At 47.1% G+C, this 56,743-nt stretch overlaps 3 protein-coding genes across 5 annotated transcripts in view; 1 reads left to right on the top strand and 2 right to left on the bottom strand.

The window, feature by feature from the left end:
* Nucleotides 1-10,826, bottom strand: part of Vwce (von Willebrand factor C and EGF domains) — a 35,257-nt gene extending 24,431 nt beyond the window's left edge. Inside the window, exons 1-7 of the mRNA XM_005063836.4 lie at nucleotides 10,499-10,826; nucleotides 8,479-8,573; nucleotides 8,298-8,387; nucleotides 7,502-7,630; nucleotides 4,733-4,849; nucleotides 2,227-2,343; nucleotides 1,526-1,654 (exon numbers count right to left, since the gene is read on the bottom strand). Coding sequence (XP_005063893.1) covers nucleotides 1,526-1,654; nucleotides 2,227-2,343; nucleotides 4,733-4,849; nucleotides 7,502-7,630; nucleotides 8,298-8,387; nucleotides 8,479-8,573; nucleotides 10,499-10,608 — 787 coding nt within the window. The 5' untranslated portion in view covers nucleotides 10,609-10,826. The remainder of the gene's footprint in view (nucleotides 1-1,525; nucleotides 1,655-2,226; nucleotides 2,344-4,732; nucleotides 4,850-7,501; nucleotides 7,631-8,297; nucleotides 8,388-8,478; nucleotides 8,574-10,498) is intronic.
* Nucleotides 10,827-15,541: 4,715 nt separating this feature from the next.
* Nucleotides 15,542-42,672, bottom strand: Ddb1 (damage specific DNA binding protein 1). Its single transcript, XM_005063837.4, has 27 exons — nucleotides 42,466-42,672; nucleotides 41,227-41,375; nucleotides 40,351-40,467; nucleotides 39,810-40,031; nucleotides 37,469-37,583; nucleotides 35,926-36,023; nucleotides 34,550-34,708; nucleotides 32,330-32,413; nucleotides 31,377-31,493; nucleotides 30,705-30,807; nucleotides 28,286-28,361; nucleotides 28,087-28,195; nucleotides 25,457-25,635; nucleotides 25,193-25,356; nucleotides 25,008-25,115; nucleotides 24,647-24,854; nucleotides 23,791-23,886; nucleotides 23,587-23,698; nucleotides 22,140-22,263; nucleotides 21,626-21,790; nucleotides 21,231-21,325; nucleotides 19,516-19,686; nucleotides 18,991-19,100; nucleotides 18,385-18,554; nucleotides 18,182-18,284; nucleotides 16,770-16,893; nucleotides 15,542-16,287 (listed from the first exon to the last, which is right to left on the bottom strand). The coding sequence occupies exons 1-27, from the start codon at nucleotides 42,524-42,526 to the stop codon at nucleotides 16,204-16,206; spliced, it is 3,423 nt and encodes a 1,140-aa protein (XP_005063894.1). The 5' UTR covers nucleotides 42,527-42,672; the 3' UTR covers nucleotides 15,542-16,203.
* Nucleotides 42,673-42,728: 56 nt separating this feature from the next.
* On the top strand, nucleotides 42,729-55,285 carry Tkfc (triokinase and FMN cyclase). Of its 3 annotated transcripts, none has more exons than XM_013113185.3 (18): nucleotides 42,729-42,822; nucleotides 44,078-44,186; nucleotides 47,680-47,869; nucleotides 49,151-49,261; nucleotides 49,354-49,535; nucleotides 49,989-50,067; nucleotides 50,361-50,450; nucleotides 50,997-51,031; nucleotides 51,108-51,192; nucleotides 51,287-51,376; nucleotides 51,986-52,102; nucleotides 52,462-52,581; nucleotides 52,721-52,858; nucleotides 53,764-53,870; nucleotides 53,973-54,076; nucleotides 54,187-54,220; nucleotides 54,330-54,419; nucleotides 54,763-55,285. In XM_013113185.3, exons 2-18 carry the CDS (start codon nucleotides 44,184-44,186, stop codon nucleotides 54,922-54,924), a joined length of 1,737 nt encoding a protein of 578 aa, XP_012968639.1. In that variant the 5' UTR covers nucleotides 42,729-42,822; nucleotides 44,078-44,183; the 3' UTR covers nucleotides 54,925-55,285. The 3 variants fall into 3 exon arrangements, with proteins under 3 accessions (XP_012968639.1, XP_040603598.1, XP_040603587.1); XM_040747664.1 differs by lacking the exon at nucleotides 42,729-42,822 and adding an exon at nucleotides 42,838-42,997; XM_040747653.1 differs by lacking the exon at nucleotides 42,729-42,822 and adding an exon at nucleotides 43,020-43,170.
* Nucleotides 55,286-56,743: the final 1,458 nt, after the last annotated feature.

Raw genomic sequence — 56,743 nt, forward strand, 5'->3', positions numbered from 1 at the left:
GCAAAGGCTCTAGAAAAGAGCCCAAGCCAGTAACAAGGAGGTCCAACAGCGAGCGCCAAGATTCACCTGCCCTCCCTTTCTTTTTTTTTTTTTAAAGATTTATTTATTATGTATACAGTGTTCTGTCTGCATGTACCCCTGCAGGTCAGAAGCAGGCGCCAGATCTCATTACAGATGGTTGTGCGTCACAATGTGGTTGCTGGGAATTGAACTCAGGACCTCTGGGAGAGCAGTCAGTGCTCTTAACCTCTGAGTCATCTCTCCAGCCCCCTGCTCTCCCTTTCTTAACAGCAGCAAAGGGACACAGGTTTTCCTGAGACTGGGAGACCTCCAGGGTACATCCTAGGACCGACTCCCCCAGCTGCTATGGGCTGGGGTCTGGGTGGCTTCCCTGCAAGGGAGCCAGGGCTCAGGATGAGGGGTTCTCTCCAGCCTCATAGCAGACTGGTCCCCCATGGGAGGAGGCTCCTGCCCCGACATATGTACTCAGAAACTGAGCGAGCATTGTCCCTACAGATGAGCATGCCCTTGTGGGGGGGGGGGGGCGGGGAACGAAGGATCCCCGAGAGTCTGTGTCACACCTTCCTTCACCGTTATGGTTGTTTTGGTTCTGGTTTGTTTTTCCTTTTTTCCATTTGTGTGCAGTAGCTGGGAACAGGGAAAAGGGGAACGGGCTGGATAAAGAAGTTTGGGATGCAGAGACTTCTCAGGGGTTAAGAGCACTGCCTTCTCTTGCAGAGGACCAGGTTCAGTTCCTGGTAGCCACATGGTGGCTCACAACCATTCCTAACCCTGTCCCAGGAGACTAGACAGCCTCCTCTGGCCCTTGTGAAGCACATGGTACACATACATATGGGCAGGCAGGACACTCATAATACACACAAAATAACCTCTCTGTTAAAAAAACAAAACAGGACAGAGAGATGGCTCACTGGCTAAGGGCACTAGGTGCTTTTCAAAGGACCCAATTTCAGTTCCCAGCACCCACATGAAGCTAACTCCAGTTCTCGGGGATCTGACACCCTCTTCTGACCTCCACAGGAGCCAGGCACACACATATAAGCAGGAAAAATATTCATATGCATAAAAAGTTTTAGTAAATATTTTTTTTAAATGTAGAGTGGAAAGAGAGAGTAAAAAAGAATGTGGGGGCCGGGCGTTGATGGTACACGCCTTTAATCCCAGCACTTGGGAGGCAGAGGCAGGCGGATTTCTGTGAGTTCGAGGCCAGCCTGGTCTACAAGAGCTAGTTCCAGGACAGCCTCCAAAGCCACAGAGAAACCCTGTCTCGAAAAACCAAAAAAAAAAAAAAAAAAAAAAAAAAAAAAGAATGTGGGGATATTGGAAGTGACAAACAGAAAAAGAACTTAAGGAAGGGGTCTGGCACAGCCTGTGGTTAGGGGTGAGGCCTGGGCAGAACCAAGATCTATAGTGTTGCCTGGAGCCAGGAGAACAGGAACACAGGGTCTTGTGCTGAGAAGGCAGGACTACAGCCCAGAGGGCAGGGTAGGGGCCTGGTCCTCACCTTCACAGGACACACGGTCAGCTCGAAGCCTGAAGCCAGGTCTGCAGGTGCACAGGAAGCTGCCCACGGTGTTATGGCAGGAGTGGTGACAGACTCGCCTCTCCTGCGGCCGCCGACACTCGTTTACATCTGCGGAAGAGCCTCACTGCCTTACATTGCCCGGGCAGCCCTTTCTCCTCCTCCCACCCCTGAACCCCAAAGACTCAGAGTTCACCTCCAGTTCTCATTTCCAAACTGTCTTAAAACTCACTGCCCTGCTCAAAGCAGGCTCAAGACAAATATGTAACCCTCTACGCAGTAAAAGGTCTTTTTCAAACGCATGGGCCCATAAACTAAATATAGTAATCCCTTTCTGGAAATCTCTAAGGGCTAAGAAAACAGGAGTTTCCTTCTAAACCAAAGGAATCAAAACATATAGTAGTTTGTTTACTCCAGGGAGCAAAGGCAGCCAAGAAAACGGGTGAGCAGAGAGGAGTCCTTGATGTGTATCTGGTAGAGTAGCGAAGAGAATGTAGCCATGGCCAGGGAAGCCCAGCTTGGGATCTTCACGCAGAGCGATACCAAGCATGGGATGGAAGTACTCTAAGCAGAAGTTCCACAGGACCGGAAGGTCCAAGTGTTGGTCTTCCCAGGTTCCAGACTGACCTGTCATCTTCCTGATTGGCAGTCTAAGCGTACCACACACAGGCCGCAGATCTCACCTATACAGGAGTGCCGGTTGCCGTGGAGGTGGAAGCCAGTGCGGCAGGAGCACTTATAGCTGCCAATGCTGTTCTTACATCTCTGCTGGCAGGGCCTTCCCAGGCACTCATCAGTGTCTGTGAGGGGAGATAACAAAGCTGGCCCCCATTTCTCCACAGGACTTAGACTCTTCCCCACACACACATCCCACTCAGGGCCATGGGGTCATCTTTCCCAACTTCTAGACTCCCCTACCAGCTGACTGTCTCCACGCTCACCATGTCACCCCAGCCCAAGCCACCTTGCCTCTAGAACAGACACGGCCTTCTTGAGCCCTCTGCCTGTGTTCCCACCAAACCATGAGCCGTCTTCCTATAACAGTCCCCAGGAGGTCCTCACCCAAGGCCATCTGCAACGGGCCACTCTGCTGCAAACCTCAGGCTTCCCACCCACAATAAGCAGCACTCATGAGACCATTACACATCGCTATGGGGGCCAGTGGAATGGCTCAGCAGACAAAGGTGCCTCCCTCCAAGCCTGATGCGTTAGATCCCTGGGATCCACATGATAAAGGAACTCCCTAAAGGTCTCTGACCTCCACACGCACACTTAAATGTAAGAAAAATCAATCAATTAATTAATTAAACAGAGCTATGGGTGGACATTCCCAGGCCTCACCCTCACTCTTACTCATTTCCCCACATCTCCTAAATATGTCTCATTCCTTCCCCTTGGACTCATATTCTTTCTACCCCCAAATGTCTTTCCCTCTTGTCTGCACAGAAGATAAGTCTTCAGTAGGCTTTAAAACCTTCCTCCACAGAGCCTCCCACATAAAAACTCTCCCAGACTGTTGTTTGAAGCTGGGAAAACAAACAAACAAACAAAACCTAGAAATAACCTCCCTGTTTGTCAGCAGAACCCATAAGCTATGGGACACCTGTACCACAGAGAACCAAACAGTTAAAAACAGCAACAACAGATCCGTTTGGTCTGTTTCCCTGATGTGGGAAGAGCTTTAAGAGCAACCAACTGCTTAGGGAAAAGAAAATGGAGAAGCAACTGTGATCAGGCCCTAGCTCCAATGTGATTGTGGGTAAATTATTTGTGTTAAGCCTCAGTGTTCTTATCAGTAAAATGGGGATAAACAGTATCAACTTCATAATTGTGAGGATGGAATGAGAACACACATGGAAAGTGCTTAGCCTGGTTCCCAGCATGTGAGAGTTTGGCCATCAATAAGCCCGTATGTAAGAACATGTGACTAAGAGGCAGGTAGGCAGGGCATCTAGACTGAAAAAATCTCATTGAAAGCTAACTTTCCATGGTACAAGTGCTTTGGAGGTAGGGCTTTGGGAGATAATTAGGGTAGAAGAGTGACCAGAGCACCCCATGTCCCTCCCTCTCGTCATCTTGTGAGGACACAGCAAGAAGAGCATCTTCTTCAAGCCAGATACTAGCCAGACTATGGCTCTCCAAGGACTGAGAACAAATTCTTGTGGTGTAAGCAGCACCGTATTAGGGCAACTCAAGCAGACCAGGAAAACAGGATTCTCTAGAGTAGGCAGCGGAGGGTGATGGGAGAGAGGATGTGAGGCTCGCACCACAGTGCTCAAGATTCTTGGGTTTGATGAAATTTCACATGCAGAGAAAACAGTAGCTCAGAATCGAGGGGCTTATTTTGTCTCCTTTGCCTTGTTGTGTGAGACTGGGATGAGAATCATCTTCACATATTCGTGCAAACCAAAGTCTCTTGGAAAAGATGAGTGCTGCAAAGATCTCACCCTGCCAGGTGTGGTGGAGTATGCCTATAATCCCAGACGAGGAGGGGAAGGCAGGAAAGTGGCAAGCTGGGCTGTTCAATAACACCTGTCTACAGAAAACAAGAGGAAGACATCTTCTCGCTGGGCCTCCACAGTCCTAGTACCTTGACCCAATCTTTTTCTTTTCCAAACCACCAGACTGGAGGGTGTGTGGGTCCTACAACACAGATACCCCCAGAACCTGACCCAGCACCAAGGCTGGAGGAAGCTACAAAGACACTAAGTGACAGATCATCACAGGCCCCTCCCACTCACAGCCTGCATCCCTCCCATCTCCATCTTGGTACCTCCTGCCTTAGGTGTATCTGCCCCTTGTCCTCCTGAGATGGTTCCTTCATCCCCACCCTTCCCTATGACAGAAGCAGAAAATTTTAAAATGACTTGCTTCACAGCAAGTCCACCACGAACTGGGCATGAGCATGGTAGAACACGCCTATAGTCCCAGCACTTGGCAGATCTCAGTTGAAGGCCAGTCTGGCCTACAAAGTGAGTTCCAGGACAGCCAGGGATATGTAGGAAGATTCTATCTCAAAGAAACAAAACAAAAGAATTCACCATGCTGGACTCAAACCCTAACTCCATCTCTTACAAACAGAAGGCAGAAATGACACAGCATCCTTCTCAGAGGACTATGGCATGGAGAACATATCTCACAGGACCTGGCAGCACCTAGAAACCACTCCCGACACCTCTGCCCACTTACCTTGACAGCTATGACGATCAGCAGACAACTGCATGCCTGGCCCACACTCGCACACGAAGCCACCTTCTGTGTTCACACAGTGGCCCTCACAAGATGAGCTTAAACACTCGTCAATATCTGAGGAAAGAAAGTCCCTGACACAGCCCATTCTAACTGTGACTGTGATTCAAGGGACAGTGACCCCACTCCTGACACAGCCCATTCTAACTGTGACTGTGATTCCAGGGACAGTGACCCCACCCCTGAGGGATCGTGTGTGCAAGACGGAACCTCAATCAAGAAAGTGCCAAGGCCATGAGGGGAGCCCCAGAGAGAGGAGACAAAGGAGAGGGACTGGGCCCTGCTCTTAACCTGTGCAGGCAGGATAAATGGTGGGGAAGCATACCAAAGGCAGAGACATTTTGATAGTCCATATATGACAACCTTCAGGTCTCCAAAATGGCGGGGCCCAGTGAACACTGTCGTTACACTAGATGTCACTGAGCACCAGGTGTGAGCAGGGACTCAGAGAGGGGCTACTGACGGCCTCACACATCATGGGGATGCTCCAAGACCCAGAGGGGTGACATATGCCCCGCCCAGGAATAGCCTGCTACAGCGGGGTGTCCTGGGAGAGTGTGGGGACAGGAGAGTCAGGGGCAGCCAGGCCTGCCTAGGGGCAGAAGGGTTTGGGGGATACCCGCTGGGCTCTCTGGAACTGCGCTAACCTCCTCCTTCACCCTCCCCCCCATGCACATCATGACACACATATATAAATAAGCAGGGGAGGGGAGAAAATGCCACAATGAAACCTGGTCCTGTAAAAGAATGCTTTTGTTTTTGTTTGTTTTGAATTTTTTTTTTTGGTTTTTTTTTTTTTTGAGACAGGGTTTCTCTGTGGCTTTGGAGGCTGTCCTGGAACTCACTTTGTAGACCAGGCTGGCCTAGAAATCGTTTGTTTTGAATTTTTGAGTGAAGTAGATTTTTTATTTTTAAATTTAAATTAGAAACAAGGTTACTTCACATGTCAATCCCAGCTCCCTCTCCCTCTCCGTCTCCCTCTCCCTCCCTTCCTTTCATGCCCTACCACCAACCCTCCCTCCCCCCTCTCCCAATTCCCACTCCTTTCCCCAGGGAGGGTGAGACCCTCCATGGTGGATCTCCAGAGTCTGTCATTTCATCCAGGGCAGGGCCTAGGCCTCCCACAAGAGTTCAGGCTGAGAGAGCATCTCTCATTGTGAGATGGGCACCTGAAGTCCATTTGTATGCAAGGGATAAATACTGATCTACTACCCAAGGCCCCATGCAAAAGAATTCTTAATTGGTCTAGATAATAAAATCCCAAAGTCAGATATAGAGGAAAATGCTGATTCTCTGACCTTGTACAAGTAAGATATCACCACATGGGACTTTGAATACTAAGCTAAAATTCAGTAAAAAAAAAAAAACCCTCTGGAACTATAACCCCAATTTTATGAAGTGTACACATAAACCTTATACACACGTGTACACATAAGAGCATGTACACGCCCAGATAAAGGAACAGAGAAAACACTTCATTTTGGTAGGAACTCTCTGAGTGAGACTCGAGGAAATATGCACTTTGAACTTTCTACTTACTTTGATATGCTTCCAAGTGAGTTCTCAATTTCTTTACTATTCAGTGGGAGAGAGTAAAGTCTACTGTTAAAACTCCAAAACACAGCTGGACAGTGGTGGTGCACACCTTTAGTCTCAGCACTTGGGAGGCAGAGACAAGTGGATCTCTGTGAGTTTGAGGCCAGCCTGGTCTACAGAGTTTGAGCTCTCTCAAGATAAACAAACAAAAACACTTCAAAAAGGGACAAGGGAGACAGCTCAGTCGGTAACGGTCTGAGCTCAGGTTCTCCAGAATCCATATCCACCAGCTTTGGGGGATGCAGAGCATGGAGACAGGAAAATCCCTGGAACTCTTTGGCCAACCCAGCCAAATCAATGAGCTCTAGGTTTAGTGAGAGACCCTGACTCAAAAAATAAAGTAGAGGGCAATAGAGGAGACACCTATGTATATGCACCACATACAAAAACAAAAAATCAACACCTCCAACCAGGCTTTTGCCTCTGAAGAGATGGACAAGAAACTGGTCATGGTAACCATATCTGGTAAAGGTCACACACTCTGCCTACAGTGATTTAAAATCAAGAAAACAAATAGGAGTTGGAAAGATGCCTGCTTCAGCTCTTGAGAGCACTTATTCTTGCAGAGGACACAGACTTAGTTCCAGCACCCACATGGGAACTGGCAGTTCCGAGGGATCTGATGCCCCCTTCTGTCCTCTCTAGGCACTGCACACACATGGTATATAGTCATGCAGGCAAAACACCCATGCATATAAAATTAAAAAAAAATTAAACCATGCCCAAATTTAAAGAAAACAAATAATACTTAGGCAAAATAATTACTGAGTCTTAGTTCCCTCAATTTCCAATGTCAGCTGACTCCAATCCTGGCTCCATGTTCTTCTGTGATCCCAGTACCCTGGACTTTCTTAGTTACTGCCCCTATCACATTGGAGCTGTCCTTATCCTTATTCTCCTGCCCCATATTTGGAAGCTCCCTGGTAGCAGTCACTATTTGGTCACCTGTAACCTCAATCCCAACTCTGCTCCTGCCCATAAGTACATGTGAAATAACAGGAGGGCAGTACCCTTGGGTGCACAGTTTCTGGCTCCTCTCTTCCAGGTGCTGGACACTGGCTGGCTCCGGGAGGAGACACCATTCCATCCTCTCCTCCATCCCAGGCCTCTTACCTGCACACCTGATACCAACAGCTGTCTCAGTCATCAAGAAACCCACAGGGCATACTCGGGCTACCTCCTGACAGCCACCATGGTTACAGGTGAGATCACACCCATACTCCCCGCAGGAGCCTGGGACGTCTAAAACAAACAGCACAGAAGTAAGCACGTGTCAACAAGCAGCAGAGCAGGTGGCAGTCTGGCCTCTCAGACGTCCTAGGGCTCCTCCTGAATTCTGCTGCAGGGGGGGTGGTCTGGAGGCAAACAGATTTCCAGTCCACATCTGCCACTTACTGTTAATGGTTAACTTCCTAGGATCTTGAGTCAAACAGGAGGAAACCTCTGGGTATGTCTCTGAAGAATTCTAGATTGGGTTGAGGTGGAGAGGCCCACTCTAACTGTGGAAGGCATCAACCCATAACTCTATGGAGCCCAACTGAACACAAATGAGGGACTGAGCCGAGCAACAGCCTTCAACTCTCTGAGTCCTGACTGTGAACGCTGCCTCGCTCTTCTCCACCCTGACAGACTGGACCCCTGAGCTGTGAGCCCAAATTAACTTTTCCTCCTTTAAGTTGCTTTTGTCGGCTCTTTGTCACACCTGCAGCAAATGCAGCTAATACATCATGCAACCCAGGAGAAGCCAAAATTTCCTTGTCCCAGCCTTGTCAGTCAGAGACGTATGAAAAAGCCTACCCAACACGGTGTCTTGAAGATGCCAAGCTAGAACCTATCTCAAGTACCTGATGTCAGGCACGTAATCTTCATGTTACTTTGGTGGTCCCCCATCAGTCATTGTCCCTGTTACCTGGGCAAGTGGCCCCTTGCTCTCCATCCTGGCAGGAACAGACATTGGGGGCGATGCAGATGCCACTCCCACAGCCAAAGGAGCAGAGGGCTGAGAGGAAAAATGCAGGTGAGGGACTGGGCACTGTCAATGCACCCCTGGGGGTGCTGAGAAGGCTTGGGTCACAGGGATGGGTACTTACGCAGGGTACAATGCCCACTGCCCATGGAAGGGGCCCAGCCAGGGCAGCAACCACTCCCGAAGCCCGAGAGGCAGACGTGGGGGCCCAGACGACGTCTGCAAGAAAAAAGCACTCTCCACAATCTGTATGAAGAGATGGCAGAAGCTCCCAGATCATCCACTGGTCTGTAAGTTAGTTAATAGGGTTCTCCAGAACCCCCAGGGAAAAGCAGTGAGAGACTTCTAAATGACCCACAATCCCTCCTGGGGGCAGGACCAGACAAAAGTGTAAGAGAACAGATAAAAGCTTCAGTGTCTATACCCTCTTTACTCACCAAGGACAAGGGTGTCTTGTCTGTTCACGTCAACATCTAAAATACCTAATAACTGCTCCATAAATGGGAGGCCAGAAAAGGAAGAAAGCAGAGCGTCTGGGTGGCATCCCCTAGGGTGCCAACAAGGTACCCAAGGCTGAGCCCAGAAGGGTCTGTCCAAGCAAGATTACCCTTTGGAGCTTCAGGAGATCTGAAGTCAGTGTCCAAACCTGGCAGGCAGTAAAGCTGTGACTATGCTACTGTCCTCACTTCCAAAGGACAGACAGGATCCAGGTGATGGGAACTGAGCATAACAGTGACCCTAAGAGGAGCTTTGAAGAGGGCCAGGAGAGGGTCCCTGGGATGACAGCTTCCCTGCTGCAAGCAAAAGAAGACCAGGAAAGAGGTATGAAAAGGAGGAAGGGGGGCATTCCAGGCAGAGGGGACACTGGCAGGGACTAGACGCCTTAAGTCATGGGCTGGAGCAAGGATCACGAATCCAATCATAGTCAGAGCTGATGGGGATTCGATCCCACCAGCCAGAGCACCCTGTCTATGCCTGTCCCTGTATCAGACACAGGATATAGGACAAGACAGGTTTTCCTGGTTCTTAGGATTAACAATCTGTATCAAATGTGGAAACCTCAGGGGACCATTACAGTAAAGTTTGCTGGGGACTGTCCCTGGGCCCAAGTCCTTTTCCTCTCAGAAGTCAAAACCAGAGAAGACAAACCAGGGGCTGACAATGACATCATACACATAGGAGTGATGATAGCAGCAGCCAAAGAGTGACCCGCAGCTGGGATCCTCAAAAGAGCCAAACAGCTAAGCCAAAGGGAGCTCAGAAAGAGACATGAGGTGCCGTCAAAATGGTAAATGGTAGGGTGGGCACCTGGGGAAGCTGGTGGAGTTCCACCCTCAGGTAGGCAGGGGCAGAGCGCCACAAGAAGCCCCAAGGAGCTTTTCACATGTGGCGGTGCCGGGGAGGCGGGGTGACGGTAGACTGAGCCTGCTCTGGGCTGATTCAGTATTCAGAAACTAGCAGGGGTCTGCGGAACCCACCCACGTGCTGAACCATAAACCCTTCCTTTAGGGCTGCCCCTGCTGTGCATCCCTGAGAAGATATGGCAGCGGGCCAGGCTACCCCCTGACGCCGTGTTCCCTTGCTATGAGCATCACGTACACATGATCGCCACTCCCTCACCAGCCCACTGTGGAGGACTGGAACACACTTAGGGAGGACCGCAGGGTTCAGGAAGACACGCCTCCCGCCTCCTCGGCCTTTGCACACATGCGCAGAAACCAAAGCATAACCCTGAGCCACCGGTGGCTCCAAGGTCCATGGAGTGCAAGGGCAAGGGACACTGAGAAAATCTCCAACCCCAAGGCAACGGGTGCAGAAGTGGAGGAGGCCCCGCACTGCCAAGGAAAAAAGCCAGGCAGTGGAAATCAGATGGCACGTGCTGGGGTCCCCTAGCCACTGCGTCAGCGTCCTCACTTAGTACTCCGACTCACCCTCACCCAGAGCCGGGATCCTATCTTCCTTATGCCCTAGCCAGAGCAGCCCCCAGTCAGGGCCACCCAACTGGCACAAACTGTTCTTTGTCCAGACCCCCTGGTACGTCCACACCAGAGGATACCGGTCCCGCGGCTGCCCTCTGCCAGTGCCTCCCAGCTCCACGCTGTGGCGCTCGGTGGCTGGGCCGCTGAGGGGCGCCGGGCTCTTACCTCTCGGCCGAGTAGTGCCCGGGTGCCTTCCTCCCGGTGTAGCCTCGGGCGGAAGACCCCAGCAACAGGATCACGATGCAGGCAACACGGAGTAACAGTCCAGCCCACATGACTGGCAGCAGCAGTCCTGGACTCCAGTGGGCTCAGGCCCCCGCACCGAGGAAAGGGCTGCCGACCTTGTCTCTCCTCCTAGGAGCGATCCAATCCCCCCAGCTGGCAGGAGAATGAGGACGCCAAGAAGAGGGCTTGGATTTAAGGGAGGACTGCCTGGGCAGGCAAGGGGTGGGGGGCCCTTACACCTTGGAAAGAAACACACAAAAGAGCGGCGCCCGCCGGTGCCTCTCTAGGAGGCGTGGAGCCTGGGGCGGGAGCAAAGATCAGGGACCCCGAGGGCGGGGTTTCACCCTCGGCCCACACCCCCAGCCTGGTTTTGGGAGTCGCCTTCCACAGAATGATTGAGGGCTTCAGAAACAAGGTTTTTGGGTTTCCGTGGAACCCAATACATTTGTATTCTCAGAAGGTGAGACTCGTGGACACTCAAACCCAAGACACTAGGTCTGAGGCTAGGCAGTCCAGCTCTCCCCAAGCCGACCAGGTCTGGATGCATGTGTTGGTGGGTTAGTGAGCTCCCCATCCAAAGGTCATTAACCTGCTTTGAAACCACAGGCTACCTATGGTAGGCAAGGGGTTGGATGGACAGCTTCCTGGCTCATCTGGAAAGTAAGCAGTGGGCAGTAGAGTAGAGCCAGGGACACAGAACTAGAAGTCTCCATTTTCACCTCCTTTGCAGCTGGCCCAGGCTAGAATGATGGACAGGGCTGAGGACTGAGAGGAAGCTGAAAGGAGGTCCACATTTTTACCTTGTTCTGGGCACAAGGACATGCCTAAACTCACCCAGAACGTAAGTCACGCTTTTGTGTAAAGACTCCCAGGAATAGGAAACTCACTGCCATTAAAAATCAGCTAGTTTTTAAAAATAACTACATTTGTCTGAAAACGTGCTTCCCAGACAAGCCCAAATCCTTTGATTCTGCCTCAAGCTGATCCCAAGATCCTTGGCATTGGTGACCACAGATGAACACTGTGACCTGCCTTCCCACAGTTTACTTTTAGTTGATGGGCCAAAAGAAAAAAGAAAAACAAAAAGTTAACTCGGGTGCTTGATACTTGTTGGTTCCATTAATTTGCAATAGGAGGAAAACCTCCAGGGCTTTTGGTTGTTGGTTTTATGGCTAATCGTTATTTTCAATTTGACTGGATTTAGCAGCACCTAGGAAATAAACCTTTTATTAGTGTCAGAACTATTTCCAGAATGACTTAATTGAGTTGTGAAGACCCACCCTGAATGTGACTCATCACTCATCCAATACACGGGCTGAAACCCTGGACTGAAGTAAGACCGTAAGCTGAACACCAGCAGGAATAGGGTGGCCAGCAAGCCCCAGCTCCTGGTTCTCTGCTTTCCTCACCACCTTCAAACTGAGCAAAATAAAACCTTCCTTGCTTGCTTTTGCGGTGGTATTCTGGCATAACAAGAAAAGTAACTAATACAAGTTCTGTGACGATGGTATGAAAACAAGTCGTCAGTCACCCCTCAGCCTGAACCTGAACCTCAGCTTGTTTTCCGATGTTCACAGTTGGGCCGGCCTGTATATCATCTTACTTGGGTCCATCCTATAAGGTAGTCAAGTTCCCAAAGATGTAACCTCTGTGCATGTGCACATTCAGAGACTCCTCAGGGAGTATGCAGAGGCTACAGTTGCCATTGTCACTACAGGAGCACTCAATGGCCACCAGGTGCTTCCTTCCCATCCCTGGGAAGTTACCTCTAAATCTACTCACTACACATAGGGTAAATTCCCTTAATACAGCCCTCATGGTTCACGCCAGCTGTCCCTCACCGTCCAGCATACTCTGCCACTGCTATTCCTTGCTGTACTTTAAGTAGCCCCAACCCTCCTATTGAAGAACTCATTCCCTGGTAGGGTTTGCTCCACACCCCTTGACGGCAGGTGGAACAGCAAAATCCTAAATCCCTGGTACAGAATTCTGGATACAGTAATGTAGGAAACTCCAACTGGAGAGCCCCAAGAACTTCTGAACTTGCCCGGCAGTTGCCTAGTGTCTAAAGTCTTCTGGCATCCACCGTGCCACTCACACCAACGGCTGACTCCTTCAGTTTCATTCGTTCTTCCTTGCCTGCTTGGTCATGGAGTTTAGTCTTCACATATCTGCTCATCTTCAAGGACTAGTTTTCTCAGATGTTTGTTCACTCAGGGCTTCCTCTCCATTTCTGTGGCTTGTGGCTTAACAAAGAGACCCTTCACTGAGTGGCAGATCCAAGATGTTAGCTGCAGAATGCTGGCCTCTGGTTTGACACCCTCCAAATGGCCATATGATGTGAATCAGTGTTTCTAGTACTCTCCCCAAAGACCACTCCTTTGGAGGCTTGAAGTAAGGATAGCTCATCAGTGCCTGCATGGAAGGGCCTGTCCAATAGGCTGAACAAGAGTTCTGAAGATGGCCTTTTACCCTGACAAGTGATTAATGGTGTTTAAGAGGGGATTTGGGAGTGTGCAGGCAGAATGTCAGCATCCAAAGGTTTCTGGAACTCAATCTCCAGTGAATAATACAATAAATGTAATAAATGAGACAGACTCAATGGTCAAGCTCTGGTGTATCCTGTTCCAGTCATGTTCAACCCCAGTTCTCATCTCCAAATAAAACATCTTTACCACCTCCTCTCCTGTCTCTGTAAGGGACAGAAGTGTCCTCAAATGAGACAGCACCACTTTACTCAGAACTGCACGTAGAACCTTGGTGGAATGAGTTTGGCTCTGCATGATGATGAAGTAATAACAATCCAGACTAAGGACCCAGAATCTACACAGAATAACTGTAGGAAACAAAAAAACAAAACACTGAAAGGACCCTAAGATTCCATTTTCAAGACAGACCACTGACGGTAATCAGGGCAGTTTGTCTGGGTGGTAGGTCAATCCACTAAAGAGCCCTGATAGCCAGGGATTGTGCTTGCCTAGGATTCTAACACTCTAAGCACTAAGCACTTAGGAGGCAGAGGCAGGACAATCAACACCAGCCTAGGCTACAAAGACACAGACACACACACACAGATACAGACACACACACACACACCACCAGAGGTGAGTATGGTGCCCCGGGCCTGTATCCCAGCACTTGGGAGATCTGAAGCCAACCTGAGCTATGATGAGACTATCTCAATCCACCCTTTGAAAATAAACCTGCCAAGTTAAGCACAGTGGTGCAACCTTTAATCCTAGTACTCAGGAGGCAGAGATAGGTAGATCTCTGTTGAGTTCCAGTCAAGCCAGGGCTACAAAGTAAGAAAGACCCTGTCTAAATACCAAAAAACAAATCTGCTAAAACAACTGTCACGTAGCAGAGTCAACCGGTCATTGCAGAATTCAATTTTAATTATTACAATCTGGGGTTTATTGCTTGCTTGACTCATCAAAATGATTTCTAGTAATGGGGATGGGCCCTTTTCACATTTAAACTTTGATTTTTAAGAATTTGAATGTTTCAAATTCAAACTGCAACTTTTGACATGTTTATTATTCTTTTTCTAAAGACCCCTATTCCCTGAGGTTTGGGGGAGGAAAGAGGAACTGGGATTGCTATGTAAAGTTAAGACTGCTTAGAAAAAAAAAAATCAGCCCTATCTCCCTGCAAATGGCAGAGTAAGGAGAAAAGGATGAAGTAATATCTCTAGAGACAGACTTGCCAAAGGCCCCAATGCTGGGATGCTTTCTTGTCCTTTTGTTTCCAAGCTAGAAATCTCTCTAAACCATACTTAACTTGCTTGAAACCCCAATTCACCTGATACTTCATCAAAGATTGGTCTTTTGTTTTTGTTTTTTTTTCAAGGCAGGGTCTCTCTGTGTAGACCAGGCTGGCCTTGAACTAAAAGTTGCCTGCCTCTGCTCAGATTAAAGGTGTGTGCCACCACTGCCAGGCTGGTCTTAAAGGAACCAGCAAGTATGCTCAGGACCAAGCTTACCACTGGGACAGAGCAACCCTTATTCCCAAAGGCAGAATATAGGTTTGATCCATGCAGAACCGAAGGCTGACTTTCAAATATGTCCTACTCTTTTGTTGTTGTTGTTCTGGTTTTTCAAGACAGGGTTTCTCTGTATGGTTTTGGAGGCTGTCCTGGAACTTGCTCTGTAGACCAGGCTGGCCTCAAACTCACAGAGATCTGCCTCTGCCTCCAGAGTGCTGGGATTAAAGGTGTGTGCCACCAACACCCCGCTTATGTCCTACTCAAAGACATGGACAGCTATGTTGGGCCAATCAGAGGAATAAAATAAGATGCAACAGGAGGAGCTGGAGAGATGGCTCAGCTAAGAGCATACACTATTCCTGCAGAGGACCAGTTTGGTTCTTAGCAACTACAGCAGGCAGCTCACAACTACCTGTAACTCCAGCTCCCGAAGATCTACAGTCCTCTCCTGGCCTCCACAGGTACCTGCACTAACATGTACAAATCCACATATTGACAGACACATATACACACATACACACAATTTAAAATAAAATCTTAGCTGGATGTGGTATAGCATGACTTTATACCAGCACTTGGGAGGCAGGAGCAGGAGGATCTCTGAGTTCAAGGTCAGTCAGAGCTACACAGTGACACCTTGTCTCAAAATATAAAAATCTTAAAAAAAAAAAAGCAACAGAAAGCAGGTTAGTACTGGGTAGGAAAAGAATAGCACCAGGGGCTGGTTGTGCATTATACAAACAGGAAAGGCAGCCCAAGTGGCCTCAAGCCTGCCTCACTGCTATCAGAAACAACCAAAATAACTGCTGTGCTTCTAGAACTTCTGTCTCTTCCTTGGACTCCTACTCAAAGAACAAAAGGAGGGTACAGACATCTACTATCCGAGAAGCATGATCTGTGACTGTAGCTGCCATACAGAAGATGCCAGCCACTTCTGCAGTCAATACAGAGTATACCTGGGATGCTGGACAGCTGGGCAGAGAGAGGCAGAAACACAGTTTTCTTCTTAGATTCTACTTTATTTGGTAAAATTCAGAAACTAACAAGCAATTCACAGCCCCCTACCTCCTTCTCTGTGAAGAAGGGAGTTCCCCGAGACAAAAGGGCTGTGGCTTGGGAATTATCCACCATCCCAGGTTTCCACTCAGGCAGCCCATGGCCTGATATGCCTTCAGGTTGATGCTCTCAGAGGCAAGAGAAGAAAGCAAACGGAAGCTCTCACTTCAAGACAATGAAACCCTCTCGACCCTCTTCCCCCTACCTCAACCTCCCCACACCCACAACCTACGTAAGACAGCAGAGGACAAAGCATGAGTGTGGGTATCACACACATACGTGCAGAGCTGCTTCTTGGTCAAAGAGCAGCAAAAGTCCTCCCCCAGAAGGAGCCAACTGGCAACACCATTCAAGGCTTGGTGGTCCAAGGTGATGGCTGGTAAAAATCCAGGGAGAAAATATTCCACTTTCAGCCCATTCCTAGTTCTCTAGTGAACTGGTTTTAGTTATAAAAAGCCCTGTTTCCACACAGGTCAGCTGTGGCTCTAGGGGTAGGCGCTTAGAGAAAAGCCTCCCATGCCAAGAACACAAGGATGGGAAAGGGAGGGGAGGACAGGAGGGCAGTGCCTTTAGGACGGGTCAGGAAAAGAGCCCCTGTCCTTGGCTAATGGATCCGGGTTAGCTCTTCCACGACTTTGATGAGGTCATCTGCAGTCGCCTCCCGCTTCATACCACTGCCATCATCATACTGAAACAAGACAGGGAGAAGGGCCATGTCGATAAGAAGGTACTCTCATCTCAGCAGGCTAGGAGATACCTACTTGCCACCACTGTTGCAGCAAGGAAAAAGGTTTCACCAAAAAGCTAGCTCTAGTCCCTAGGGATCTGGTCAGTTAAGCTGGCTCTGAGTCCTCCACTACTGAATATTCCCTCCCAAAAGCACCCTCCCTGGTGAGAGCCCTCTTGAACTCCAGAATTGGTAAAGCTTACTTCCTATAGAAACTTAACTCCACCTTCTATTTTCTGGTCTTGCCACAGAGCCCAAGCCTTTGGCTAAAGTGGAGGGGCTAACTCAGGAAGAGTTCCCAACACAAGCTACCCACCCACAAGCCCACCTTTCCCTTAGAATCCTCTTTAGGTGATGAGCATTGTTATGGAGGGCCACCAGCCCAATGAATTCTGGAAAAACCTGGAGTCATCAAGGCCTAGCATGAACATAACACAGCTCACCTGAAGGTTTGCCACAACTTCTTGCATCTTGGGGCGGCTGATATCTAGGAAACTTTCAATCAGGTCACCATCGATGAAGCCTGTGGCTGGTTCTGTCTTTCTCTCAGTGTGAAAGGATCTCCAGGTGGACAGAGTTGAGTTAAAGAATGTAGCTTATCTGCAAACACCCCTGCTCTCATTCATCCCTGCCCCCGAGCAAGAGGGAGTTGAAGTAGAATAGGAAACAATGTTTCTACTAAAACTCATACTACTTTTGGATACTTTTGGACCTGAAGGAAATGTAAAATTGTTGCGTAAACCAATGGTTCTCAATTAGAGTTACCTTTAAAAAGTTATGTATGGCAAAGTCCAGACAAACATGGTCTCGAAAAGTGTTTCAGGTGAATTTGATGTCCATATCACCCACCCAATTTTAGCCTCAAGACCCTAAATAAACTAATGCGTAGGGAGAAAGCAGGCTACTGGAAGTCCTCCCTGGGCCAGTCACATAGGTAGGTACCTTTCCATGCCTTGCCTGGGAGGACCTGAACTGCTTGCTTCTGCATAGGAAGGAACTCTGGTGTCCTGGGATGGCTGATCCTTTAGTTTCTGGAGTTTCAGCTTCTTCACTCTCCCCTGCTCCTCTGATCCCTCAAAGGATGTGCTCCTACAAGGACCTGAGCTCTCTTTAAGGTAGGCCTGGTAGAGGAACTCAACATAACTCTATATTCCAAACAAGATAGACATCACAGCTTGCTATGACTCACTGTGAGGATCCATTACACTACCACCCCTTTACTACTGTATGTGCCTGGAAAAAAAATTTTGGGGGGGGAGAAGTTTTGAGACATGATTTCTCTGTAGCTTTGGAGCCTGTCCTGGACTTTGCTCAGTAGACCAGGCTGGCCTCAAACTCACAGAGATCTACCTGACTCTGCTTCCTAAGTGCTGGGATTAAAGGTGTGTGTGCCATGGCTGGGTGCCTGAAAATTTTTACACTCAAAAATTGCAAAGACAGGCTGAGGAAACAGTTTAGTCAGTAAGGTGCTTGCTACACAAACATGAGGACCTCAGTCTGACCCCTAGCACCTATGAAAAAGCTGAGCGTGGGGAACAAGTTTATAATCCCAGCACTCGAGAAGCAAAGACAGAAGCACCACTGGGGCTCACTGACTAACCAGTCAGTCTCGCTTACACAGTGAGCTCCACAGTCCTGTAAGAAATAGTGCTCCAAAACCATGGTGGACATCTGAAGAATGATACCTGAGGCTGACCCCTGCCCTCCTTATACACACATGAAGTTAAAAACAAAAAACCCTGTTCTGTGCAAACCCTAGCAAAACATTTCCAGAACCAACTCAAGATAAACACAGCTCTCTGCATGAGCTGGAATGTGCTCCCCAGCAGATAAGTACTCTGGGCAGGAAGGATATAAGGAGTGCTCGATCTTGCCCACACTTTTGATGACCTTATTGAGTCGGTTCTGCATGTCCAACAGGAGGTTATACCAGCTCTCTGACAGTGAGGTCACCAGCCCTGTGAAAGAAGGGGGTAGTGAGCTATAGACACTTCAGAGCCTAGACAAACCAGGGACAAGCTTGCTGCAGCTGAGTATGCCCTAAAGGAGTGACCTTACCTATCATGCCGTTGACCGTGCCAAAGAGCACCGACCCCTGTGTAGGGGTAGAAGTCTCGCCCAGATTCTGCATAACTAGGGAGCCATGGCAGAACACATTGACAAACTCGCCCAGGTGGAAGAGACCAACCTCCTGTAGGTGCTGCCGCTCCTCATCAGTGGTGGCAGCACTGAAAGACATGAGATGTCACTTTCTGAACCCATCTGCTAAGGAGGCCTAAATGAAGGACCAGGTTTGACAAAGTACTATGTGTTGAATATCCTAGAAAGACCATCTGACAGGCAGTCTACAAAGCCTGGCTTTTAGAAAGGAAATTTTTTTTTTTTTTTTTTTTTTTTTTTGGTTTTTCGAGACAGGGTTTCTCTGTGGCTTTGGAGGCTGTCCTGGAACTCACTCTGTAGACCAGGCTGGCCTCGAACTCACAGAGATCCGCCTGCCTCTGCCTCCCGAGTGCTGGGATTAAAGGCGTGCGCCACCAACGCCCGGCTTAGAAAGGAAATTCTACCCATCAAGGGGCATACTAAAGCCCCATACAGCACCCAACATGCTCAGCCCCACAGACCCATAGGCCCAGCCCTAGTCATGTTCCTGCAAAGGCCACGCACCTGTCCTTCTGACATACAAACAAGTTAAAGGCATTTTCAGCTCCCAGGAAATTGTCATCATCCAAGATTTCCACTGCACTCATCCAGTTGGGATTAAAGTCTCGGGCAATCTGAAAATAAACAAGGAATAGTAAGTAAAGTTTGCAGTGTGTATGGAACCCAACTCTGAAACTCATCAAGCTTTTGGTCAGTAGCCAAGGCCCGACCTGCAGAAGGTGCAGCCCTGTGTATGATAATGGCCACCTTAGCAATTCTCTCTCATCCCCATCCCCTCCCACCTCACCTCACCTCACCCGAAAACTGGCCAACACAGGCCATTGGCTAGAATTCCCAGAGATGGAGCCTGTTTGATGTCAAGGTCGGTGAGGCGAGTCGAGGCAAGGGAGGAGATTTCTACAAAACTCAATGGACACAGAATGTGGCTGAGGAAGGACCCTCACCACTGGACTTGACTACCCTTTGCCACTCAACACTAGCAAGGTGTAATATTGTAAGCAAGAGGTCTGAGTTCAAGTCCTACACTACCTCTTCAAAGTTTCCTTCCATGGGCTTGTAGGCAAGCAGCAGCACTGAGCGCATGAGGTCGCCCACCAGGATGAAGTCACCCTTGGTCTTCAGATAGAGGGCCATGATGTTGTTGTAGTGATTACACTCCGTGCGGAGCTCCTTTTCTGTGGTCCACTCGTAGAGCCGCACCTGGGAAGGCAAGAGACATAAGCCTGGGAGCCCAGCCTTTGGGAATGACTAACCCCACTCAATCCTATACTCCCTACAGAGCAGAGTAGGCTGGAAAACCATCTATGTGATATTAGAGTGAACAGTTATTTCAGTATGCATACACATGCTGAAATAGGAAAATCAAGTAAGTGTTAAAAATTAGGAATAAGATTTAACATAGAAGGAACTAAATAAAGGAGATGATCTTGTAAATGTTAACACTGTAAGGGCCCTGTCCTTTTGTGGGTAAAGTCTGGTAACTAAGCTGCAGAAAGAGAAAATCATCTGCACAATTTCTTAATCAGAAACGAAAAAATATTACCTATCTGAACCCTTCTCAAGCTTGTTCATTCCTGAAGAAACAATGAAAATACCCAACCAAAAATGCTAGTGATAGATTGTATGGTCACTTCTACTGTCCCACGGGGGAAAGAAAGAAAGAAAGAAAGAAAGAAAGAAAGAAAGAAAGAAAGAAAGAAAGAAAGAAAGAAAGGAAGGAAAGAAGGAAGGAAGGAAGGAAGGAAGGAAGGAAGGAAGGAAGGAAGGAAAAAAAAATCCTCTTTTCTACCACAATTATTCTTTAAAGAATGAAGGAGCTTCACAACCAGTATTCAGCATGGTCCAGGGCTCCAAAAGATAAACTTATCAGAGCTGACAGGCCTCCCTGGCAGATCCTTCAGGGCCCAGATAATCTCACCACAGCTTCTGCACATCTATAAACTTCTTAGCAGAATGTATAAGCCATGACCTCTTTCACTTTCCCCCAGAGTCCTAGCCCCCTAGATTTGCACTCTGCACCTGACTGAAATGTGGCCCTGCTTCCTTATTCATTAGCAAAGGACCACCTCAGCAGCTATCAGATGTTCTCCCAGTGTTGAAGTTCACATCCCAACACACTCTGAAGCAGTCACCTAGTTCTCACCCCAACCCCTACAACAGGACTATAATCCTTGGTGACTTTACTATTCACAGAAAAGGTACTTCCAATATTTATCAAGCTACACATCTTTCCTAGTTGTACACTAGTAGTTAAAAGATACTAACAGAAATATGGGTTGGTTCACTCTGTTTAAATGAAACATTCTTTTGATATTGTATACCTCACTACAGAGGCCACAACCCTTACCCTTTGCTTAATCTCCATAGCACTCAGGATCTAATAAAAAATATGGGAACCAGCACAGCGGTGCATGCTTTTAATCCAAGTACTCACTCCAGAGAAAGTAGGCAGATCTCTGTGAGCTAAGGGCCAGCCTGATCTACATAGTGAGTTCCAGAACAGCCTGAGCTGCATAGAGATGCTGTCACAAAAAAATCAAACCCAAAACCAAACCAAACCATGGAAGTTCCCATAACCAAGTCCATCCAAAGCCCAGATGAACCTCAGTGCCCCAATTTCCAGCTCAGAGTCCATTATTCCCACTCTTCTGTTATCCCTAAAATACACATGCAACTCCTAGAAGCTTTAAGAGACAAAAGTGTGCAAGCTGAAGTGCATGAAGACCACATGCAATGGACCTCACCGTGCTATTGATGCTGGCTAGCAGCTTTCCATTAAACTCCACCATAGAGTACACAGCCCCTTTCACTTCCTTTTCAGCCACAGTTTGTAGTTTTCCTGGGGGACAGGAGAGATACTCTTTAGTTTCTTTTATAAGCCCACATTTTACCTAATTAAGGTAAAATGCCCCTCTGGCTAAAGTGCATGCAACCTCTCAAATGAAAACCCAATAGAGTAAGTATATACTGACATGAAACACAGCTTGACGCACAAGTCCCAAGACAATGGGAGTGACTCCAGTGTGTACCAAGATCTGCCTCTCAGTCCAAGGCCTTCTATTTAGGCTCTGAGATCTTAAAAGGCTACCTGCTTTCCCAGGACTTTACATTGCTCATAATCAGGACACTGCCCACTCACCATCCGAATACTGGAAGACCACAATACGACCCTGCTTGGGCTCTGCCTCTTCAGGATATACCATAGCTGTGCCCACAATGAAGTATGTGTTGGGGTCTTTGCCCAACTTGCAGGAGACAAGGCTGAGAGCATACTCGTTTTGTAGAAACTGATGAGCATGAAGCACTAGGAGAGGAGAGAGATGGCTGACTGATGATACTTACCTCCATTCCCCCTTATAATCACATGCTTCTGTGAGGCTGTGGCTTAGGAAGTATAAGAACGTGAGCCACTAGCTGCCCTTGCCTTTTCAGACTGTCTATGGCACCTAGCCTAAGCCATCGACAGGATGCCCAACGCTCCATATTTACAGCAACTGATGGGTGTCAGTGGTGTTTTCTCTACCCCACCCCCAGTCTTGCTTTTCCTCTTAGAAGAGTCTACCACCCTGTCAGGATCCAGAAACATTCTAGATCCCAGAATAGGCTAGTTTACAGAGAGAATGTATGAAAAGGACAGAAAAGCTCATCTGCACCTTCAAAAGTGTGCTGGTCAATGATGAGGAGGTTGTGCACCTCCACCTCTTCTCCGAAGGAGGTCTCATGAGGAGCAGTACTGCTAGAGAATAGCTTGCTGGAGCTGACGCTGCTGGACAGGGCCTGTAGACAGAGAAAAGGCATGCCATTCCTCTTAAAGCAGAACAGGGGCTGGAGGTGCACAAGGCATGTGCGTGGAGGATGACCAAGAAGGCTAATGCTGGCAGAGCAGCAGAGCCTAAGGAACAGAGTGTCTCAGAGAATACACTGGAACCTGAAAGTAATGAGCCAGATCACACATGCAAATGATATGTTGGCCCAAAATCAAAGGATCATAGAAGACAATTCAATACCAATGTTGCAAGTCAATCATGCAAAACGAAAAAGATGAACTCACAAGCAACCTACAAAGTAATGGACTCCACCAGTAACAGGAAAAGTTACTAACAAAAATGGAGTAAAGAGGCTAGAAAGATGTCTCAGCAGTTAAGAGTACTTGCTGCTCTTACAGAGGACCCAGCACCCACATAGTGCCTCTTCAACTTCAGTTCCAGGGAATCTGCCTCCTCAGGCAGCAGGCACACATGATACACACACCTGTATTCATGAAAACTCTCACACATGTAAATGGAGAGAAGATCTTTGTACTTTGGATTAAGGGAGGTAATTCTATCAGATATGTAGTACAAGAAGGGAGAACACATGGAAGAAATTGATCCACCCCTATCTCCATGGAATTATGTGCCTCTTAAAGGTTACCTTTATGATAATTCTTGTTTCACAGACAAAAACAAAACAAAACAAAGCCATACCGAAGGTTAGTTTTGCCCAAGTAAGGTCACACAGCTAGCAATAAACCTCAAAACACCAATTCTACTGGGTTTCATTATTATTATACTATTGTCTATTATACCATTCTGCCCTAAACTGCACACATTGCACAGAGCATTCAAACTGATAAAAGAGGGAACTGATCAGTTTGTAAGGTTATCAAACAATAGCTATGAAGTCTGGAATGAGGGTTGTTTCTGTGTATGTGGTGCCGGGCATGGAAGCCAGTGTCTGTAGATGTAGTCAAGTATTCTGCCACTGAGTTACATGACTGTGTGTCTACGTAAAAGTTTTATTGTAGCCGGGCGGTGGTGGCGCACGCCTTTAATCCCAGCACTCGGGAGGCAGAGACAGGCGGATCTCTGTGAGTTCGAGGCCAGGCTGGACCGACAGCCTCCAAAACAATACAGAGAAACCCTGTCTCGTAAAACCAAAAAAAAAAAAAAAAGTTTTATTGCAACCCAGCTAAGCATGCTGTCTTTGATGTTATTGGGGCAAAGGTGAGTAGTTGGGACAAAGTCCATACATTCTGCAAAGCCACATTCTTTCCTATGCCACCCTTTGCAGAAAGCTTGCCCATTCCTACTGCCATCTTTCTTTGCCTACTGTTCTCACCTGGGTGCTGGCACTGGGCCTCAGAGCAGTTGTGCCTCCACTAGTGTCTTGGACTTCAATGCGGCTAGAAAGGACCCCAAAGCACTGAGACACTTCCTGATAGCAAATCTTCCTGCAAAACAAGTACGGAAGAACAGTGTCACTCAAAAAAGTCTGAGACACTACCTACCAGCTCCCTCTGCATCTCCTCCAGTTTGCACTCACCTGGGAGATTCGTAGAGGGGAACCGTGCGAATGTGGAGTTTCTGGATCTCATCAATGGTGCCAATAGTGAGGGTGCTGTTATTGGCCAATGCCAGACTGAAAAGAAGGTCTGCAGTTGAGAGTGACTTCACAAGAAAGGATTGATTCTCCATGACAGAATGACACCAGCTTGCTCCAAAGCAGAGTCTTAACACCAACTCATGCCAATTCACTTGGGAAGACCTAATTCTGATGCCTGGTCCACCAATGCTCTTACATAACTGGTCTGAGTAGGCCTAACAGCTTTGGTTAAGGTCGAAATTCACAGTTCAAGGTAGAAGAGTGAATCTCACATACCAAAGGTTCACTGGCAGCGTAGCCCCTCAGTATTTTTTAGCAATTTATTTATATCGAGTACCTTCCCCCATGACTGCTGAGTGGAACTGGAGGAGTACATAATAATCACTAAATCTAATTAGTTCAAAATTAAAATGCCAGGTGTGATGGCATACACCTTTAATCCTAGCAGGTGGATCTCTGAGTTCTCTGCCAGCCAGAGTTAGAGTGAAACCTTGTCACTCCTCATGCTCTTCCCTTAGAATATACAGATTATAAAGCCTAATCACCTCAGAATCTGAGGACTCAAAAAATCCCTGTGCTGTTCTTTTCAGGATTATACTACCCATGGTCCCACCTCAGCCTTGCAAAAGCTTACAGGTGTTTCTAATAAAAAATTCCCATCTCACATTTCCCATCACAGCTATTTACTGACTTTGATACTCGTGAAAACCTAGGCTGGAGTGGGGACATTGAAGACGGTGGGAGGAGCAACACAATGCCCTCAGTCAGTGACTCCTGCTCAAGAATACAGACTCACCTGTCAGGATAGCCATCTGAGTTGAGGGGACACATATAGTTCACCTCCTTGAGGTTGACATTGGAAAAGACCAACTTGTGGTTGCTGCTATAGATGACAGTGGGCCGATCAGAGCAAGCAAAGACGTTGGTGGTAGAAAGAGAACGGAATGTCCTCAACACTGTGGGCTGGGTGCCCAAAGTCACCTTTTTGCGGTCACTCAGCAAGCCTGCAAAAAAGTATGACATGAGAAAGAAGGGAAGAAAATAAATAGGACAACAGTTGCCTGGTTAAGGCTCAAAGTCACATTCTAAAGCTAAGACCACAGCACCGCCAACTCTACTATTTCTGAAAGAGCCTTCAATCACGTGTTTTTTCTCACCTGTCTCGATGTTGAGCCCAAAGTAGAAAAGAGCCCCATCTCCCAAGGCACAGAGGAGGTAATGGCTGCTCTCAAAGGTGGTCATCAAGATAGATCGAGGAATGATCTCTGTGGGAAAGAGGGACTTTGAATCCTTGCTCCATATCCTGACTGGGATCCTAACCCAAGATATCAATAGCACATACCTCCACCTAGCATCTCCTTGTGCAGTAGTTCAAAGGATGGGAGCTTCAAGATACGGGCTGAGATGTCTGTCCAGAGACCAATGGCACAAAGTGGGGACAGCCCATTGCTGTCCCCTAATGGGGTGATATCCAAGCAAGCCACTTCATGTTCCATCTCTGTGTGGCTAAACAAAGAGGAATGAATATGGCACAGGAAGGGATTCAGGGACCAAGGAAGCTCCACAGAGCAGTGGATACTGAGCAAACATAAAGGCACACACGCACCTGATTTGCCGGAGCTCCTGAGGATGGATCTGAAGGTAGTACAGTGCCCTTCCCACAGCAACAACCACCTGGCTGCTGTTGCAGGAGGCCACACTGATGTTCTTGCCCTGAGGCTCTTTCCACTCGCTGACCAAAGCTTTGGGCTCTTGAGAGACCAACCTCACAGATGCTGAAGTGATCTAGAGAAAGAACAGATATCTCCAAGCATCTGCAAAAAGGGGTCACTGCTACCCCCTAGTTAGAACATTAATAAACTACAGTTCTTCTGCTATACAGTCAAGCCACTGGTTCCAGAACCCTCAAGGGCACCAAAATCTGCAATGCACCAATCCCTCATATATGGTATAGCATCTGCACCTAACCTATGTGTAACTTTCCATATCCTATAAGTCATCTCTAGATTACTTATTCTGGAGGTGAGAATTAAACCCAGATTACAAGACCTAAGACAATGTAAATGCTGGATAAACATTGCTTAGGGAATAATGATACCATCACCCCATATACACTGCAGTGTGTGTGCGTGCGTTTAATACAGACACAATTAACTTTTTTTTTTTTTTTGATGAAATCCAGTTGGCTGAATCCATGGATGACTCACCAACGTGGAGAGCCAAATCTGTGTACTTTTCCCCAAAGTCTCCCAATAACTACAATAGACATCACTTTTTTTTTTTTTAATTTGATTTTTCGAGACAAGGTTTCTCTGTATTGTTTTGTAGGCTGTCCTGGAACTCACTCTGTAGACCAGGCTGGCCTCAAACTCACAGAGATCCATCTGCCTCTGCCTCCCGAGTGCTGGGATTAAAGGCATGCGCCACCAACGCCCGGCCTAGACATCACTCTTACTCTAAGAAATTGACTTTATGCTACTTAATGCTTAGACACCTGTGTATGAGAGGATGCGGAGATAGAGATTGTATTTTATAACTGAAGCTTGCTGGGGCAATGACAACTGTAACACTCAGTTAAGTATCAATGGGGTCAGACCCAAGGACTACCACGCTCACAGTTTTTCTTAACCTTAAAATCAGATCTCTAAAATAAACATGTTCTCTACTAGGCACAAGTAATTAAAATTATTTAAAGTTCCTTAGTAATGGCCGCAAAGCTATACTAGAACTTGTTTTGGTGCTTGGGTATCATAGCTAAGCAAAACTACCACTGAGCTAAACCCTGCTCCTTAAAATGAAGCATATTTATTTTACAACTCTAATAAAAAGCAGGATGACACTATTGACTATTAATTCATCTTACCCAACATGATTAGAAATGAAAGCTTTTTAATGATAGGTGAGCCAGTGTATCTTGACACGAATATTCAGATAATACTTGTCAAACAGTCATTATTTGCGCTCTTCCCACACCTGGCCTACAAACCTACAGAACTTGCCTTCTGGATTCTTAGCAATTTACTTCTGCCAACTGGCTTAAAGAAAGACCAGTAGGTAAAGATGAACAGCTGTTCAATACTAAGGCATTAAAATATCCTGCCTACCCTGGGGATGGCAAGAAGGAGAGCATCAGGTCACCCCAAACTTGAAAAGATGGATAAGTGTTGGGAGCCGGGCATTGGTGGCGCACGCCTTTAATCCCAGCACTTGGGAGGCAGAGGCAGGCGGATCTCTGTGAGTTCGAGGCCAGCCTGGTCTACAGAACGAGTTCCAGGACAGCCTCCAAAGCCACAGAGAAACCCTGTCTCGAAAAACCAAAAAAAAAAAAAAAAAAAAAAAAAAAAAAAGATGGATGAGTGTTGGGAAAGCATTCAGAAACAAAATTCTCATGGAAAAGAGACTGATGGTCATTTGTCCCTCTGTGAAGATGGATGTCAAGAAAAGACTAGCACAGAACAAGCGCTTTGCATAATGAATACACCAAATGCCTGCCATCAGTAATACAGGTGTTAACATATGACTAAACTGTTTTTATCATTCATGTTTTGCTATATTCCCCCCCCCCTTTTTTTTGTCAAACATTCTTGGGTAGGGCTGGGCATGGTGGCAATGCCTTTAATCCCTGCACTTGAGAGGCAAAAGCAAGTGGATCTCTGAGAGTTCCATGCCAGCCTGGTCTACATACTGAGTTCCAGGATAGCTAGGGAAAGACCTTGTTCCAAACAAACAAAAAGCAAGTATTTTTGTCAGTGTTAAAATTACGGTAGAAATCAGTGTCTCAAAAGACATAATGCTAAAAACAAAATATTTGTAATAATCCCAACCTATAGGAAATGTAAATTGAAGTCCATGTGCTGATGAGAAGAAAACAAAGCTAAAAGTATCTACTTCAAAGCTAATAGTTAACCTCTGCATAACAAGAAATCAAATATATTCAGCATGTCCATCCCATCCCCAAAATCTACATTATTTTTAGTGCCATAAAAACAGATTAATTTAAAATCTAGTAGCAGCTAGCCAGGCGTTGGTGGCACACACCTTTAATCCCAGCACTCAGGAGGCAGAGGCAGGCGGATCTCTGTGAATTTGAGGCCAGCCTGGTCTACAGAGCAAGTTCCAGGATAGCCTCCAAAACAATACAGAAACCCTGTCTCAAAAAAAAAAAATCTAGTAGCAGCCACTCTTGAATTCTGAGTAGGATCAAATTCATGGTCATTGCTCCCTCTAACCCTTTACCTGGATAAGTTGCTGATGAGCCACGTTGCCACAAAAGAAAGTCTGCTGATCATCCACAAAGCCCATCAGTTCCGTTTCTTCCACTTCCTCTCCATTTAGCATGAGAACTCTGCAACAAAATGGAAGGCTCAAGTCAGTCTGAGACCAGTTTCCCAACCTTGCACCTTCATTCCATAAGCAGCAACAGACCTGTCCTTACCTTGTCTGGCCCACAAAAGAGAGTACCAAAGTATCATCAGTCTCACGACTGGGGTCAGACCGCAGTGGCCATAAACCTGGAACAAGGAATGAAGCATAAAGCAGCACACTATGGATCAATACCCAAGAGAAGGCATCCTATGCAATGAGAGGGGCAGAAATCCTTGAGTCACAACAGTCCTGAGTTGGTATCCATTCTGTTCCTTCCTGGTACTTAGACTCTGAAGAAGTCATATTTTAAAAACTGTTGGATGTTTTGCTGTGGAATGCAGCTCAATGACAGAGCATTTACCTAGAATGTGAAGTCCCAGTTAAGTTCCCAGCAGCAGTTGTTTGGTTTTTTAAATATATACAAAGTCTCACCTTATACCTCTTTTGACCTATCCCCCAAATTAGTAGTCAGCAGGAGTTATTGTTCATACTACTGTTTCTACTAAGGAAATAAGATTTGTATTACGAGCAAATACAAATGTGAAATTATTTATCATACAGTATGCTACACCTTGCCTTTTAACAATACATGCCAACAGTCCTATCAAGACTGTCTTATTTCCTGTACCTGACTACTTCATTGGGCAGGAATGCAAGTACACGGGAACACAGAGGACTGAGGTTCATACTAGGTGCCTTCCTCAATCACTCTCCAACCTACTCTTTTTTTTTTTTTTTTTTTTTCTGAGACAGGGTTTCTCTGTGGCTTTGGAGGCTGTCCTGGAACTAGCTCTTGTAGACCAGGCTGGTCTCCAACTCACAGAGATCCACCTGCCTCTGTCTCCCGAGTGCTGGGATTAAAGGTGTGCGCCACCAACGTCTGGCTCCAACCTATTCTTTTGAAACAGGATCTTTCAAAACTAGGGTTACAACCAAGGGTAGAATGTTTGCTTAGTAGGAGAGATTCAATCTCCAATATTTAAAAAGATAAATGATCTTTTCTACTCCAAAATTATAAGGAAATTCATAAACGTCTTGTCCTAGTTCTTTATATGTTAGGCCCAAACTTATCCTTCCCATTTGGCTATAGTCATCCCAGTCCTATCAATTGAAGTCTCATATATGTCACACTGAACTGGAATGCCACCACCGACAACACATTTTTATGTAGAACTATGTCTGTTTCTAGACCAATCCCCATAGACCCTTTCTATCCATGCACCAACCCAACCATTTGGTTCTGCTATGTTGCCCAGCTTGGCTCTGATAACCTAGAGTCAAGCAATCCTGTGAAGCCTCTAAGCAGGTGCACTATAGATGTATACCACCTTTTGCAGTAACAGGGGTCAAAATGACAGCCTTGCCAGGGGGTGGTGGCGCACGCCTTTAATCCCAGCACTCAGGAGGCAGAGGCAGGTGGATCTCTGTGAGTTCGAGACAAACCTAATCTACAAGAACTAGTTCCAGAACAGGCTACAAAGCTACACAAAGAAACCCTGTCTCAAACAAACAAACAAAAATGAGGGCCTTTTCCATGCTAGCAAGTGTTCTACTAGTGTGCTGCACCCACCACCAACTACCAACTCCACTTTCAGTTGAGGCCTAGAAACATAGTTTAGTTTCCCACTGGATTTTTTCAAAGTTTTTCCTCACTATTCTTTCTTTTCCTATGTGGACTAATTTAGGTCAACTAAGAAAAAGCTATGGCTGGCCTGGACCTCCTGGACCAGGCTGGCCTTCAACTCAGAGAGTCACCTTTCTCTGTCTCCCAAGTGCTGGGATTAAAGGCATGCACACCACCACCCAATTCAATTCTACATCTAATTAACTGTGCTCACATGAAAGCTGTTTCAGTCTGTTCCTCTTAGAGCCTACTTTCTTAACACATTTGATTATCTACAGTGGTTCAGTTGACTCTTGAGTTTTGTAGTTAAATGTTCATTTTCTTTCTAAATTCACATAACTGTTTAGAGCCTGACTTGCTTTTTTGAGTTGATTTTGCTGTATGATTTAGTGTGACCATTTTTCCTTCATAACAGTTAAGGTTAGTTCATTCCCACTTGCTGATAAGATAGCTGTTTGGTATCATTTCTGTCATGGTTTTAAGTTATAGTATACCACGAGGCTGACCTAGAACCCACAGAGATCCACCTGCCTCTGCCTCTCGAGTGCTGGGGTTAAAGGTGTGCATTACTATGCCCAATTTGCTTATAAAAAGTCTCACCAACAGCCTTTCCTTTTCCATCAGTTTCCTTAGAGTCAGTGCCTGCTTCCTTATTCTTCTACACTAGCACCCAATTTTCATTGTTTTAAAGTCTTCACTAGCACTTTAAACACACACACTATCCATGATCTGTCATTATGATTTTTCTTACTCCTCGTCTGATGGTTTCTTTTAGCTCTCACCAAAATGCCTTCACAACATGTAATGAAGCCAAAGGCCAAAGTCACTCAAGTAAGAGCTGCATTCTTTGTCCACCAGAGGCTACCTTTGATGCCTGGTAAGTCAATGCTGGCATGCTCATGGATTCCAATTCCGTTCCGGATGATCCGCAAGGAACCTTCCTTGAAAGCCCCAGAGCAAGTGACCAGCTGCAAGTAGAGAAAAGGTTTCTCAAGAACCCCTCAATAGACTTGGGCAGTTGTATCATGCCAGCCCTAAATCCCATGAACCTTACTGTGGAACTAGATTTGAGACTTCAGACCTAGCAGAAGTTGATCTCCAAGTCCCTTAAATTTACCAAGCAGACAAGATACCCTAGCTCAAAAAGCAAAAATTTCCTATCTCTGCTCCAAGCAAGCTTGCTTAGATCCTGGAACCTGGTTTACTACAAAGAGCTAGAGTCAGACATAGTAATTTGCTACTTACAAGGTGACCTTGGGCAAATTATTACTTCATCTTTCTCAGTCTTAAAGTTTCCCTACTTCTGGGATGACCAAGAATATATCAGACAAGGTGCTCATGAAATTACAGATAATGAATAGACAGTGTCTGTCACATCAAGACAGCCACACAATGATGGTAGATATCCTCACACCATCAGGATTAGTAAACAGACTCTTAATATTACTTATTTTCAATGCACACTCCTCATTCTAGATAAGCAAGCAAGGACAGCTGAACAGGCAACTAAGCATCTATTTCCAGACAACTCCCTTACCTGACCCTGTCCCTGTCTCTCCAGGTCCACCACACACATATCCACGATGGGTCCTAAATTGGTAAAAGTTTCCATGGCCACTACATAAGAGCCTTGTTCGTTGCTGTCGACATTGAGCTAAGAGGGAAGAACAATGTTAGTCACAGAACATCCCTAATAGGACCACATTATCCAAAAGAAACTCAATCCTGCTAGATCCGTCCTTTGTACTCCAAAAGATACTTACAGAAGGGGACTGCTGCCAAACAAAGCCAGTCCCACTAACCAGGCAGCAAATTCAAACCTGTAGTCTCATGCATAAGCATCAGAGAAGCTGTACATTTTTTTTTGTTTTTGTTTTTTTTTTCTAGACAGGATTTCTCTGTGGCTTTGGAGGCTGTCCTGGAACTAGCTCTTGTAGACCAGGCTGCCTCTGCCTCCCGAGTGCTGGGATTAAAGGCGTGCACCACCAATGCCCAGCGAAGGTGTACATTTTTAAAAATTAAAATGTTAAGCCAAGCATGGTGACACACACCTTTAATGCCTGCACTTGGGAAGCTGAGACAGACAGATCTTAGAGCTCGAGGCCAGTCTAGTCTACACAGTGATTTCCAAGCCAGCCAGGGCTACACAGAGAAATGCTGACTCAAAAAATACCAAACAAATCAATTACATTAAAATGTTTAAAAGCATTTTCCTAGGGGGAATGACCAAAGTCTGTATATAATAAAAGGGAATAATCTATTATGCTAGACCATGATCCACTTCAGGGTGAAAGTTTAGTCTTGTTCATCACTAAATGTATAGGGACCTTCACTCTGCCCGACATATTTACTAAAGAACCATTAAGACACAGGTAAGAAATTAAATTAATCAAGCAAGAGGTAGATAGCAGAAATGTGGATAAACAAGACAGCACTGAGAGGCATAATGAGTACAGTGAAAAGAAAACCAGGAATTTGATGTTTTCTCACCTTTACGAGCTGGGAATCACCCAGGCGAGATCCAACAAATACAACACCATTATCGAGGTATGTTAGGCATTCTGCAATGGAGGTCTAGAAGGAAGTCAGCAGATCGGAGAAATTAGAATTAACACTTTAGGGTCACCAGAATTGTCCTTCCTAACCTTGTAACTCCTGAAAGGCCACCCCCACAGCCATAATTAGGTAAACAATTCAGATCCCCAGGGCACATCAATCACACGTCTCTTACATCCCTGAACTTTGTGACTGTCCACTTCTCACACCATTCCACCAAGAAAAAAACACAACTTATTATTTTGTGGGTGCTAGTTCCAAGCAGTAACTTTATTTTTAAAGATTTATTTATTCATTTGTTATGTATACAGTGTTCTGTCTGCATGTATGCCTGCAGGCCAGAAGAGGGCATTATTACAGATAGTTGTGAGCCACCATGAGGTTGCTGGGAATTGAACTCAGGACCTCTGGAAGAGCAGTCAGTGCTCTTAGCCTCTGAAGCATCTCTCCAGCCCCTCCAAGCAGTAACTTTAAACCCAACACCTCTAGTCACAAAATAATCAGAAATCTCTCAAAGTCACTCACTGTGTAAGTATTAATTTGCCAGAAGAGAGCTGGAGAGATGCTTAATATGAACAAGATACAACAATACTGAAAATGTCAGTAATTAAAATAATAAAGCCCTGTGGTGGTGGTGGAACACGTCTTTAATCCCAGCACTCAGGAGGCAGAAACAGGTAGATCTCTGTGACTCCGATGCTAGCCTGGCCTACAGAACAAGTTCCAGGACAGCCAGGACTATAGAGAAATTGTCCCAAAAAACCAAAATCATAATAAAAATAAAACTGTAAAAAGTATTAAGTCTTTTGGGGGCTGGGTGTTGGTGGCGCACGCCTTTAATCCCAGCACTCGGGAGGCAGAGGCAGGCGGATCTCTGTGAGTTCGAGGCCAGCCTGGTCTACAAGAGCTAGTTCCAGGACAGTCTCTAAAGCCACAGAGAAACCCTGTCTGGGAAAACCAAAAAAAGTCTTTTGGGAGCTCTTCCCAGATTTCATTAACATTAATCTGTTTTCCTTTTATGCTTAGGTTTCCTGTCTTCTTTTTGTGCTTTCACTTTTTGGTTTTTTGTTTTGTTTTGTTTTTGCTGTTTTATTTTTTTGTTTTCACAACCCAACCAAATTGTCCCCTCCCTCCTCTCCTTCCAGTTCTTCCCCTGCCTTCACTCCTCCTCCTCCTCCTGTTTCTCTTCAGATACAGGCAGGCCTCCCATGGCTATCAGCCAGCCATGGCTTATAAAGTTCCAGTGACACTAGGCACCTCCTCTTCTATTAAGGCTGGATGAGGCAATCTGGCAGGTGGAATGGGTTCCAAAAGCAGGCAGCAGAGTCAGAGATAGCCCCTGCTCTCACTGTTAGGAATCTCACAAGAAGGCCAAGTCACACAACTGTAATATATGCTGAGGGCCTCGGTCTTTGGCTTGTTTGTTTGGGGGCTGAGGTGGGAGGGGTGAGGGGGTGGCGATGGCAATAAGCTATGTAGCCCAGGCTAGCCTTGAACTTGCCAGTATCTTGCTTTAGCCTAAATGCTAGGATCACAGATGCACACTACTTCCGGCCATTTCACTTTCTTTTTATGATTCTGATGCCACCCAGCCGTGTGTGAAATTCTCATATAGTAAATTCATTTAACTCATTCAAAACCAACTTCAAGACAGACAAACAAACAAATCAAATAAAAAGTCAGGCATAGAGACACATGCCTTTAATCCCAGCACTTGGGTAACAGAAGCAGGGGGGATCTCTGTGAATTCCAGGCCAGACTGGTCTACAGAGTGACTTCCAAGACAGCCAAGGTTACAGAGAAACACTATCTGGAAAAACACTAACAAACAAACAAAAACAAAAAAAAAAACCAAAAAGAACACCAGGCAGTGGTGGTACACATCTTTAATCCCAGCACTCAGGTGGCAGAGGCAGGTGGAGCTGAGTTCAAGGCCAGCCTGGTCTACAAAGACAGCGCTACATAGTGAGACCCTGTCTCAAAAACAAAACAAAACAAAACAAAACACACATACACAAAACAACTTCCACAGTAGAACTGATGACCCTTTATTGAGTGTTATGCATCCTAATTTCCAAAGTAGAATTGCAAGACCACACATCTGGGGTGACTAAGCACCTAGGAGAATAAGACAGGAACAGGGACAAGTCCTACCTCTCCAAGGAGTTCCACTCGGAGATCCTTGAGGGTGACAGTGCCATCCATCTGTTCTTCCTTTTCTAAAAGTAGCATGAAGAGTCGTCCTTCCATATCTCCCAGAAGGTATCGTGAGCCATTAGGATCCACCCGATTGTGGCACACAATAGTACTTTGCTGCCAACCAGGAAGAAGCAGCCATTACAGTTAGAATCTTCCAAATGAAAAGCCTTTAGTAATGCTTTCCAAACCCTACTGGGCCAGCCACTCACTGCCTAATCCAAACTCAGCCATTTTATCTCCAAAATCAGTCAGATTATAAAACATGTAAGACAGTAAATAGGCAGCCTTTATATGTTGAAGATAATTTTCTAAAGAGGTAAATCAATATACCTTAAAATTTTACTCATTACTTATGAAAAACAGAAACACATATAGACCTGGAACAGAAGAACTTAAGAACTTGAGTTTAAGTTGTAGCTCAGTGTTACAGATTTCAGCTAGGATATGTAAGATGTGATGCTCTGGGTTCAAGTTCCCACCACAGAAAAGAAAAATAAAAGCCCATACATATATACATACATACATACATACGTGTGTGTGTGTATATGTGTGTGTAAACACAATAGTAAGCAGTTACACGTACTCACTGCACTACAAATGCTGCCAGATTACTTATACTCCAAAAAATAAATAAATAAAGATTAAGCTTTTATGGTCTAACGTTCATGGTTTAAAGTAGTAAGACCTAAAAATTTTTATGAATAATTTCAATTCTTTATTTTAGGTATGTGGGTGTTTTGCCAGAATACATGTATGTCTGCACACCGTGTATGTGCCATGCCCCATGGAAGCCAGAAGAGGCATGAGATCTTCTGGAACTGGAATTATAGACAGTTGTGAACTGACACGTGCATGCTGGGATGAAACCTGGGTCTTCTGAAGAGTAGCCAGTGTTCTTAAACCACTGTGGTCATTTCTCCAGTCCCCATTATGACTCATTTTTAAAAGTCTATATAATTTATCAATGTACTGAGCCCTAAAAGTACTACATTCAATAGAATTCACTAAAATTCTTTTTTTCTTTTCCGAGGTGGCTGGGGATTAAACCCAAAGCCTCAAACATACTAGTAAATTCTAAACCTCAAACTTTCTGTTCTTAATGTTACAATATTTCAAAAGAGTAAACAATATTTCTTCTGGTTAGCAAGCAAGCCAAGCAAAACCAGGCTTCTCACTCTACATTTCCCCAAGAGTAACCAACATGCTACATCCTTAGTAACCAGTGTGATAGACATGTATGAATCTCTTCTTGACAGATGGAAAAGGAGGAGCCCAGTAAAGAATAAGGGAAATAAAGATGCAAGGAAGAAAAAGGTAAAACACTTGCTCACCTTGATGATAGGAGGAGCGATTGCCAGGTATTTATCACCATTATGGTAGGTGATTGATTCCTGTCCAATGATGATGGCACCTCCAAAAGGCTCTGGGACTACAGAAGAAAAACAGCACCATTAAAAGGCTCAGTATTTTGGATCTGCCAAGAGAGGCAGAAAAGGTACTGATTTAGTTAAAACAATCATTTAAAAAGGAAATCAAAACCCAAGAAATATTACCACACATGTAGGACTCTGAGGATCCTATCTTAGAAATCTTGGTGGGGTCTGCTGAGACCTGACTCTTTCTGGTGGTGCTAGGCATCAAACCCAGGGTGTCCTCATTCTAAGTGGATATTCTACTGCTCAACTACATCCCTAGTCCTGGAGCTCTACTCTTCTGAATTACAAAGCACCAAGATGGGAATCTTCCTACATTACCCACATTGGTTTTAAACTCCTAGGTTCAAGTGATTCCCAAGCCTCCATCTACAGAATCTACAGACACTGGTAATTTTTTAAAATGTCTTGGTGCTTTGTAGTTCAGAAGAGTAGAGAATATTCTCAATCCTTTTTTTTCCTCATGCACCTCTAACCCCTGTCCAGTCTCTCTCCTACACTTCTGACCTTTTATAACAAAAGGCTTTTACTTGGCTCCTTATCTCTACCCTTGTTCCTTAGCTTGATTCTCACTGCCTACATCAAAATCACCTTTAAGAGTTAAAATTGTTTTAGGATTTTTTTTTAGATTTATTAATTATGCATACATGTGTGCCTGCAGGCCAGAAGAGGACATCAGCTCTCATTATAGATGGTTGTGAGCCACCATGTGGTTGCTTGGAATTGAACTCAGGACCTTGGGAAGAACCAGTGCTCTCAACCTCTGAGCCATCTCTCAGCCCCCTTGTTTTAGGATTTTAAAAACTTTCCTATTGGCTGAGATAGACGATAAGGTAAGGGGGGAAGAGTATAAGATGAAGGGTGATAGGCCTGGATCCTAGCCCAGGCTTTACCACCTATGTGCAGGCCTGAGCTAGTCCCACTGGCCTATTTCCTCATCTGTGAAAGAAGTCAGATTCGCTAAGCTCCATTGGTTCCCTTCAGTTATCAAATATGACGAGAAAACTCCACATGACACTCTGCAAATCTACCTCAATGTTTTACAATCAATGCCTACACCCCAAAAGCAAACTTATACCTCTGGGGAAGGAACAAAAAATCTTTTTTTTTTTTTTTTTGGTTTTTTTCGAGACAGGGTTTCTCTGTGTAGTTTTGGAAAAAATCTTAAAGGTTAAAAATGGGCCCGGCACCGGTGGCGCATGCCTTTATTCCCAGCACTTGGGAGGCAGAGGCCAGTCTGGTCTACAGAGCAAGTTCTAGGACAGCCAGGGCTGTTACACAAAGAAACCCTGTCTTGAAAAACCAAAAACCAAAAGAAAAAGGAAAAAAGTCAGAAATGGAAAAAAACCATTTAGGAAGAAAACTTAGAGAAGGTAACACCATACAAGCTCAGGGAACCAAATCAGACATAGGGGACACAACTTCCCCCAGATCTACCAACCTGCAATCACCATTGAAGCTTCAGCTTCTACATTCTCCTGTTTCCAAGGTCCCTTGTTGAACTCCTTCTCTCGAAGAGACACCTCATATGTTTTCACATGCCGCCCTTGAGGATCCTTGGGTGGAAAGGGTGGAATGCTTAGTTGCTAAGGTGACCCAGACTGTAGGGGTCCTGTAAGGGACAAGCCACCACCACCCAGGATTTGATAATCCTGTCACACAAACCTTCCTGACCGTATCTGTCAAGATACTGACAGTCATCTGCTGAGCCTGTGATTAATTTCTGATCAGACTGCAGGGTCTAAGATGTGCTGTTTCTAATAATTCAAGCAATCAGCAAAGTTTAAATAGAAAACGGAACCTGCCACACTGTGACATATAACTGTGAGATACACCCTGGGACTTTTGTAGGCTCTTCACGTGCTGTCAAGGAGAGACACTACAGCTAGATCTAAGAAATTAAAAAGAATTGTTTTAACAATTCCTTTTCCCCAATTTTTTTTTTATGTATGAGTGAGGGGATACACATACACATGTGTGCAAGTAAATGTGGAGGTCCAGGCTGATGTTGGGAAATATCTTCAATTGCTTTCACCTTATTCACTAAGACAGGTCTCTCAATCAAACCTAGACCATGCCTATGTGGCTAGTCTTGCTGGCCAGCTTGCTTTTGGAGAGCCCCTGCCTCTGCCTTCTAAGGCTGGAAATTACAGGCAGGTTGCCACACCCACCAGTCTTTTCCAAGGGTTCTGGGGATAAGAACTCTGGTCTTCATGCTTACACATCAAGCTCTTTAACCACTGAGCCATCTACCCAGACCCTGTTTGACACAATTCTCAAAAGTATTCGGAAGACGTGACCGCAGAGACAATAGAACTTATTGCTCCCTTAAAGGTAGTCAAAAACGCTTCAGTCCCGCCACTGTCAACTCCATCTTCCTCTCCTTTTTCTGAATCGTGACTCTTCCCCTCCTTTTTTGGAATCATGACTCACATCAGTCTTGGGGCTGCCAAAGTCACCTTTAAGAGGCTAAAGAGCAGGGGAGAAAACGACATTCAGCCAACAGAAGATGGCTTCAATCAAGCTCAGACCAAAGTCTAAGAAACCATGGAAGGAATTTAATCACGTGTTTCAAGGCAAGGCGTACATCTCAGTCACTGTGACAGCCCGTGAAGTGCTTAGTATACATCAAACTCTACTGTTGGCATAAGCCAGTTACTTTCAGTTGATAAAACTTTTCCATCAACAGACAGGGAAAAACCTATCTTCACAAAAGTTCAAGTGAAGATGGATTTGGGCCTCTGAGACACACAGAGAAATAAAGAGCATTCACAATTAGCATCCCTGGCCTGAGAACAGACAGAGCCAGAGCCAGCCCCATGTAGTCAACACCATTGTTTTAATAACCTGATTATTTACAAAACTGAAAAAAGAAGAGAAACTCAAAGTTGTTTATTTCAGTTCTGATAGCCAACAAGATAAATCAAATTATCCTCAACTAGTTCCAGCTTTATTCCACCTTATGTTAATCAGTCTCAGGACTATAGCATTTACAGTGATACCAAAAAACATAAGCAAACCCCACATACCACATTTCCGTTACCCTGCAGAGCTATCTGTGAGTGTTCTCAGGTGCACATACTCTACCATTCTACATGGAAGTGAACAATCACTCCCTTCTGTCCCTTATTCAACCACAGGCAAGTAACCTGACCTCATGCAGCCTAGTCCTTTGTTAAAGGCTGAGGTTTTACCAAGATGCTGGCATGTTAGTCTGGCTCTCTGTGCCCCACCCCCACTAACAAATCTGAACCAGAGAACAGCTGCCCAGGATCAGCTCTGCTAAAATTTTAGACACTGACTAAAATAGAAGTCAAGAGCCAGCAAGTCACCAGAAAGTGAGTGCTAGACAAAACACGAACCTCTTTCAAAGACTAAAGTAAGACACTACCAAGATATTTTCTCTTGGCTTGTAAAGGCAAGTTCTGAATCATTTCTCTGCAGTTAAGCTTTTATTATCCTCTAGCATGCTGGTAAGAGATTCAAACAAAGGATAAACTAGGTCACTCTATAAAATCCCCAAGGCCTACAACTGGAGTATAATCTCAGGATTAAAACCTGCTATAAAGCCAGCAGTATTTGCTATCCCCAAACAAGTACTAGTAACAACACTAAAAAGCAAAAAAGGAAAAAAAATCTGACTCATATAACTATTTTGTTCAAAATGTTTTAGAAAATAGTCAACATTTCTCCCTACGCTGCTACCAAATCCAGGCAGACATTCCTTTGGCAAAATCCCACTCCCAGCATTCCAAACCAGTCTTTCCCTCTCAGACCTGTACCTGGTAGACAAAGCAGATGGTAGGTGCTTGACAACCATACAGGAACTTAACATCAATGACATGCAGCTCCTCTAGGCGGATGTTAAAGGCCTTGAGCTCTTTATTGTCTCTGTCTAGAGGAATGACCTTGAAAAGGCCATCGTAGAGTCGCAGACCAATCATTCGGCACTCAGGGTCAATGATACCAATGATGCCAGTCTCTGAGGGTCGACCAATACGGTCCTGTGGGGGGAAAACTGGTATTAGGGAAGAAGCTCAATGGTCCAACAAAGAGAAAATACTGGGTACAGTAAGTACAGTGCTTTCCCAGCCAGATAAGACCACCTGACATGCCAGGGAGCCCAAACATCAACACATTTGTTTCTCCCATGAGTGGCTAGGTGAATGATTCACTTTCCCTTGGACTATCAAAACCATTCAAGCCATGTGGGCTTTCGCGTTTCTCTGATCACACAGTATGATGCCCTGACAGTCCCCGCTTCCTCACTGAATCACAACAGTGCTGCCAGAAAAACTGATCAGTCTCAAGTAGCCACCTCACCTGGACATTGCCATGGGCTCTCGTAATGATATCGATGCTTTCGCCACTCTGCTTATACTCCAGGATGCAGGCATTGTACTTAGCAGTCAAGATGAACAACAGGTCTTTACTCTCTCCCTGGAATCCAACATTAAAGCATCAAAAGAAGTTCTTTCAAAAACAGGAACAACCTGTTCAGTCTTTTAAACATTCTTTAGGCACGCTAAGCTTCTAAAGAACTTTCCGAATTCTACTCTCCCTACAGAGAAAACACTCAGAGTCTGAAACATGTACATGTCACACATGCCCTAAGGGGATGTACAAAAGGCCAGGACTGAAGCTGGTAAACACCTAGTCCTTGCTATCACAATTCTCCATCTCTCGGCTCCATGAGCAAGGTACTCATTTATTTTAATCTTAAATTCAACTCACTCTATTCAAATTCTAAAAGAATGCAATGCTTCCCCTTCATCTAAGTATATGGAGAGAAAAATCTGTAACAATAACAATGAAAGCTACAATAGATCTGTAAACTCTTACTAACACGGTCCTCAGAAATATTCCTGTTGTTACAATGGTTCTAACTGTAATGGTGAAACTGTTAAGATAACCGGATATAAGGCTGGGCAGTGGTGGTGCACCCCTTACTCTGCATGGGAGGCCAGCCCAGTCTACAGAGTGAGTTCCAGGGCTACACAGAGACCCTGTCTCAGAAAACAAAAACAAAGAAAAAAAGAAACCAACTTGGTAAATAAATCTCCCCTCATAAGAAGCTTGTAAAAGACTACCATTCCCAAGAAGAGTGTTTCTCTATTATGTCTTCACCGATCCCAGGGAATCATATAAAACACATAACTAAGGGTTCTTTCACTGTCTACCCCAAGTAGGAACACTTACCTTGGGCCTGAAAAGCTCCATGACTGCAATCTTCCCATACATGCCCACCTCTTTGACTGGCCGTAGGCCCTCCGCAGTGACCACATAGATCTCTAATCTTGTGTTTTTAGCAATCAACAGGTTCAGATCCTCGGCAGAAGTAAAGTGTCCTGAAAGAAGAGAGCCTCTAACTTTTGAAGCTGAAAAATGGGTCTTTCAGGTACCTCGCCTCGTCGCCAAACGACATCTCCATGTGTCACTTCACACACTCAACAAAGCTACTTTCTCAATCAGGCTTTAAAAAAATGTACTACATACTGGGCAAAGCCTGTCCTTCAACAGATTATGAACACAAAAACCCTTCTGATGGTCCTGTTGGGTTTTCCTTTTTAAATCAGAACAGCAGACTGTAGTTGAAGGTGATGGATAAAGTGTGTGTCTCTTTGAGTTCCCATCCAAAGCCTCACAGAACTTTCACCAGAAAGATAAAATGAAGAAAAACTCTTAGAGCTTTCTGTGTTGTCTACACACACCCCTTTGCCTCCCGAGCAATCTACCAATACAGCGCTTAGCCCTCTGTAGCTTTCTGAACAAGAAACTTTTGTTCTGATATCATGATTAGTATTTACATAAATACACGAGCTTGAGGGCTGAACATTCAACTGAAAATGTGAGTTCGGGATGAATGTTCTTTGGTTGGGGATGTGATTGCCATGCACACAACAAGGCAAGCACTGACCGGCCAACCAAGCCTTGTTCTCCGGCAGCGCCCTCGAGTAAACAACACCCCCAGGCAAAAGGGTGGGTCTGGAGAAGGCCGCTCACCCTCTTGGGGGGGGAAGAGGGGTGCAGAAATAACTCAAATTCCTACACCTCCTGCACACCCACCGGAAAATTCTGCCCTCTCCCAAACCCCCATCTTCATCTCGCCTTTCCCCTGACCCCATGAAGCCAGCTTCGAGGCTCAATTAACCTTGCACACACAACTCATACTCGGCTCTGTGTCCCACCGGGCCTGGGCCGGTCCTCAAAGCTAAGTGACCTCCTGCGAGCAAAAAGGACCCTCAAAACAGCTTCCGCTGCCTAAAAGGCGCGTGGTCAAACAGCTCCTTTGAGGCCGCGAGCTGAGAGGGACGTTCCGTGGCTGCCCGCGGCTTCCATTCCCGGGGCCCAAGTCTTGCTCCTGCCGCCCCCGGGCCGCCAGCCTCCCTAGGCCCGGGTTCCCTCCCTCGCCGGGGTCTCCGGCCGGGGCAGCCTCACCGGTCACACAGCCGTTCACTGCGGTAGGCTTCTGCGCCGTTACGACGTAGTTGTACGACATGTTGAGGCCTTGGGCCGGCCCGAGGGGAGCCTAGAGCGACGGTAGAAAGATGGGCACGAGCGAAGAGACAGGGAACCCCGACCCTCACACAGCCAACTCCGTGGCCACTGCCTCCACCCCTGAGACACGTTGCAGGCCAGAGAGGCCCGGCGCGGAGGATCTCGGGACAGCCTCACCTGGCCTCTTGGAGGACTTACGGAGCCCGCGGCGGCCAACCAAGCGAGACCCCGCCCCCGACGCCCCGCCCTTTCCTTACCGCCAGAGGCTGCAGTACCCGGATGAGAGCGACAGTTAGGGTACGGCGATGGGAACAGCCCACCCCCTTCCCGTGCCCTCAGACCCCATCTGCTGGCTCCCCTTTCCTTCCTCAGAGTCTGCCTCCTTCCCTCCTCCATAGCTCCAGGGGTCCTCGCGGCTGTTTTTCACCTTTTGGAACCGTAAGGGCTGCGGAGGACTAGAAAGGGAAGAGAGGTGACAAAGACCCGTACACATCCCAGGCTAGAACCCTGCTTTCCTTCGCTTAACTCTTGCAGCTCCTCCAGACCCATCGAATGCCCTCAGCTGACTGGAGGACAACGGTCCCCGCCTCACCTGGAGGGCAGGGGGCTGTCCTGGATGCTCACTCCCTTAATTTCTTCCGAAAGGAAAGGCTCCTTTTTAAATCACTTGCCAGCACGATTCGTGTCCTTATTGCGGTATAAATTCTGAACGCAAACACAACACCGGAATTTCACAGCGAGAGAGCCTTCACGACCCAGGTGGCCCGAGCAGTCAGCACTACAAATCTAGGCCCCAGACAGTCTCCACGCCCCCACCCCCACAAGGAGCACCTGAGGCTAGAAGCATCTGCAGAAATGCCTGAGAGGAGCTAACTCACAGTTTTATAGATGAGGCTGAGGCCTAAGGGGATCAGTTTAACTAAAAGCCCCCCCCAGTAAGTAGAGGCAGAGATGGGTGGAGCTTGGTCTAGACCAACAACACTACGAAAACAGGTCTAGCTGAAGAGTGATTTATGCCTCAGTTTCCCCCAGCTGGGACTCTGCCTGACTTAGGAGAACTGGATGACCAATCAGTAGCAACATTAATTGGGCTCTGTTATAAGACTAGGCCTGGGCTCAAGTCCTGCCTCCGACCATACAATCTTGGACAACTCACTAGAGCTTTCAGTCCTTATTCCAGAAGTAGAATAAGGTCACAGGGCTGGCTTGATCCTTGTGTGGCCAGCCAGCAAGGTGGAGATCTTTGTCCATTAATGATATCCATGTAAGATATGAAGTTACTCTGTGGGTAACTTTGCTCCTTGATGCGGAAGTGACCGCTGCTCCCGGGCAGAGAGGCAACCCCGTGCCTGACATGAACTGATCTGTCTTCAGGCCAAGTGCGGAGGTGAACCTTGGTCAGCCCCATACTGCTCTCCATCCCTAGCCCACGTACTAGAGTTTGGACTTGGATCAAAGTCTGAGGCAGCTCCCTAGTTCCTAAGGCACTGGAGGCGTGATTGTGTCAGTTGGCCGCCAGTGCCTTCTGTAGCTACCCTCGCTACTCCTGCAGGTGCTGCCTCTGCCTCCACTTCAGACCAGGCAGCACTCGGGGCTGGCCACCCTGCAACAACTGGGAGCGGAAGCGTGAGCTCAGCTCGTGTCAGAGCTTCCCCACCATGGTGAGTAGAGGGAAGGACTACGGGGATCCCCTATCTGAACACCCCGACTCTCCCTGTTCCCCAGTTGAGATGCTGCGGCTGCCTCCTGGGGTTCAGAGGTCCAGTTTCAGCTGTATCTCCAGGCTTGATCCCTGTTCCCTTTCCGGCAGGCCACTGGGCCAAGTCAGGTTTGAGGCTGGCCTGAGGCACTCTGAAACCCCTACAGCTAGGATCTGTCATGCATTTAGATCAGAACAAGTTTCTGTCTGTGTAATAAGTCGCTTTACTAGTCAAGGAGGGAACCAGGAAGAATGGCCCGGTGCCTGCTCCTCAGCCCAGGCATGTGTGGGCTGCTCCCAGAGTGGAGAAATGCTGTATGGGAGGCTCATGGTGCCCCTGGGTTCTGCTTTAAAACTGTAGCAGACCTGGGTTCAGATTTCTGCCTAACCCCGCCACTTGTGTTTCCACTGTGCAGGAGGCTTGACCTCTCTGAACTTCTCTCCTCCACCCGCATCTGCAGTGGGGTAGATTAAGACCTGCTACCACGTGCTGGGTAGTGTGGATCAGACTAGAGTCCTGGTGGCCTCACTTAGTACCTCCCTTTTCTTGCTTCTCCTTCCGCTGGGGTTCCTGAGAAACAGGAATGGCTCTAGTGCAGGGATGATTGGGACTCTCTTGAAGGATGGGTGGTGGTGCTGGAGGCCAGGCTTGGAGTGGACACCAACCCACAACTCCACTGTATGTAGTGATCCCTCTTTCCCCACACTGTGTCTTTCTTAGGGCAAGACCTCGGGCACGCTGTGTCTGCTTCAGTAACTTGGGAAAGCAGCATGTGGCTGGGATAAACCAGGCAGATGTAGGCACTTGCTGGCTATGTGACTTTGAGCACAGTCATTTGTCATGCTTCAGTTTCCTCTTTGTGCTAACCTTTCCTCCAAGGGGTTATTGGGGAAATTAAATTAGACATGTCATTAAGTACTTAGAAATAGTCCGGCCCATAATGCTAAAGAACGGAGCCTGTCTTACTCTGCTTGCTACCTACTGACTGGACTACTCCCCTCATCCTGAAGCAGGTGTTAAGGCGTTGGCCCTTGTTAAATGGAGGAAAGCCTGGCTGCGAGACATCAGTGCTGTAGGAATACTGGGTACTGATAGGCTCAGAAAGGAGGCAGGAAGTGCACTTTGCTGAGAGCTGGGTTAGCCTCAGACCACTAGGTGGCGCCAGCAGCCTCCTCAGGGTCCACCTTGAGTTCCACTAGGCTCCTGAGAACAAAGGCAGGGTGCTGCTTCACAAGCCATAACCATTGTTTAGCTAGCTCCAGCTTTTCAAACCCTGTTCACAAAAGGGACTGTAGGTCCTGTTCAGTGAGCTTTTCCCATGACACTGGGACAAGCTCTACTCTAGTAAATTGCAGTTTCACAGAGGAAGAATTGAGCTCAGAACAAATGTTTCTTCTCAGAGTTCTCATAGTTTATGACTTACAGGAGTGGGATTTGACCCCAAGTCCCAGTGACTAGAGAGCCTGAGCTCTCAACTACTCCAGTCCCACATAGCTCGCTTCTGGCTGCAACCCCTGTAAAGACTTAGCTGAACCCAGAGGTATTCTCTGGAGTTCTTAGGCCAGCCTTTGTACAACCTGCCTCTTGAGTATGCCCTAGCTTATCACAGTGTAGCTGTCCTGGCAGGAAGAAAGACATTCTAAAGAGAGACGTGCACCCCTTCCAGATGTTATCTGTCAGACTGTTAAAACAATGCTCTCCCACCTACCCACCCACTCACCCAAGAAATTGGAATCTTATGCTGGGGGAAGATAACGAGAGAAGCCTTGGTGCTAACCAGGAGCAACTGCCAGAAAGAGATTTCACACAGTTCTGTCAATGTTTGAGATCACCTAGCTAGAAAAATTAGAGCAGAGAGTAATGGGCAGTGATGGGCAGAACCACACCTTGACCAGGAATGATTAGGCTTTTTGCTTAGGGTTGTTTTATTGTTGTTGTTTTGTGGTTTTTGTTTTTTGTTTGTTTTGGTTTTGTTAAGTTAGTTTTTCAAGACAGGGTTTCTCTGTTAGTAGCCCTGACTGTCCTGGAACTTGCACTGTAGACAAGGCTGGCTTCCAGATTCACCTGCCTCTGCCTCCTGAGTTCTGGGATCAAAGGTGTGCACCACCTTGTTTCAGTTTTTAATGTGTCTGGGATTCATGGGTCTCATGTAACTCAGGCTGGCCTCAAACTGTATGTAGCTGAACTCCTTGAATTCCTTGAACTCCTGACCTTCCAGCTTCCACCTCCCAAATGCTGGGATTAAAGCCATGTGCTACCACACCCAGCTAGAACTGCTAGAGTAAACATTCCTCTTGCTCTCTATTTAAGCCCAAACTGTGTGTCAATGCCCTGGAGATGGTGGCTGGACCTCTTTATTTGCTCCTCTTCCCGCTGAGTACACATTGAGTAAATCTCCTTCCTCTGCTCTTTACTGTTGTTTCTTTAATTGGTCTATTGAGGACACACAAGTGAGTCTAGTTTGTTAGGGGTAGCAGAGCTGAGGCTTTGACCCTACCTCTCCCTGCCAGCCCATGCTAGTTGGGTTACTCTGACACATCTCTATGTCTTGGCTTATGTTTCCTTCTGCCCAGAATCGGCCCCCTTCCCAATGCCTACATGTCTTCTATTTATTCTTCATGAAGACTTCCTGAATACCTTCAGGAGATTAAGGCCCTTTCTTCTGTGCTCCCATGCATGTGTGTGTGTCCCTCTCACATAGCATGTAAAAATGACATTCATGCTGCCATGGAGGTCAAGAATAGCATTCTACTCGCTGTGAATATACAGGGCCTAGCACTGGGCATTGCCACCCTGCATGAGACGTCCAGCTAGAGCACATGAAGCCCAGTTGAAGCATCAGATAGGTGTGGAGCCCGCCCAGGCCCATCACAGGAGCCTCTCCCTAAAACTTACCTCCTCCTCTGGCAGAAGCAGACAGGGCCCCAATTGCATTATTTTTTCTAGTGAGGATACCAACTCCTCAGTTACTTTACATTGAAGCTGTTTTTCAGGGTAGACAGAAACCGTGGTACAAAGTGCTTATAAGTTAAGCACTAGGGACAGCATCCAAAACAATACAGAGAAACCCTGTCTCGAAAAACCAAAAAAAAAAAAAAGTTAAGCACTAAATAAAAAGCTGAAAATTGCCAGGTGGTGGTGGCACCCACCTTTGGTCCCAGAACTCGGGAGGCAGAGGAAGGCAGATCTCTGTGAGTTTGAACCAGTCTGATATCCAGAATGAGTTCCAGGACAGCTAGAGCTGTTATACAGAGAAACCCTGTATCAAAAATAAAATAAAATAAAGTTAAAGATTGAGAAGTCACAGACACATCCACCTGGTAATGAAACAGTTCAAGGCATACTGTGCCCCTGGAATTCCTAGTGCCTCCTGTAATTCTTCTTCCCTAGCATAAGATTCCTGGAGAAATGTGGCTGACCACACTCTGAACCTCCTCTTGTGCCTCCTCCACAGACCTCCAAGAAGCTGGTGAACTCGGTGGAAGAGTGTGCCAACGATGCTCTTGCCGGGTTAGTGGCCTGTAACCCTAACCTGCAGCTCCTGGAAGGTCACCGTGTAGCCCTACGTTCTGACCTGGACAGCCTCAAAGGCCAGGTTGCACTTCTTTCAGGTGGAGGTTCAGGCCATGAGCCTGCCCATGCTGGTGAGTATCTTGTGTTGACTGTGAGAGGTACAGGCCAGAGCAGAGTGGGATCCTGGGAGATCCTTCCTGCTAGTATGAGGTACCAGACAGAGAGCTGTGAGGCCAGAGTTAAGAATGGACCCAGTCTCCATCCTCCCTCTCCCAGATGCCCCAAGGACAGTCACAGCCTGTCTCTGGATCTGAATTCTTATAGCTCTAGAAATTCAGGGTTGAGCCAGATAGTCTCTGAGGCTCTCCCAGCCTCAAGAGTTGATGATGACAAAAGTCTTTCTTGCCTTTTTTCCCAGTCCTGCTGACCCAGCACCTCCAAGAAACTCTCCTGACTCTGCCAGTCCAAAGCGGGACCCATCTTTTCCACCCCTACCTTGTCTTTTCCCACACTTGAACCATCCTGGCTGGTTTCCTGTTTGATGCCAGGGATATGAGCCCTCATTAGGAGCCCCTACATCAGAGTTCAGACCTTGTTGCACCTTTCCTGCCCACCTCAGTATTCCATTTATTCATTCAGCACATGTTAGCAAGCCGCCTATACACCTGGACCTGTGCACAGCACAGCTGTGAAGCAGGCCAGATCCTGCCCTTATGGCCACTCCAGGAAGACAGATGTGAGTAAGAGCAGTTCAGAAAGCCTTAAGGGAGATAACAGACAACCAAATGTACAGTGAGGGACAGGAGCGATAACTCAACTCTTAAAAGCACGTGTTGCTTTTGCAGAAGAAGACCTGGGTTCAGTTCCCAGCATCATCAACATGGCAACTCACAACCACCTGTCTCTTCTGACCTCCATGGGTGCTAGGCACACACATGGTGCCATAGCGCATATACGTACATACATACTTGCAAAACATTCAGTAAATCTTTTTTCAAAAGCTTTATGTAAAAAGAAGAACAGGGAGAAAACCAGAAAATGACGGGAGGGGGCCAAGTTCTTCAGGGTTAGAAGTAACAGGAAGCCTCTCCAAGATGACTCCCATGGAAGGGTTATCTGTAGCACAAGCACACAATAGGGCTTACCCAAACATGGAGCTCGGCCGGGCATTGGTGGCACACACCTTTAATCCCAGCACTCAGGAGGCAGAGGCAGGCGGATCTCTGTAAGTTCAAGACCAGCCTGGACTACCAAGGGAGTTCTAGGACAGCCTCCAAAGCCACAGAGAAACCCTGTCTCGAAAAAAAAAACAAACAAACAAACAAAAAAAAAACATGGAGCTCAGACGTGTGGGAAACTTCAGGAATAACAGGTATAGACTCTCCCAGCATCCTGCTTCTCTCCATCTCCAGGTTTTATCGGGAAGGGAATGCTCACAGGGGTCATTGCAGGATCCGTGTTCGCATCTCCAGCTGTGGGCAGCATCCTGGCCGCCATTAGAGCCGTGGCCCAAGCAGGCACAGGTCAGGCTTGGATACGGGAGAAAATGCTGTGGGTGGGCACTTTGGGGGTGGGTGAGGGCAAGGCTAATGAGACCATGCTACTGGTTCTGCAGTGGGCACCCTCCTCATCGTGAAGAACTACACTGGGGATCGACTCAACTTTGGATTTGCCATGGAGCAAGCCAAGGCTGAGGGCATCCCTGTGGAGATGGTGGTAATTGGGGATGATAGTGCCTTCACTGTCCTGAAGAAGGCAGGCCGGCGTGGCCTGTGCGGCACCGTGCTTATCCACAAGGTTAGCCTCCCCACCCTGGGGCACTGAGGACCAGCCATTTCTTTATCCTGACCTACCAAGTCCCCACCATTACTTCAGCCATTAAGCCCAGAATGCAGGCATTCTCCTAGGTCAGCTCCCTTTCCTTCCCCTCCCCACTCCTCAGTTGCCCCTTCCTTGCGTTTCTCCGGGTGCAGCACAGGCCCTCCTCATGTCCTGCCCTAACTGCCTTACAGTGCCTCATGGCTCGTGGTCTTCTAACTGCACTCAACTTCTCGCTGGGCTCCCCTACTTGCTTTTTGCATTCCTGCCTTGCCAGTCTATTGCCCCCACTACCCCCAGGTGCCTTTTTAAAATGCGGATTGATCAGCACTCAGAAGGCTAAGCCAGGAGGATTTTGGATTTGAGGTTGTCAATGCTCCAGTGACCCCTTCACCCACTATCCTCTCTATCTTTCTCTCTGGGTGGCTACAGGTGGCAGGTGCTCTGGCTGAGGAGGGTGTGGGGCTGGAGGAGATCACAAAGCGGGTAAACGTGATCGCCAAGGCCATGGGTGAGTGCCAGCCCCGAGGATGGGAGGGTGAGGCTGACATGGGGACTCAGAGCAGGCTCCTATCAGAAGCCTTTTCACATTTCCCTTGGGGTTGGAGGAGGGTCCCCTGGGGGATGCCCTGGAGCCTGGAAGCCATGAATACCAGAGTTTGGACTCTGTTCATCACTACGGTAAAGAGTTGAGCAGCCAGTTCAGAGAAGATGCCTATAGCCAGGCTTCCACATTGCTGCTGCCATCCTGGCACCTGCTACCACAGCAGAACCGCCTTCCCATCCATGCTTCGTTTTTCCTAGGTACCCTTGGGGTAAGCTTGTCCTCCTGTAGTGTCCCTGGCTCCAAACCCACCTTTGAGCTCGCAGCTGATGAAGTAGAACTAGGCCTGGGTAAGCCTGTGGCCACTGTGCCCCTGCCATGCCCGTTCTTTGTATTGAGTTTTGTCTGCCTCTAATGTCGTGGAGTTGTCTACTTGGTCCTCCTTGCTTACTTGATGTCCCCAGGTGGTCTCTAGGTTCATAGGTGGGCACATGAGGCCTAGCCTAGACCAACCTGCCTGACTTCTACCACTCTGCCATCTGTGCCCAGGATCTGGACACACAGAGTGCCATGCTCCTCCTATCTCACTTTACAAACATCATCCATGTAGTGCTCAAGCCCCAGTGTACAGCCCTTTTGGTCTGAAGGACACCTTGTCTGTGACTGACATGTGTTTCTAACACAGTGGGCACGAGTGTCCTGTGGCCTCTGTGACTTCCCAGCTAGCTCTACTCCCACACCACATGCTGTCTTGTTTTTCGTTATTCTTTCATTTTCCACCCAATGTCCACACGCACTGTGCCTAGTCTTGTGCTGAACTCTTTGTCATTGATAAAAACGTGGTAAGAGAATCAGTGGACTGTGAGCCAGTCAGTGATGGCTAAAACTCTCCACAGGGATCCATGGGGAAGCTGGCATTCAGCGGATAAAGGTAAACAGACTCCTTGCTCAGCCCAGTCCAGCCCTGAGGCTTCCCAGAAACAGCTCACTCCTGCTTCTTCTGACAGATGGCACCTGCTGATCAGATTGTTACTCTCATGATTGACCACATGACAAACACCTCCAATGTATCCCACGTGTCTGTACAGTCAGGTGAGTAGCCTGTAGTCCCAGTCTCCGAGCCCTTCCTGTCTCTCTGTACAAAGGCCACCAAAAGTCTCACTGAGGGTGTCATATCTATCCACAGGCTCTTCAGTTGTGCTGATAGTCAACAATCTGGGTGGCCTGTCTTTCCTGGAACTGGGCATCATAGCTGATGCTGCCATACGCATATTGGGTGAGCCACACTACAAGAGGACCCTTAGCCCTTTGGTTTTTTTGGTTTGGTTTGGTTTTGGGTTTTGTTTTGTTTTTGAAACAATGTCTCACTATGGTAGCCCTGGCTTGACTGGCCTGAACTCACTATGTAGACCAGACTGGCCTTGAACTCATAGATGTCCTCCTGCCTCTGCTTCCATGCCTAGTTCCCTTATCCCTTTGAACCCAATTTAAACCTATGCATCCGAAAAGCAGGTGAGGCAGTGTCCTGTGATGGCCCAGAACATTAGCTGAGCATTCACAAGCTTGAGTTAAATTGTTGCTTTTGCCTCTAAACTGCTGTGGTCCTCAGTCTGGGAGTAATGACAGCAATACCTACCTTAGGGGTGGTTATGAGAATTAAATGAGATTAAGTATATGTAAGATACCTGGTGCCTGCTAAGAGAGGGTATCCCTCCGAGGAATGTGGCGATGGGCTGTCACTGAGGGATGCTCTGAGGAAATCGGGTCATTTCCCTACTCATCACAGGCCTCAACCTGCAAGGACCTTGTTTTGCTTTTGGTTTACTTAAGACGTTCTGTGGTAGTTCCCTTTCCCACTCACAGGCTTCTGTACTTGGTATTGCAGAGGGTCGTGGGGTGATGGTTGCCCGTGCCCTGGTGGGTACCTTCATGTCTGCACTGGAGATGTCTGGTGTTTCCCTTACCCTGATGCTTGTGGACAAACCCTTGCTGAAGCTGATAGGTAAGAGAGGCCTGGAGCCTAAAGGCATTGCTAGAAGGAACCATCATCCAGAATAGAGATCACATAGGGCTGATGGTGACAGTCTGGGCTCTAGACCTGTGAAGAGGCTCTTTCTGGTTTTTTGACCTTCAGTTCTCACTCAACTTTGGAAAGTTGGTATTAGTGACTTCCTCACATCTGCCTTACCCTGTCCCCAGAGACATGCCCTGCCCCCACTCAGTATTCAGTAGACACTCAGTATATTCTTATTCATTTGGACCGCCTTCCTGCAGACAGCTTAGGAAAGCAGTCTTCAAGGCCGGTTGGGGAGTCCAGGCCCCACTTGACCTTGTCTGAAAAAGTTATATGGCTGCCTCTAGATGCTGAAACTACTGCAACAGCCTGGCCTCACATGGCCAAGGTCTTTGTGACTGGGCGGAAGCGGATCCGAGCAGCTCCCACAGAGCCTCCAGAGGTCACTGAGGCCACTGCAGCAGGAGGTACTGGGCCCCGCTGATGGAGAGGGACAAGAGTCCTTGGTGGTCAGACTTGGGACCTTGACACACATACCTCCCACACTGGTCAGTTTGGCAGTGAGAAGGTCCAACTAGACCTCTGTGTACTGTCCTCCCTTTTTAGGTGTACCGCCAAAGCAGACAGTACTCGTGCTGGAGCGAGTATGCACCACCCTGCTCGGACTGGAGGAGCACTTGAATGCCTTGGACAGGGCTGCTGGTGACGGGGATTGTGGCATTACCCATAGCCGTGCTGCCAAAGGTTGGCCTCTATGGGGTGCTCAAGAGCTAATATGGCATACTAACTCTTAGATTTGGACATTCCATGAAACTAATTCCAGAACATTGAGGGGCTTTCATGGAGTTGCTACCTTCCTTCACCAAGTAAGGCCATTTGGCACACGCCTCAGCCTATCTTCCCAAAAGAAAGGAGTTTCCCACACTACAAATGGGAAAGAAAGTTCATTCCGCTGCTCTTAGCACTCTCACATGTCACACCCACAAAAAAAGCTCTTGTTCAGCCATTTAAAAAAGATGCACCGGGTGGTGGTGGCACACACCTTTAATCCCAGAACTTGGGAGGCAGGGGCAGGCAGATCTCTGTGAGTTTGAGACCAGCCTGCTTGGTCTACAAGAGCTAGTTCCAGGACAGCCTCCAAAGCCACAGAGAAACCCTGTCTTGAAACACCACCACCCAAAAAAGAAAAAAATAAAGATGCATTCTGCTGGTCAGTGGTGGTGCACACCTTTAATCCCAGCACCTAGAAGGCAGAGGCAAGTGGATCTCTTAAATTCAAGACCAGCCTGGTCTACAGAGTGAGTTCCAGGACAACAAGGGATATATAGAGAAACCCTGTCTCGAAAAATGGATGGATGGATGGATGGATGGATGGATGGATGGATGGATGATAGATGCATTCAGGACATACCTCAAGCCAAGCACAACTCCCATCTCTATGGTTACAAAAGTGCACAAAATCAGGCAATGGTGGCTCATGAGGATTTCCAGGCCAACTTAGGGTAATGGGAAGAGAAGAGTAAAAAGAAAGCAGGCAGAAATCACATCCCTCAGTCAATAAGACCAATCAGGACAACAGTAGCAGAGACCAGGGAGAGAAAAGGAAGTGGATAGTGTCTCTGAAGGGCCACCTGTCTCTCTACCTGCAGCCATCCAGGGCTGGCTAAAGGAGGGCCCAGCTCTAGCCAGCCCTGCTCAGGTACTCTCCAAACTGTCTGTCCTGCTGCTGGAGAAGATGGGAGGCTCATCTGGGGCGGTGAGTAGCGACAGGCCCTGGAAGGACAGACTGATGGGGAGGGACGCAGGTTTGGCTGGGTGCCGGCCAGCTCCATGTACTCAGCATTCTGGTCTTCCTCAGCTCTATGGCCTATTCCTGACTGCAGCTGCTCAGCCTCTCAAAGAGAAGACTGACCTCCCAGCCTGGTCTGCTGCCATGGATGCCGGCATGGAGGCCATGCAGAAGTGAGCCAGGGCCCTGTGTCCCAACACCAGGGGTGTGCTGGGGAGGTGGCTGGCTGAGGATGCAGGATCTGTCCTCACAGCTAAAGTAACCATCTTGCCTATTCTGTCAGGTATGGAAAGGCTGCACCAGGAGACAGGACAATGGTGTGTACTCAGAGTGGAGCTCCCCTTGCCCCTTTTGAGCCCACAAGCCCTACAGCTATCCTCCGTGGCAGGACTTCCTCTCAACCCCCCTCTCTCTGATCTTGTTCAGCTGGATTCTCTGTGGGCAGCAGCACAGGAGCTCCAAGCCTGGAAGAGCCCAGGAGCCAGTGTCCTCCCAGTTCTGACTAAAGCAGTCAAGGTGAGTGAGGCTCAGCTGGATAATCAAGGAGCCTCCAAGCTCCAATAGCTAGGTGGCCTTAAGCAAGTTAATGGCCTTTTCTACCTTCATTTCCACCTGTATAAAGTAGGGTTGAACACCTATCTCAGGAAGTGTTATATGGCTAGAGAGATACACTGAGCCTGGTCCAGCAAATAAGGGCCCCGACCCTTGCTAGAAATAGATGGGAGGTGACCTTCCACTGAGTGGTGACACAGGATTGCTGACAGAGCAGGACAAAGAGTCCAGGCTCAGATTTTCAGGGCGCAGTGGGAAAGGAAAGGCCTAGTGTCATGTACTTAAGCCTAATCCCACACTTCCTCAGAGTGCTGAAGCTGCAGCCAAGGCCACCAAGAACATGCAAGCTGGCGCTGGGAGAGCCAGTTACATCAGCTCTGCAAAACTAGATCAGCCAGACCCTGGAGCAGTGGCAGTTGCTGCCATCTTCCGTGCCATCCTGGAGGTCTTGCAGACACAGGGGGCATGACTGCCTTTTCCCTCCTCATCTCCCTGTTCTCTTCCTCTTGCCTTCAAATGGTCACCTTACCTCTCACCCTAGCTCCCATCCTCTTCGTGAAGTAGGACGTCCTCACCACACCTCTGGTCTGGCTGAGTGAATCATGTGCCCCACCAGCACCGCTCTTTCCCTCCTCAGGAAGAGGAGTCCCTCAGGCCATGTTAACCCCACTCCAGCCAGTTCTGAATGGCAGTGATAAGGCTTTCCAGAGTACAGCACAGCCCCTAACCAGGTGTACACGTTTGGTTTCCAGACTCTAGGCCTCTTCCTCTAGAAGGCCTCCTATACCCAGTGTATAAAGGAAAGCTAATAAAACCCATTGAAGCCACAAGCAGCTGCCTCATCTTTGAGACTTTATCTCTGGTTATCGTGACCATGAACCATCTCTTGGCAGGGAGTTCATCACCTGTGCCCCAGACAAGTTCTGCTCAGCTGGACTGGTTCCATAGGGACTCCCCTTTTCTGTCCCAGCATACACCATACCAATGCATGTCAGATTGACACAAAGTCTTTTCTCTGCACCAGATCAATTGATTCTTCAGAAATTAATGGGCATTGGGTCGCCAGAAGAAATGGACTCACTGTTTTGAGGCTCTGGTGTATAGTTCAGAAACTGCAGGGCCAAGGTCTCTCTAGAGCAGTGGTTATATTAATACTGCAACTTTTTTTTGGTTTTTGAGACAGGGTTTCTCTGTATTGTTTTGGAGGCTGCCCTGGAATACTGCAACTCTTTAATACAGCTCCTCATGTTGCAGTGACCCCGACCATAAGATTATTTCCATTGCTACTTCATAACTGTAATTTTGCTGTTATGAGTCATAATTAAATATTTTTGGAGTTAGAGGTTTGCCAAAGGGGTCACAATGCACTGATCTAGAGCAATCATTGCCTATACCCTGACCAGTTGAAGGACTGATGCCTGAGACAACACAAATAGCTCACACCAGGAATGACATCCTCAGTGCAGAGAAGTGATTTAAGGCACTGGCAGGTCATATCCATGTAAAGTCTGGTTCTGTTTTAAGGCAGCTATGGGAACTCATGCCCATTATTTGGCCAGTTGAGATCTATAAAATTCAATGATACCCATCTCAGGCCAGTAAGATGGCTCAGTGGGTAGTAGCCTGAAGGCCTAACAACTTGAATTTGATCACCAGATCCCATTAGGTGGCAGAAGAAAAACTTATCTTCTGACCGCCACATGTGCTATGGCATGAGCATGCCTATACACACAAAATAAGATTTTTTTTTCAGAATGGTAACCATCACAAGGACATGAAGACTCAGGTGAGGGTTAGGATCCTGGGTAGTCTGGTGTTCTAGTGCGGTCACCAGAACAAGTGTTAGCACTGGTGTCAGGTATACTCCCTTCCTATAGCTAGTCATACTAAGAAAGTGACCACATCATCTGTGTTCTCAGATTAGGCAATGGGACTCCTGTCAATCTGCTCCATCAGAAGTCCCTGGCAACAAAGCTAGTTGTCAGTATGCACAGACATGTGGCCAACAGAGAGGTAGAGGTTGGCATCAAACAATGACTTGTGGATCCCAACTCTGCCATCAAGTAGTAGAGTAACATCAGGTCACTCTACTTAACCTGTCCACCTTCACTCATTTTTGAGTCTCATTTTCCAGACTTTAAGGCAGGGAACACCCCTTCCTTAATGAAAGGAGTGTATGTCTTAAAGCCCTTCATTATGAAGGATGCCTACTCAAATAAGTAGTTTGCAATTCCAGGAATACAGTCGTGGATTTCTGGTTGGCCCTCCTCTGCATCTGTAAGGGTCAG

The sequence above is a fragment of the Mesocricetus auratus genome, unplaced genomic scaffold (assembly GCF_017639785.1).
Source record: "Mesocricetus auratus isolate SY011 unplaced genomic scaffold, BCM_Maur_2.0 Super-Scaffold_4256, whole genome shotgun sequence".
NCBI lineage: Eukaryota > Metazoa > Chordata > Mammalia > Rodentia > Cricetidae > Mesocricetus > Mesocricetus auratus.

Excerpts from the sequence above, each read along its gene's own strand:
- Ddb1 (XM_005063837.4), bottom strand. The coding sequence starts at position 42,526 with ATGTCGTACAACTACGTCGTAACGGCGCAGAAGCCTACCGCAGTGAAC. Across the intron at positions 31,494-32,329 it reads GTGATTCCCAGCTCGTAAAG|CTCAATGTCGACAGCAACGA; the intron begins GTGAGAAAACAT and ends CTTCCCTCTTAG. Across the intron at positions 23,887-24,646 it reads TCAGATGGCTATCCTGACAG|TCTGGCATTGGCCAATAACA; the intron begins GTGAGTCTGTAT and ends CCTTCTTTTCAG.
- Tkfc (XM_040747653.1), top strand. The coding sequence starts at position 43,142 with ATGCTCACTCCCTTAATTTCTTCCGAAAG. Across the intron at positions 50,451-50,996 it reads TGAAGTAGAACTAGGCCTGG|GGATCCATGGGGAAGCTGGC; the intron begins GTAAGCCTGTGG and ends AACTCTCCACAG. Across the intron at positions 52,103-52,461 it reads ACCCTTGCTGAAGCTGATAG|ATGCTGAAACTACTGCAACA; the intron begins GTAAGAGAGGCC and ends GGCTGCCTCTAG.